Source organism: Spinacia oleracea, chromosome 3 (assembly GCF_020520425.1).
Source record: "Spinacia oleracea cultivar Varoflay chromosome 3, BTI_SOV_V1, whole genome shotgun sequence".
In the NCBI taxonomy this organism is placed as follows: domain Eukaryota; kingdom Viridiplantae; phylum Streptophyta; class Magnoliopsida; order Caryophyllales; family Amaranthaceae; genus Spinacia; species Spinacia oleracea.
Genome location: NC_079489.1, coordinates 51,808,223 through 51,880,311, shown reverse-complemented (window position 1 = coordinate 51,880,311; position 72,089 = coordinate 51,808,223). Strand labels below are relative to the sequence as shown.

At 37.1% G+C, this 72,089-nt stretch overlaps 3 protein-coding genes and 1 pseudogene across 3 annotated transcripts; 3 read left to right on the top strand and 1 right to left on the bottom strand.

The window, feature by feature from the left end:
* The first annotated feature begins 20,497 nt into the window (after positions 1 to 20,497).
* On the top strand, positions 20,498 to 22,438 carry LOC130469687 (uncharacterized). Its single transcript, XM_056839114.1, has 3 exons — positions 20,498 to 21,694; positions 21,787 to 22,040; positions 22,292 to 22,438. The coding sequence occupies exons 1-3, from the start codon at positions 20,647 to 20,649 to the stop codon at positions 22,436 to 22,438; spliced, it is 1,449 nt and encodes a 482-aa protein (XP_056695092.1). The 5' UTR covers positions 20,498 to 20,646.
* A 27-nt stretch (positions 22,439 to 22,465) lies between these two features.
* On the top strand, positions 22,466 to 24,128 carry LOC130470329 (uncharacterized). Its single transcript, XM_056840295.1, has 2 exons — positions 22,466 to 23,152; positions 23,234 to 24,128. The coding sequence occupies exons 1-2, from the start codon at positions 22,472 to 22,474 to the stop codon at positions 24,032 to 24,034; spliced, it is 1,482 nt and encodes a 493-aa protein (XP_056696273.1). The 5' UTR covers positions 22,466 to 22,471; the 3' UTR covers positions 24,035 to 24,128.
* A 15,121-nt stretch (positions 24,129 to 39,249) lies between these two features.
* On the bottom strand, positions 39,250 to 41,208 carry LOC130469007 (uncharacterized). Its single transcript, XM_056838047.1, has 2 exons — positions 39,951 to 41,208; positions 39,250 to 39,663 (listed from the first exon to the last, which is right to left on the bottom strand). The coding sequence occupies exons 1-2, from the start codon at positions 41,080 to 41,082 to the stop codon at positions 39,629 to 39,631; spliced, it is 1,167 nt and encodes a 388-aa protein (XP_056694025.1). The 5' UTR covers positions 41,083 to 41,208; the 3' UTR covers positions 39,250 to 39,628.
* Positions 41,209 to 43,445: 2,237 nt separating this feature from the next.
* LOC110789154 (tetraspanin-7-like) lies at positions 43,446 to 55,076 on the top strand (annotated as a pseudogene).
* The last annotated feature ends 17,013 nt before the right edge of the window (positions 55,077 to 72,089 follow it).

Genomic DNA, 72,089 nt, shown 5'->3' with positions numbered 1-72,089 from the left:
AACCTTGTTGGGGTGACATTGGACATGTCTAACAAGTATAAAAGTCAACACTAAAGAATTCAATTCTTAAGACTATAAGAAAGGGTACAAGAAATAGGAAACAAGGAACAAATGAAAGGAATTTACGATTCCGTTTCTACCTATAAATTTATGTTTAAAGAGAAGTGACCTAGCAATCAAACTTCCTTGGTATCATATACCGCTTGAGGTTCTTACTTCGGTAAAAACTCAAACAATGGAAGCTAGGATACACTAATGACCTACAAGTGGGAAATGAAGCATGGCAATGCTACATTAGTTGTAGGGTCATCTAGTTTGTTTTAAGTCCTTTCAAAGGCTGGAACTTAATGGCTATTTTGTTCCATAATCAGCATACCTAAATTTCTGCTTCAAACACAGAAAGACTCACATTCAGAAGAACAAAAACAATGCTTGTTTGTTTGTTTATTTGAATGAAATGGTCAATTACTGGTTGAGTCAATATGCTTGATTAAAACAAACAACTCTTTAAAGAACTTTACTAGGTTCAAATCAAACCCTTGATTTGAGTTCCATTAAATCTTTGGCATTGTTGCTTAGACCATATAACCAAGTTAACATTCATAAGCTCTATTTTGATGGACTTTTGAAAGTTGGTTGATTTCTAGATCAACTTAAGACAAGCTAGTCTTACTTGTTGAAAGTAACAAAAGATATGAACTATTGTTAGAACGCCTAAACGATAGAGTTCAAAGCTAAAGAAAGATTTTATGACTTTATTATTTCACATGGATTTGAGTGAATATAGGTTTATTTACTCAAATGTGATATAAGTTGAATCTGTTTGGCTAGTTCAAAGATTCAGAAGTATAAAATCCACTTGGCAAGAAATCATAAAGATCTAGGTTAGATCATGTTGATGATTACTTGAGACCAAATATGATCATCAATGATTGTGTGTTGTAATTTCACAATCTAGCTCCATAAGATATGGCATATCTAAGTTGGAATGATCAAAGTCGATTAGTACTTGATTCAATCAATGATGGATCATAAAGACTTTTCCTATAATTTCTAAAACAAAATGCTCAACTACCACCAAACTAAACCAAATTCGTCAAAGCTATTGAAAAGTAATTTCAGAATATCTTTTCATAATATATCTAAAGAGTTCTTAAACTCAGTGGGAGCTTAGTGTTTGTTATTCAACAAACTAAGGTCCAAGTATAGATATATGTTTCATTGTGATTTATTCAAATGAGACACAAGGGTATTGTTTCTACCACGAATTTTTGAGAACATAATGTTTGTTTGCTCGAAATAATGTCCTTTTGGAGATTCGTTTCCAAAATGACAAGTGGGAGAAAATAGACCTCGAAAGTCTTCGAGGCGAACAACAAACATAAACGGACATTCCGGAGGCTTTTCGAAGTGCTTCAGAAAATCCGAACTTATTCTGTAAGGATTTTACAAGTGGCTTTAAAGAATAGACATCTCTTAGAAGACTTTACAAGTGCTTCAAGGAGAACAGAATATTCAAAGGACTTTCAAGTGGCTATTGATATTCTATTTGTTTGATGTTCTATACCCAAAGTAGGCATAGAGTTCAGGTCACTAAACCTATGCGATTTTTCTATTAGATAGTGAAGAAACCTACAACTTACAGTCAAACTATTATCATGTAGATTAATGAGTTTGTGACTTGTAAGAAAGCTATGACGAAACCCAGATTCCCTAAAATGGTTAGAGGCCATATATAGACTCAAATGTTTTAAATGGTTAGAGGCCATAAAACATACTCAATGTTTTGATGACAAAATTGAAATTTTGTTGATTTGCAAGAATAGTTTCACACCTATTGGTTGCAAGTTTGTTTTAAGGATAAAAACCATCAAACATGGAATTGTGTTCACACACAAAGCTAGATTAGTTGCTAAAGGTTACAAGCAAATTCATGGCATGGATTGTGTTGAAACCTCATGCAAAATCGTAATGCTTAAGTCTATAATTCAAGCAATGTTTGCATATTGGTACATATGGCAATTGGATGACAAAACGTATTCCTCAATCAAATGATGGAATACAATATGTACATGGTATGTCATAGAGTTTGTGGATCCAAATAAATGCTTGAAAAGGAAAGCTAGCTTATAAAATCTAAGTACAGATTTAAGCAAGCAATTGGGAATTGGAACTGTATTTTAGTGAAACTAATAAGTATTTTAGTTTCATAAAATATACATGATTCTTATAGATATATAAGAAGTTTAGTGGGAGTACTTAAAACTTAATTGGTCCTATGTGTATCACACACATATCTCTCTATTGTGAAATAACATTCAAATGCTAATGACTTAGATTTGAAATTATTCATCAATAATGGACCATGGCGAAACTTAGTACATACTGGGTATTAAGATCTATTTACAAAGATCTTATGATATTATTTTGGATTAAGTAATGGCATTTACTAAATCAAACACGAAAGTCTCCATTGGAGATATTCGACCCATGTGAATAAATCTAAGTAAAGAATGTTTGAACTATGTATAAGCATTTACTAAGTTAACATCAAAGAATCTAATGAGATTCTTCACCTATATTATATGTCAAAGAATTTAGCTGGATTCAGTATCTACTGAAATTGAATGAGCTAAAGTTACATGAATAGAATTCAATTGGGAATTATTCTACAAAAGAATTTATCATGTATAATATGAGGATCGCCAAAAACGTATCGTATGACTTTAGGCATGACGAACATATACCAATCTCTATTGATCTAAGTGAAGATCAACTAGATTGAGATCAAGAATACTTATGGTACTTGAAAAGGTACATAGGAATAGTTCTTGATTCAAGGAAATAAAGATACGCTAAATATTGATGCTACACGCATAAACACTGGCAAAGGATCAAGCAAGACCCTTTGGAGTTAACCATTGATAAAGACGAGCTATAGAGCATCGTGTTTTGAAATGGCAACATGGATTGGAGACCATGAGTTGTTGCGTGGGAAATTAAAATATTAATTTCTATGTTCTAAGATATAGTTGGAGAGTCTACCACATATCTATGAACTGCTTGGATAAGTAATTCCAAACAAAGCATCACTAGCAACCTATAAAGTTGAAGTAAAAGTAATTATTGCCTAAGAAGCAATAAAACAGGGTTGTTTAAAGTTCTTCACTGAACTTGGGTAGATCACCTATCTGCTGGCTTGATGGTTCTTCATTGAAAAATGCGTAGAACCACTCTTGAAGCAAGAAAAACGTCTGCTAACTTGATGGTTCTTCATTGCAAAATGAGTAAAACCACCATCGAAGTAAGAAAGACTAGATCACATAATAAACAAACTCGAAAAGATCTTATCATCATATCTCGAAGAACATTCGATGAAAAGGATATTAAGATTGGCAAAGCATGATAACTAAACCTATGCAACAAGTGAGAAGCAACACTCACGTTGTAGCACTAGAAATCAAGCATAGCTTTGAATTCCATGAATTGTTTTAGAAGATGGGTTTGAGGCCCATGGTTATAAAACATTGGGGTTGAACATTTATCATATATGAAATGTGTTTTCATATTCCATTTAATCTTGGTTTAGTATTAAATGATGAGTCCCTTCAATTTGATAATATATTCAAGATAGACTGTCAGGACCAGTCCTGTGACTAAGAAATGTCTATCAAGTGAACTTGAATGTCAAAGGTTGAAAATGGTCCCTAGTCGGAGTTTTCTATAAAATTGGACGCATAGAAAACGTTAGACGATTAGAATGCAAGATGACTAGTAGTTCTGTTTCTTGAACTATGTGGACATGGCAATGTCATAATCATTTGCATAGATACTTACTTTGGGAAGACTAGTATCGGACAAGACCTATGAAACTTTACTGTAAGAGATGAAAATCTGTCATAAGTAAATTTCATTAAAATTATTAGACACTAAATCCTCAATACCTGAGTGATTAGAGATTACTTGTTTGAGAACTGGTTGCTTTGACGTTGACCAACCGTCGCACCGTAAAAGGAGGCTATAAAGGCAACGCTCAGGTAATCACCTATCAAACGAAGTCTAATCTCAAGATCGCAAGATTGGGATTGTCCTCCCATAAATCGGGATGAGATGCTTAAAAGTTGTACAAGGCCACTCGGAGAGCTAGAAACTGTGAAATGCATGGCCGTGCTCGGATGAATCATAGGCTATGATTATCTGTTTATTTGATCAGTTGAACTCTGAAACCGAGGAACACCTCTGGACATAAGAAGGATGACAACTCTTACCTTATGTTCAAGAGCAAGCATCGAGCGACAAAGGAATTAGGAAATGCACACTTGTCCCTAAGGACAAGTGGGAGACTGAAGGAAATAATGCCCTTGGTCCAAGTATGCATTCTATGTTAAGTCTAATAAATGCGGTTCAGTATTAATTAACAAGTTAATAATTCAGTGAGATCAAGTGAGCTGAATGCCTAGCTAGAGGCCGCTTTAGTTCAAGTGGAATTAATGATATTAATCCACAGCTTACTCTTGACTGAACCCGTAGGGTCACACAAATAGTACGTAAACGGATCAAGTATTTAATGGCATTGAATACTCCATCTATGAATATTCGGAACCGACGGATCTTGGTTTCAGTGGGAGCTAAGATCGTCACAGGCAAGAAATGAATACTCCGGAAACGATGATATTTCCGGAAACGGAAATATGGATCGTATCGGAAATATAAATATTATCCAAGTCGTAGATGTTGCCGGAAACGGAAACATGGTACGTATCGGAAAATATTATCGGAAATGGAAATATTGCCAGAATCGGAAATATTGCCGGAAACGGAAATATTGTCAGAATCGGAAATATTACCGGAATCGGAAAATAATTCCGGAAACGGAAATATTAAATATTTGTTCGAAACGGAAATTAATTCCGGAATCGGAAATATTAAATATTGTTCGTATCGGAAATGAATTCCGGAATCGGAAAATTTAATCGGAAGCACATCGTACGAATAAGCATCGGACGAGGCCTGCCGGACGAGGCCCAGCACGAAGCCAGGCCATCGCCCAGCAAGCCAAGCGCGCCGCACAAACAGCCACGCCAGGCCCAGCGCAAGGCCAGGCCCAGCAGGCTGCGCAGCGCGCACAGCGCGCACAACACGCGCAGCGCGCAGCGCGCGCGGGCGCTGCGTGGGCTGCTGCTCGCGCGCACGCATGGGGGCCCATCGTGGCTGCCGTGCGTGTGTGTGCAAGTGTTTGTGTTCGTGCACGTTTCCTAAAACATGCAGAGTTCGGTTAATGATTAAATTCCTAATTCTATTTGATAAATTAATTAAATTAGAGTTCTTGTAGGATTCTAGGTTTAATTAATTTGTATCTGAGTAGGATTTCGATTCCCTTTCCATACCCCTATAAATATGAGGCTAGGGCTCACAATTTATAACGGGTTTCAAAGTATTCAAACTGAGTTTTTGAGAGAAAAATTTAGTCACACATTTGCCTATAAAGTGCCGAAAATAATAGTACCTTAAGGGCGATTCTAGTTGGTCAATCTTAAGGCGGATCCGGACGTGCTGTGGACTATCTACGGAGGGACGACACTTGGAGTCCTAAAGACTTGTTCTTGTTCGGTTCGGGCGCAGCTAGGGAAGGCACGCAACAAAGAGTATGCATCTAATCTATGCTAAATGATTATGTGTAAATAATATGTTTTCCTGGGTTTATGGTTTTTCCGCATGATTTATGAATTGTCATATGTATCATAACCTAACATTATTCTGCAAAAGAATATATCATGTATGATATAATATGAGGATCGCCAAAAACGTATCGTATGACTTTAGGCATAACGAACATATACCAATCTCTATTGGTCTAAGTAAAGATCAACTAGATTGAGATCAAGAAAACCTTATGGTACTTGAAAAGGTACATAAGATTTGTTCTTGATTCAAGGAAATAAAGATATGCTAAATATTGATGCTACACGCATAAACACTGGCAAAGGATCAAGCAAGGTCCCTTTGGAGTTAACCATTGGCAAAGACGAGCTATAGAGCATCGTGTTTTAATTTGAAATGGCAACATGGATTGGAGACCATGAGTTGTTGCGTGGGAAATTAAATATTAATTTCTATGTTCTAAGATACAGCTGGAAAGTCTTCCATATATCCGTGAACTGCTTGGATAAGTAAATCCAAATAAAGCATCACTAACAACCTAGACAGTTGAAGGAAAAGTAATTATTGCATAAGAAGCTAGCAATAAAACAGGGTTGTTTATGTTAAAGAGTTCTTCACTGAACTTGAGTAGATCACATGACTGCTAACTTGATGGTTCTTCATTGCAAAATGCATAGAACCACTATTGTAGCAAGAAAGACTAGATCACAAAATAAATACACTCAAAATATCTTATCATCCTATCTCGAAGAACACTCGATGAAAAGGATATTAAGATTGGCAAAGGATGATAACTAAACCTATGCAACAAGTGAGAAACAATTACACTCACATTGCGGCACTGGAAATCAAACATAGCTTTGAATTCCATGAACTGTTTAAAAGATGGGTTAGAGGCCCATGGTTGTAAAACATTGGGGTTGAACATTTATCATATATGAAATGTATTTTCATATTCCATTTAATCTTGGTTTAGTATTAAATGATGAGTCCCTCCAATTTGACGATATATTCAAGATAGACTTTCAGGACCAGTCCTGTGACTAAGAAATGTCTATCAAGTGAACTTGAATGTCAAAAGTTGAAAATGGTCCCTAGTCGGAGTTTTCTATAAAGATGGACGCATAGAAAACGCTAGACGACTAGAATGCAAGATGACTAGTAGTTCTGTTTCTTGAACTATGTGGACACGGCAATGTCGCAATCATTTGCATAGATACTTACTTTGAGAAGACTAGTATCGGACAGACCTATGAAACTTTACTGTAAGAGATGAAAATCTGTCATAAGTAAATTTCATTAAAATTATTAGACACTAATCCTCAATACCTGAGTGATTTGAGATTACTTGTTTGAGAACTGGTTACTTTGACGTTGTCAACCGTCGCACCGTAAAAGGAGGCTATAACGGCAACGCTCGGATAATCACCTATCAAACGAAGTCTAATCTCAAGATCACAAGATTGGGATTGTCCTCCCATAAATTGGAATGAGATGCTGAAAGTTGTACAAGGCCACTCGGAGAGCTAGAAACTGTAAAATGCATGGCCGTGCTCAGATGAATCATAGGCTATGATTATCTGTTTATTTGATCAGTTGAACTCTGAAACCGAGAAATACCTCTGGACATAATAAGGATGACAACTCTTACCTTATGTTCATGAGCAAGCATCAAGCGACAAAGGAATTAGGAAATGCACACTTGTCCCTAAGGACAAGTGGGGGACTGAAGGAAATAATGCCCTTGGTCCAAGTATGCATTCAATGATAAGTCTAATAAATGCGATTCAGTATTAGTTAATTATACAAGTTAATAATTTAGTGAGATCAAGTGAACTGTATGCCTAGCTAGAGGCCGCTTCAGTTCAAGTGGAATTAATAATATTAATCCACGGCTTACTCTTGATTGAACCCGTAGGGTCACACAAATAGTACGTGAACGGATCAAGTATTTAAGTGAATTAAATACTCCATTTATGGATATTCGGAATCGACAGATCTCGGTTCCAGTGGGAACTGAAATCGTCAAAAGGAAAATTATGAATACTCCGGAAACGATGATATTGCCGGAAACGGAAATATGGATCGTATCGGAAATATGAATATTATCCAAGTCGTAGATGTTACCGGAAACGGAAACATGGTACGTATCGGAAAATATTATCGGAAATGGAAATATTCCCGGAATCGGAATTATTGCCGGAAACGGAAATATTGTTTGAATCGGAAATATTATCAGAATCGGAAATAAATTCCGGAATCGGAAATATTAAATATTTGTTCGAAACGGAAATTAATTCCGGGATAAGAAATATTAAATATTGCTCGAATCAGAAATGAATTCCGGAATCGAAAAATTAATCGGAAGCGCGCATACGAAATAAACATCGGACGAGCTTGCTAGACGCAAGGCCGAACACGAAGCCAGGCCTGCGCCTAGCGATGCCCGCGCACAGCAAGGCGAGCCAACAGCACGCCAAGGCACGCAAGGCCCAGCCAAGCAGCACGCAAGGCCAGGCCCAGCGAGCAAGGCAAGCAGGCTAGCGCGCCCAAGCATGGGCTGTTGGGCCGAGCTCCGCGCGCGCCTAGCGCCCTTCGTGAGCAGTGCGTGTGTGTGCGTTGAGTTCGTGCTTGCATCAAATCCTTAAGCGTTTAGGATTAGTTCGATTAAGATTATTTTCCTAAAACTACTAGAATTATTTGTTGAGTTTAACACTAAATTAATAGATTTAATTAGTATCTAAATCTAATAAGATTAGATAATTTGAATCCTAGAAGGTTTCTAGTTCCGATGATCCTACCCTATAAATAGGTGATGGCAATCACAATTTATAATACATCAATTCAAGTATTCATATAGTTTTAAGTTAAAAACTAAAGTTAATAATTTGCCACAAAATTATAACCGAATAACATAATACCTTAGGCTAAATTCTAGTTAATTGAATCTATGGCGGATCCGGACGTGCTGTGGACTATATACGGTGGGACTACACTTGGAGTCCTAAACTTGTTCTTGTTCGGTTCGGGAGCAGCTAGGGAAGGCACGCTTCGAATGTATGCATCCTAAATTATGCTAATTATTATGTGGCAATTAATTTGGATTCCTAGATTTATGGTTTTTTCACATGAAATATATACGTTTTATATTTGTCATAACCTAACAATAGGAAGGTTTACAATATGCATCCTAAGTTAACGTAAGATGTTTAAAAGTTACCATTGTATACGTAAAAGTTATCTATTTTTTACTGATAAAAATTTTCATTTTAATAAAAAATATTTCTTCAAAATCACTAATTATGTATAAATTTTACCATTTAGCCTTTTAAAATGTTTATCTATCAATTATTTTTTTAATAATATAAAAGTTGGAGAAATTGGGTAAAAGTTAGAGAAAACATGGTAAAAGTTATGTTGGTGTACAATAAATTTATTGTACACCTTGTGCATGCAAGACCTTTTGAAAAACAATGGGCACAACTTGGGGCAAAACGGTAACCGGACTATTCATGTAATAGTAAAGGGAACTCCTCTCTTTTAGAAGTGTAGTGATACACAATTTCTACTAATATTACTAAAGGTTACATCTATTTGTAATAGGTTACTTCCATTTATAATTTCAGTTACTTTTATAGTTTTGAAGAGTTTCTTTTAATCCAGTTATTTAGTGACTTAAAACATTAGAAAGTTACTTTGGTGTTTTTTTTTTACTAAGGTTACTTTTTGTATGTTAACGATGTTATTTATAAACACTATACACAATTACTGCTAATAACTAAGGTAACTTATTATATCTTTAATTGGTCACTTCAATTTACAATTTCAGTTACTTTTAAGCTACTTATTCAGTTACGTCTAATGTTATTAATATGTTATTGGTGTTACTTTTAACTATTAGGCACAATTACTGCTATTATTACTAAATTAACGCCAAAATGCTCGATCTGCATCGTCACGGGATACCTACTCCTGCATCGTACCCCCATGATGGAGTAAAGAAAACAATCCAATTTCTATGTATGACGCAATAGACAATACGATGTAAAACAACTTAACAAGTTGTTGCTTTCTCATAGCAATAATTTGCCAAATTTAATTTACTCGATCTCGTGCCATATATAATTAAACCAGGTCCCATAGTAAAAAAAGAAGCGACCATCATCGATGGGGTGAAATATTTCGATTGCCGATTTGCCCTCATATTTATCTCTCATGTTATGTTTCATGGTGTGAACATGCCACACCGTCTATTAATGGTGTGGCTTGTCACATATGAGACTTAAGGGTTAGATTTTGTTTTTTTAATGGTTTTTTGAATTTATTATACAACCTTTGTTTTTGTTTTTGTTTTTCCCCGACTCACGTACTTTTGCAGGTTGTATAAAAGAAAGACAAATTACTTACTACGTACTTCGACCAATGATGTTTTGCCTTAATGATTAACGCCGAGGCATGTGTACAATAGATTTCAGGTTTGAATCTTCCCGTCCCCATTTGTAATTTATATTGCCCTCGTGGCTCATTCACACAAAAAAAACTTACTACGTACTCCGTACAATTTACCCACGAGGCCCAAATCACATGAAACGAAAATGATAAAGGTCGCAACATGTGACCTTTAAGCCGTGTGCCCGTGTCACACTGATGACATGACATGCTTATTTGGCATGATATAAATTGGAAAATAAAATATTTAACTTATATCCTATTATACATGTTAAAAAAAATGTAGGAAAATCTTACTATTTTAATGTGTTTCCTTCTTCATATCGATTATCTTATTTACATATTTTCATAGTGAAAGTATTGCATCGATAGTAAAAATATTCTGATGACGCATATCATACGGGGTGTCTATATGTACCAATTAAACTCTGACACGTAAGATTGCGACAACATTTTGCGACTTTTATCAGCACCCCACGTGAAAAACAAATGACCTTATCGGCCATCAAAAATTATAAGACCTTGCTCAAGAGTCAAGACCAAATTCGACATGAATTGCGAAAACTTTTACGGTCGGTTTGGTAGCCGGTAATAAATGGTGGGAATTGAAATAAATCAAGTGTTATTTAACAAGAAAATAACATCATGATGTCCATGTTAATAAAAATTTGTCATAAACTTGGTATTTTTTTTCATAAATTTGCATTCACACTTAATACCACACGCAAATTGTAATGAACGGTAATGGAAATTTATAATAAACAAGATAATTTTCAGTGAAATAACATTAAAATGGGAATGAGTATTGATTTTCCTTGCAAATTTACATACAAACTCATTATCATTGACTCATTTTATGGCCGGCAACCAAATGGACTGTAAGGTCCTCGATAAATGACATATGTACATACCCGAAAGTCCAAAACCCGAACAAGAATCAGGTTAACCATCTCCTTTAACCCTGATTCCTTAATGAAGTCATTGTCAACATCTGGCCATGGCTCGCAATCTCTATGTAGACAACTCTAGCAATGCATTCAAATCCAAGTTAGGAGAAGTCGATCAAAGCACTGGAATAATAAAAGGGTTGGTTAACAGATGGTTTGATTTTATTAGTTTTGTTCATGTTTATAGAGAGGTCAATTTAGCGGTCCATACTATATGGGAAGTGATAAATCCAAGGAAAATTTTATTTCTTCCAAGAAAATCCACATTTTTTTAAAGTTGATTTCCTTGGAAGAAGTGAAATTATTCCTTGAATTTATCATTTCCCATACTATATCTCACCTTAGTCAGCTCGAGTTCTCTACACGAATGTGGATAGGGGGTTGTCCAAGTATTGTATAGATGTAATCGAATCTACTTTTTTTTTTAGTTGTTAATGAAAACTAATGGTCGGAGTTGTTTCCTATTTTTTAAAAAAACATTTAATCCTGGATACTTCACAATCTAGCTCAAAAACCAAATGATGGAGAGAGTTGGAAATAAACTTGGATAAGCACCCTTCCTGTCACACATAATATTTCATATGGTTTGAGTGGTTCGAGCGACACCCCAAAGTGTGTATATGGTTTGAGTTTTTCTTATTCATTCCCAATTCATTTATAAATTTCTTTATATATACAGTTTAATAATAAAATTAGTACGTTAATCAACAATAAGAACTTTTGTAAGTAACAATTGTATATTGAGTTACAAAGTCGAAACAATTAGAAAAAAAATACAATTAGTTAGCTAAAAGAAAGCGCAACATTATTTATTCCTATTCTTTTCTATGTTAATTTCATAGTTTATGCTTGATCTAATTAATTTTCTAGAAAAGATACGTGATTTGATTAGGGAAGGTTTTTCAATGGCTACAACAAAACGATAGCTACTACAATAAACCAAATCTTAGCCATTCTTTATTGGTGACTGACCTGGGCCATTGATTTAGTCAACTTTATAGTTTTTTTAAAAAAAAATAGACAAAAAATTCCCTAGTTTTTATCCTACGTTCAGTTTCTGGTGTTTTCTCTTTCTCAACCCCTTCTTTGATTTCCCAACCATTCAAATTCGACCGAAAAGTACATCAATGAAAACATGATTCTATTTCTAGTCATCTTCTTTTAACATTAAAACCATCTCAAATTATTTAATTCGATTAAAATTCGATCAAATTTTCTTCCCCAAGAAAATACGAAATTTGAAATTGGAACAAAGAAGTCTTGTATTAATGGAAAATCGTAACAGAGACCTGCAAATATGAACATATATATCTAAAGAAAAGAAGGGGTAGGGATAGTCATTATCAAACTTGTAATTTCTGCTTTGTTTTTTTACTCATCAAAACTTAGCAAAAGTAATTTACGGAGTAATATTTAACATACACCAGTTCTGCAATTTTGTGAAAAAAAGAACGAAAATTGTGAGTTGATTTAAGGTTTTAGTGATCGAAGCCGTTGATCAAAGTGGCCACTTCAAAAGCGGATGTGTTACTTTGATTGTTTTGTTGCAGAATTTTTGAGATTAGAATATAGTTGTAGATGAGACTATAGGTATTTATAATTTTCAGTTTTCAATTAATATTTTTTTAGTATAAAACTTATTTTAATTTAATTATAAAATGGTTAAAAATAAATTAAAAGTCAGCAAAATCAATGGATAAGAATAGTCCTATTTTATTTAAGGGCTAAGATTTAATGAGTTATAGTGGCTACCATTTTATTGTGGTTATTGTAAAATTATCATTTGATTAGTACGTATATGAATAAAAAGTAATGAAGAAAAATTTGATCAGTAGGTAAATGAATAAAAACTAATGGAGTGCACTAAAAACTAATTAGAGGTTCAAATAAGCATTAATTTATTACGTACTTCCATTAATTTTCATAGCTAAAGTTTGAAAAGGCAAAATAGAGGTTAAAGCATTACCCTATATGATCCCATTAACAGTTAAAGCATTACCATTCACCACTTCATGAACCATAGCATAACAAAAGGTTACAAAAACTTCCAATCTAATGCGTGCTTCCATTGCTTGCCTAGATCAATACAGAGAAACTCATACTCGAGATTAGAGTGGATGACTTTATTAACTAGAGGATGATTTCATCAGACAGGTGGAGGAGATTCTTCCTGTTGATAAGGTGGCCAAAGTCCCTATTTTCAAACAAATAAAACGATTGTTAGAAACCCCACAAGTAGCAGTTTGACTAAAAACACGGTATTAAGAAAATTGTAATATAGTGTATGAGAAACTGAGAAAGTGTATGTGAAAGTGAAAAAGTGGGATCATATAGTGTATAGGAAAGTGTAAAAAGTGAAATATAATGTGTGGAAAAGTGAGAATGTATATGGAAAATTGGGAGAGTGAAATATAATTTATGAGAAAAGGGGAAAGGTAAGTCCAAATAAGGAAACAAGAATATAAGTTTGAGAAGCCCATAATTGAAAACAACACTATAATTTTGGGACGGGTGGGTATTATGTGATTAAGATCAAATGGCGGATCCAAGAATTCATAAAGGGGTATCAATCGACTGTTTATCCTTTATCCTTACCCTTTTCATGAACAACAATCTGTAGGCAAACAGTTACTAACTCAATAAAGTTTCAATTAAAACTACACATAATTATGAAAGCATGTAAACGCCCTTTACCTCTTCATCACTAGGAGGATCAATATCCCTAGGATCCCTTGGATGTTGATTATCACCATACGCAACATCAATACACTACAAACAAAAGACATAAATCAATATTGTATACCACCATTAATACAATAAACTTGGTCTATTATATACATATTAATTCATATATATTGTATTGAGAGATAGTCTTTTGTTTTATTTTTTGACAAGGAATAACAAGGAGAGATAGGGGTAGTTTGGTTGACATACGAATTAAATTTTCATGGGAAGTTTGTTTTCATGGGAAGTTACTTCATTTGTAAACTTACTAGGAAATGGCATACTCTTGTTTAGGGATGGAAATGAGTGGGATTTGGATCGGTTGGAGCATCACCCGCATCTATACGCTCCACCCGGTCCATCCGTCACCCGCTTTACTCATTACCCGCATTCCGTCCATCTATCACCCGCGGGTGAACCGGGTGGATCGGGTGATATTCGGGTCAAAATGGTAAACCATTAAAAATCACCACCTAATAATATGCATAATAATTAACCAAAAGAACAAAAATTATATACCTAAATTCATCCCCGAAACATATAATTATTTTTTATTACGCATAACTTATAACTAAAAAAAAACAAGCACTAACTTTAACAAGTAATGGATTTATCAACACATTTTATGTTTAAATATAAATATAAATAATATATTTAAAATAAACGGGTGACGGATCGGGTGGTAAACGGGTGATGGATCGGGTGATGGATAAAAAAACATCACACGCGTCCGACCCGCATCCATCACCCGCTTCACCCATCACCCGCTTTTCATCCATTTAATTCTTTAATCCGTTTAATTATAGCGGGTGACCGGGTTCATGTATCATCCACTGGATATTTCCATCCCCACTCTTGTTTGGTTGCACTAAGAATTCATATTTCCTAGGAAATGATATGGGAATTGTGAATTACCAAGGGGAGGGTGGGTAAGCCACTTCTCATGTCCCATGGGAACTCCAAATTCCTAAGAAGTTCTACTTTTCCCATCTTATTAATTTCATGCTAACCAAACAAAATGAAAAATGTGATCTTCCTAGGAAGTCACAATTCCCCCTCTACTACATTATATACTTCATATAGCTAAAACATTGTCCACATATTTCACAAACAACGTACTTACTTCGTATTACCTTTTACCTATTACACTTACCCCAATATATCCGTAGTCTCCTGTTATTCCCGAAAATCGGTCTGCTTTCTTGGCTTTTTTAATCTCCTCCATGTCCCATGCCATTATCCTTGGGGACAAACCCCACTGCATTGGTCTTCTATTTAGTCGATCAAGATAAAATATCTGCATACAAAGACCAAAGACACATATACGCTCATTATCAACAATAAAATCAGATTGAACTAATACAAGTAACACAATTGAACTTAAACACTATTTCCACGTTATTCTCACCACTAAATACATGCTACAACCCCCTAGTCCTTTGACCCATCCCAATGTATAAAATTCTCTGCAGAACACTTTCACTCTTTCCATGAAGAAATCATAAACAAGCTTGCACCAATCATACTCCCGGGCTTGCATACCAAGTGCACGCATACAATAGCCCCTTAGATAACCTTCCACATTGTGTTGGACATAAGAACATTTGTAGTGTAGCTATCAGAAACATCGTCTTAAACTCCTTCTCCTCATTTTCTTCCCAATAACCCTCGAGTCTTTTAAGGAATCTTGGATTCACTGGTATTCCGTTAGTTGTAACAATAGAACCTGTATTATTAGGGTGATCACCCTCCCAAACATGTCCGTACGTGGCTAGTAAACATTCCCCGAGGCTTTTCATTTCTTCCTCAGCAGCAGATTCCGTTGTTGGAATCACCTTATTCCCTTTTAGGAGTCCAAATATCCAACGAACTTGGGTTTTGGTCATGGGGAAATCAATTCCATTAGGGGATGAGAATACCTCGCTTATAGGGTCTACACGAGTCATAAGCCAGTAAACAAAGCTCCGGGGCAAGTGGAGGCCTACCAAGTGATATAGGCCACCATACCAAGTGATATAGGCCACCAAATCCCATTTCTTCTACCCACTTTCTCCTCCGATTATCAAACTTGTATAGCATTCTTCCATATGCTTCTACCTTGCAATTGATGGTTGCCGGCTGCACCTTGTAAATCATATAACATAGCGTATTATCACTAAAACACAACACATATAATACGGTCACCATTTATATTTCACAATATATATTATATATATTATTATATAGTACAATATTACACATATTTAGTACAATCTACCAATTATGTTGATTCATATTTCTATTTTACACTACAACTAAAGACATATACAGTAAAGTCAAAAAATTATACTCCTTTCTATTTTTATACTTTCAATATATTATATATATATATATATTATAACCGAAGATATATTGATTCATTTATATTTCACAATATACTCCGTATATTATATAATATTATTATATACTACAACATTCCACATTTTTAGTACAGTCTACCAATTATATTGATTGATATGTTCTATTTTACACTACAACCGAAGACATATACAGTAAAGTCTAAAAGCATAATTTTTTTCCTCACTTTAACCAATATTATCAAAACTTTTACTGAAGTGTACATTAGCAACTCATAAAGGTTGCAAACATAACCAAGTTACTCTATAAAAAAAAATAAAACAAAATAAGAAAAACCAAGTTATATGCTATTATGCAGTAATAAAACTCTTAATATCATACCCGTCCTTTGTATTTCTGGTATTGCACTTTCAATACCTCGCGGGCTTCTTTCACTTCACCACCCTTGGTTAAAGTATTATCCTACAAGATAGAGTACTAAACATGTTTTATTTAAGTAAACATGCCTAAAGTAAAACATATAAAAAAGACTAAAAACTAACTATACAATTACACTAACTAAATTTACACACAACCTTGAATATTCTCTCCTGTAGGATCACTTTCCCTCCTATGGTTGTCACATTCCTCATATGTTTGTTCTTCGATCCCTACCAAGTAGTGCCATTAATAGATGTACACATTTCTGTTTTTACCAAATTTATTCTAAAACAGAGAACTCACTGTTAGACACAATAATATGTGAATATTCTGGTTCCATAAGGAGGCTCTGCATTGCTATTCACATGAATCACATACATATAGTTTACAACATTAACTAGGGTTTTGTACATTGCTATATTTACAATGCTAAATATGGAACAAGAATATTCACATATTATTGTGTCTAACACTCACCTTAGGCCGTCCCCTCTTTCTTTTTATAGTTGTACTAATCTTCGGCGCTACAAGATCCTCATCATCTTTGTCGCATTCAAAATCTTGGTTAAAGTCCTCATCTTGTTCACATCCACTAACATTCAAATCCAAACGTTTCCTGGGTCTACTCATTTTCCAGCCCATTCAGCTAACAATTATAACTACTTGGTGAACAAAACAACATGTTTGGGTCAACCGGCCAAGTTAACGTTCCGTTAATGCCTTCACTTTTCCATTCGTCCGATTTTACATTTTTAGCCTTTGGTTTGCTCATTATTACATCATTACTCTTTGATATGCTTCCCTTTGATGAAGTACGGAGTATATTAATTAAAAACTAGCTTTGGAGTCCGTTCAAAGAACGGGCAATTAATTATATAGTGTTTGTTAAGCTGTTTTTTAAAGTATTAATTTTATTGAGGGCTTGTGATTTTAGTTATAGTATATGATTTATATAGAGGTGATCAATTAAATTTCTAAGTTGATAAAATATATAAATTATATTGTGAATTAATATTAAGTGTTAAAAAAGGAGATGAAGTAGTAGAAGTTGAATATGAATTTAATGGTGAATTGATGTTGGATGAGGAAGATGAAGTGGAAGATGTGTTGAAGTTGTGAAATGTTTCGTATAACAAACAACAACATGAAAAATTGAAGAAAAAAAAAAAAAAATCCACGGATGAAAGAAGGAGGTGACACGTGTCATTTAACAAAAAAAATTAAAAAACCATGGTTGAAAGAAGGAGGTGACACGTGTAATCTAATCATGTATGGTTATCCTTTTTAAATACTAGGTATAGATTTCAAACATTTGTAATGATGGTACTCTTTCTTATCTCTATGTACTTTTCTTTATTATTATTTTATTGAGAAAGCTTGCTGAAAAAGTTACAGTAAAAAAAATTTACTGTATTAAAAATATAATATAAATGGGATAAAAGATAATTCTAAGGCTTGCAAGCTGAGATGGGACCTTTTTTGTCTTAAAAATAATCTAAGTATTCATCTCTCCCCATCCAGAGATGTCAAATGAATAACTCAAGTTGGGTTCGAGTCGGGGTATCTCTAGTCGTGTTCAGGTTGGATTATGACGGAATATTTTACCTTTTAAATTTAATTTGGTTCGGGTTTGGGTCAGGTAAAGTTAAGTTTGAGTCATCTCATATCTTTTTACCATTTCAGATACATGTACATGTAAGTTTAGTTCGAATCATATTTAAATACTTCTTCCGTCCCAAAATATTGGGTTTGTTTTCCTAAAATGATGTTCCTAATGATGTCTATTTCTATTTTAACCGTTAACTTTTCCCATAATACCCTCATTCACAAATTGTAATTCCAATATTGTCCTTAAAAAGTTGGAATTTATAATTTGAAAATTGTACTTTTTGACTTTTGTTCAACCCATTTGTTTGATTTTTGTCTTTTTTAGGCTCATTTATTTAATCCTTAATTTCTCTCTCCCTAAAAGCAACCTAACATATACTTTTTCTTGAAAGTACAAACAATTATTGTTAATTATTTTTGTTATTATTTTCCTTAATTCCTGTGTTTTTAGTCAGACAAACACTATATTTTGGACGGAAGGGATAGGATTTAATTCCAAATTTAGATTTTAAGGCTCTATTCTGTTCGTCTTATTTTGACTTATTTCAGACAAAATAAGTTCATATAAATTCAGATAATATAAGTTCAGCAAAATATATTTTTTTCGTACATTTTCATACACAAATAAATTATTTCAGATAATATAAGTTTAATCAAAATAAATCCAATAGAATGGAGCTTCGCCGGATCTGATTTAAAATGAGTTCATGACTGATTTATATAGGGTTATTTTGTCGTTAGGATTTCTCACCACCACTTTCCCCTCTTATCTTTCCATCATATCACATTTCTCATCATGACTGGTTTGGTTCGAGTCCCATCCGACTTCTATTTCTAACACGTTTTTGTACGGTTCTTTTTGACGATGTAAATTTAGGTGGCTCTTAATCTCTCTCCCATGTCACCTAAGCACAAACTCAAAATAAGAGTCTCTTTTAAAAAAATTGTATAAATAGGTTAACTTTTAACACTATCTGTTATTCTTGCTTACCCTTTTTTTTTCATGCAACAAAATTGATGTGGCACTAGATCTTATTTCAAAATTTTATCTTACAAACTCTAATTAAAAACTCTCATTTCTCACCTAAGAGCTAGCTCTTACTTTTCTCTCTCCTTAAGATCCCCTTAAGAGACTCTCCTTATTCATGCTCTAAGGGGAGACTCTTATTTTGGTGACTCTTAGACTTTCCTATGTCCACATAAGTTTTAACTCCAAATAAGAGTCGCTCTAAAAAATTGTGGAAATGCACTAACTGTTACTACTAACTCTTATTCTCTCTTACCCTCTTATTTTATTTTATTTTCAAACAAAAAATGTTGACATGTCATTAGCTCTTATTTGTTGGAGCTAGCTCTTATTTTAGAATTTTCTCTTATACACTTTAATTAAGAGTCTCACATTTCTTACCTAAGAGTACTAGAATAGCTCTTAATTTTTCTCTCTCCTTAAGAGAATTAAATTTGGTAAACTACAAAGGTTGTAGTTTTGCTTTGCCGTATCATTTTCAAACTACAACCCATTTCCAAGCTACAACCTTCCCAATAGAAAACTACAACTATCTATAGTTTTTATAGGTCCTACATATCAATCATCATTTCTAATTACTTTGAATATTCCTTTTTTAATTACCTTGTGTTCCGGTGTTGTAAAGATGGAAACAATGGGCTTCGAATGAAGGCCCTTTTGTATGTGTTGAAGATCTTGCTTGTTTGAATGAGTGGAGTCCGAATTCACCTGCACAAGAGCAAAGTCACTAGCCTCGGGGGTGTTTCCGAGGAAAGCCCCTCCGATGCCTAAGTAAGAATGATGCTCGGATTCTAGAGAGAAGTTCTCTAGAAGAGTAGTCTTAAGGCGATAAATTGGACGTACCTTGAGGTGTGAGCCTTGGCGGCCTATTTATAGTGTTTGCATAATAAATGCCCATAGGTCACTTATTGTTATTGGGCCTTGGGCCTTAATGGATGGCTGAATAGCCATTGGTAGGTTTGATGTTGTTGTTTAGAGCCATTGGGCTTTGGACTTAGTGGCCCAATTGAGAATCAATTGGGAGCCCAAACAACATGCCCCCCAGACCCGGTCCATTTAGAATTAAATGGGTGGGTTTCCAGCTGTCAGAAGTCCGAAAGTTCCCTCTCTTTTTTGAAAAGGGATGATTTGCATTGATGACAAGTGTTGGGAATTGTACTGTGTCATGGAGATCGTGGGTTTGAGGAAGTTGATGCGCCCTTTCTCTTTTCTATAAATACTGGGTGCCTTGCTCCTTTTAAACTTTTTACTCCTTATTTCAAACCCATTCTCTCTCTGAATTCCGGCGATCGCAGTGCAATTTTCTTCTTCAGATCTACGAAATTCGGCCAACTTTAGACTTCGGGAACTTGTGTTGTTCGCTTTATCGGCGAATTCCGCTTCGGAAAAAGGTAATTTGTTTCTGAGTTCTCCTTTTTTCTTCGTTCTTCCTTCTACCCCTCAATCTAAACCCTAGATCGAGATTTCGCGACCATGGCAAAGAATAGGGGCAAAAACAAGTTCGTTGTTGGCTCCTCTAGTGAGAGAGAGAACGTGCCTTCGGGGAGGTTACCGAAATCTTCGAGGGGTCGACCTTCGGAGAGGCCGTTGGAGAAGAGTTCGATTGGTTGGGATGCTTCCGAAGATGAACGTGCAACCTCTGGTGAGAGAGCTGGCTTTTCGGGTGTTCGTCGTCGTTACTCCGAGTTTCCAGTTCATTGGTCGGAAGCTGATCCGAAGGGCAAGTATGCCTCAATTTTGCATGAGACCACGCAGATCGACGGTCCGTTGGAGAAATCGGTCAGCGGTGACTGGTTGGTGGAAGCGAAGTTAGGGAATTATCATCGGAAGGCCGAGGAGCTATACGGAATTCAGCATGCCTTGGGGTACTGGTGCGAGCTTCCTGAACAAGAGCGTCCTCGGGTGACTCATCCACCGAGGGGGTTCATTTCCGTGTATACTCACCATTTGGAGAATGGTCTCCGCTTTCCTTTGGATCCGTTCGTATCCGAGGTTTTGGTGTCGTACAACATTAGTTTGGCCCAGCTCACACCCAAATCTATGAGGCACATAATCGGATTTAGATGGGTGTGTGACTTCGTCAATTTCCCTTGCTCTGTCGCTATTTTTCGGGATCTTCACGATCTGGTTCTCAACCATGCTTCCAAGGGTGATGGGTATGGTTGGTGGACCATTGTCAACAAGAAGTCCCGAAAGAGGGGGGATCCGAACTACATCACGGCGTACCCCTACCTTAGCTCTGACCACAATTGGAAGACGGAGTGGTTGCTCGTCCGTGTGCCGACGGATCCGAAGCATCCCAACTTTTATCGTCCTCCGAAGTGGTTCGTGGCTCCTGATCCTGATATGAGGGGTGTGGCGGCTCCAGATCGGAACCATCGCCACTATGTGGACCTCCTCCAGTGGTTCTTGGCTCAAGAGGATAACCACCGACTGCCGTCTAGCTGGCTCCCGAATCTCAATTACATTCTGAGGGAGGACATTCTTGCTGTTGCCGGTCTCAGCAGGATTTTTGACAGGGGTAGGTGTCTTTCGGCTGAGACCGTTTTTTCAGTGAGTTTGTCCTCTTTCCTGTTTCGTTTTGCTGACATTTTTTGTGCTTTGTTTTTGCAGAGTACGGCTTTAGCTGCATTGATCCTAAGAAGTTGGGCATTTCTTTGGATTTGAAGACTATTCACGACCCGGCTCCCGAGTACAAGTTCGGAAAAGATAACCCTCGTAATCCTCGTCTGAAGGATTACGTGTTGTCTCCTTTGGGGGTTGCTCGGATATCCGAAGTTCGAGCTGATCCGTGGGATTCCGCCTCTTCTGTTGAAGCTGTTCCTGTGAAGGTTGTGCTTCCTGAGTTGAAGACGACTTCGGATCCGGTGAGTGTTCATTTATAGGCTCGATTTTCTGTTTATTTTTTTCTTTTCGGTTGGCCGTCGGCTAACGTCTTGGTCCTGGACCATCTTTTTAGGGTCCTGGGACTGACGCTGTGCCGCGTGCCGTTCCTTCGGTTTCATCTCCGGCTCGGATAGATATCTCTTTATCTAGGAACCGGGTATTTCCCGCTTTTTTCTCTATTTCTTCCTTTTTCTTCTTTTACATTCGTTGACCCTTGGTCTCCCCTTTTTAGGATCAACGCAAAAGGAAGGGTAGCACTCTTTTGAGGCCTTCCACGCATCCGAAGAAAGCGAAGGCTTCTCAGCCCTCGGAGAAGGTATTTGTTCTGACTTGGAGTTTTTGTAGTTCGTTTCTCCCCTTTTCGGAAACTAATCTTTGAATGCTTGCTATGCAGGAAGCGGTTTCGGAAGTCATGCCTCCTCCTAAGAATCTTCTTCACTTCATGCCCTTGCCAGGGCAGAAGTTAAAGAGTGTGGTGGTTGCTGAACCGCCGGCCGTGGATCAGCCGCTGATCGAGGAAGATATCATCCCTTCTCCCCTTAAACCATCTGCTGCTTTGGGGATCGAAATCCAGGATATCACCGAGGTGATGGAGGCGATTGAAGCCGATTTTGTTCCTGGTTCGGATGTTCCTGAGGTAGCTGGGGAGAAGAAGGAGTCTGCTGATCTTCCCTTCGAGAGGGAGAAGAGTCCAGACAAGGAGATGATAGATCTCTCGGGCCCCGAAGCTGCGGTCCCCGAGGTTCAGAAGGAGGTTCCCTCTGCTGGAGAGGAGGAGCAGCCCGAGCAAGGTTTGACGAGGAAGAGGCGCCACTCAACTTTGGGTTCTACTTCTACCTCGGCCCTGGATAGGCTGATCCATGCTGATCCCTGTTCGGATGTTCCGCTAAAACGGATCCCCGAAGAAGTAAGGGAGGCGATGGCTCGATATGCCAGGGCTCCGATTTTGGGAGAGGACCCTTTGGCTCACGTGGGATCCTTGGTGGGCCCCGAGGCTGCTCGGGAGAATCTGCTTCGTGCTAACCCGCAGTGGAGGGTTCCTGGGGCCGAAGAGAGGAATCCGGCAATGATGGCCCAGTACTATCTGAACGAGGTAATTTGCTAGATTTTTCTCTTTGAGTTGTGTTTTTGTTTTGTGTTTTTCCTATTTTGCTCATCTTTCTCTCGTTCCCAGGCTGTTTTCTGGTCTTCGTTCGCTTCCGAGTGTAGCTCGGTTGAGGAGAAACAACTGAGGAAATATCGTGAGGCTTATGCTCGTGATATTCCCATTTTGGACCAGAAGGCTGGGCAACTCCTCTCCGAACTTACGGAACTCAAGCAGCTGTACCTTCACTATAGTCGCGAGGCTAGAGAGTCTGCTGAGAAGATCGGGACCGAGGTTGGCCAGCTCATCTTCCGAGTTGAAGAGGATGCTGAGAAGATCGCTTCCTTTGCTGAGGAGAAGAAGGATATGGCCGCTAAGTTCGCTAGCGAACTTGAGGAAAAAGATAGACTCTTCCAGGAGATGAAGTCTAAATTTGAAGCGGCCGACAAGGAGCGTAAAGAGGCGGAGTTAAGGCTCCATCATTTTGTCCAGCATCGGGAGCTGATCCAGCAGCAAGCTGATAAGGTGCCTGTCCTTCGGCTGAAGCTTCGGGAAAAAGATGACTATATTCGGAAGCTGGAGCAGGAGCGAGTCAACCTCTACACTGCTGATCAGTGTAGAGAGCAGTACTGGAACGGCATCCTGGGTGCTCGGCGCATGTTTGCGAAGCACATGCCTCACTTCCCTTGGAACGAGAAAGTTCCTCTATGGATGCAGGCCGAGGACCACTTGGTGGAATGCCAAGCTGATCGAGATGAAGCTGAAGCTGAACGCCAAGCTGCTCTTGCAGAGGCTCGGGCCCAGAAGGCAACTTCCGAAGGTGATACCACTGCTGGGGGTTCTTCGAAGGATGCTCCCCTAGGGGCCGCTTCTGAGACTCCCAAGAGTTAGGGATTCGGGCAGTCGTCTTCTTCAGAGTCGGTCGGTTCCAGTTGAGGACTTCCGAATATGTGCTTGCTTTTCCCCCTTTTGCCTCGGCGCTGCGTTGTACTCATTTCTTTTTGATTTCTTTAGTACTTCGGTAGGCCGGTATTGTCTGTTGATGGCTGCCGATTTTAACTTGTTTCATTTTGTTTTCAATTTTTGAGGTTTTCGATGTGTTTGTACTTCCCCCAAATATTGAATAAAAAATGAATGTTTGTTACTTGGCTGCTTCTTTTGTTCTTTCGCAATTTTTAGGTCTTTAAATCCGTAGATTTCTCGAGCTCCTCTTTCTGTAGACTTGCTAAAAACCTTTTGATCTTGCGAGCTCTTTAAATCCGTAGATCTGCTAAGAGACTCTTTGACTTTGTGAGTTCTTCAAATCCGTAGATCTGCTAAGAGACTCTTTAGTTTTGCGAGTTCTTCAAATCCGTAGATCTGCTAAGAGACTCTTTGACTTTGTGAGTTCTTCAAATCCGTAGATCTGCTAAGAGACTCTTTAGTTTTGCGAGTTCTTCAAATCCGTAGATCTGCTAAGAGACTCTTTAGTTTTGCGAGTTCTTCAAATCCGTAGATCTGCTAAGAGACTCTTTAGTTTCCAGACTCTTCAAATCCGTCGATCTGCTCAGAGGTTTGGATTGTTCTTCCGATCTCTTGTGGTTCGGAAACCTGGGCAAGAGATCGCTAGTCTGCCTCTTTAGTTATGCCTTCGGCGATCCGTGGATCTGAGCCGGAGTTTTATAACTTGATTCGAGCGACTGTTTGTTGCGAACAAATTTTATTAGGGTACCGCGAATCCGAGGATTCTGGACGGTTCCCTGAAGTGTATGATTTGGTCATTTCTTGCATTTTATCAAGGAATGGGCAAAGTCAACCTGTTTTTGGTCTCGGATTGATCAGATCCGAGGCTGCATATATATATAAAGGGACAATAAATGTAGAGATAAGTTTAATGAAACACATGGTGCCAATGGCTTTCCTCTTCTCATTAAACAACTTACTTGGCTTACAGACAGAGATCATACAAAATATTTCTTGAGAACATCGGTATTCCAATGGTTCTTCAGAATTGTTCCATCTAACTGTTTCAGCATATACGTGCCTGGCCTTTTTTCGGAATGGATGATGTATGGTCCTTCCCAAGTGGCTGAGAGTTTGCCATGGATCCGTCCTTTCTGAACCGAGGCGGCGTTTCTGAGTACTAGATCACCGACTTTTAGGGGTCTGGCGTTGACTCTTCGGTTGTAATGCTTGTTGACCCTCTGCAAATAGGCTGCGTTGAGTGTCCTTGCATCGTTCCGAGCTTCATCCAGTAGATCGAGAGCTTCGGATAGAAGCTGGTTGTTGCTTTCTCCTTGGAGCCCATCATACCTGTTGTATGCCTGGATCCTCAGGCTTTCTGTTCCGATTTCCACAGGAATTACAGCTTCGGATCCGTATACAAGGTGGAACGGTGTTTGTCCGGTAGCTTCTTTTTCAGTGGTCCGAAGGGACCATAGCGTTCCGGGTAGCTCTTCTAACCATTTGTTTTTGTCATCCTCGACTCTTTTCTTGAGTGCGTTGAGGATGAGTTTGTTAGCAGCTTCGGCTTGCCCGTTGCTTTGTGGGTGACAGACTGCCGAGTATGCTAGGTGTATGCCGAACTGTTTGCACCACTTTTGCAACGGGGTGTTGTCGAACTGTTTCCCGTGGTCGAAGACCATCAGTCTTGGTATGCCGAACCTTGTGATGATGTTCTGCCATATGAACTTGCGGACCTGAGGTTCGGTGATGGAGGAGACAGCTTCGGCTTCGATCCATTTGCTAAAATAGTCGACTCCTACAATCAACCACTTCTTCTGGTTCGTCGCTGAGGGGAAGGGACCAATGATGTCTAACCCCCACTGTGCGAATGGTAAGGGATACAGTGTTGATTGTAGGGCTTGAGCTGGTTGATGGATGGCTGGTGCGAACTTTTGGCATTTCTCGCATTTCCTTGCCATCTGCTTTGCCTCGGAAACCATAGTGGGCCACCAGTACCCAGCCCGAAGGGCTTTATGTGCTAATGTCCTACCTCCAATGTGGTTTCCGCATATCCCGAGGTGGATTTCCCTTAGGATGTAGTCAGCGTCTGTTGGACCCACACATTTTAGCAGCGGAGCAGAGAATGATTTCCTCATGAGCTCTCCTTCGGCGCTGATGATGAACCATCTGTTGAATCTTTTCAGTTTTCTCGCTTGCAGCTTATCTTCAGGAAGTTCTCCCCTTTCTTTGTATGCAACTACTGCGTCCATCCAGCTCGGTTCGGTACGTAAGCTGCATACTGTGGTGGGTAGCAAGTCGATGCTTCTCTCCTGGTGAACTTCCACGTGGACCGACCTGTTTAGGTCGATGAGTGTCGAGCTTGCGAGTTTTGACAGTGCGTCTGCTTGCGCGTTCTGTCCTCGGGGAATGAGGATGACTTCAAAGGATCTTAACTTTGACGTTAAGGATTTAATCTTTGCTAAATAGGCTGTCATGCTGGGCCATTTGGCCTCATACTCCCCTCGGATCTGGTTGGCTACAAGCTGGGAATCAGTTTTGAGGCGAACATGTTCGGCCTCCAGGGATAAACAAAGCTCTATCCCTGCGATTGCGGCCTCGTATTCGGCCTCGTTGTTGGTTGCTTTGAAGCCGAACTTCAATGCATACTCTATGCTTTTCCCCGTCGGGGGGATTAGTACAACTCCTGCCCCTGAGCCGTTTACTGTGGAAGATCCGTCAGTGAAGACCTCCCACGTGCTTTTCGTATCATCCAACATTTCCTGGTATGAGCACTCGGCCAAGAAGTCTGCCAATGCTTGTGCTTTGATTGCTGTCCTCGGCTGATATTTGATGCCGAACTCTGATAGTTCGAAGGCCCAGGCAGCCAATCTTCCTGACCTCTCTATTTTGTCGAGTACTTTTTCGAGCGGTTGGTCAGTTAGCACTGTGATCTGGTGGGAGTCGAAGTATGGCCTCAGTTTTCGTGCAGCTACCACTACTGCATATGCGACTTTCTCGATGAGTGGGTACCGGGTTTCGGCTCCTGTAAGTGTTCGGCTGGTGAAGTAGATTGGCTGTTGCTTCTTTTCTTCTTCCCGAAGAAGCACTGCGCTGACGGTTCCAGGGCTAACTGCGACATATAGGTACAGGGTTTCCCCCTCCTTTGGTCTGGCCAGTGTCGGCAGTTGAGCTAGGTGGGCTCTGAGTTGCTGAAAAGCTTCTTTTTGCTCCTGTTCCCATATCAGTTCGGGATCCACTTTCCTCGGGACCCCCTTTTTCTTGACTGGTTCTGCTTCTCCTCCGGGGAGGTTCTTTGGTTTCAGTGCCTTGAAGAAGGGGGCTCCCTTGTCCGAGGCTTTTGATATGAACCTTGTTAGTGCGGCTAACCTGCCGGTTAGCCTCTGCACATCTCTCTTGGTCTTCGGCTCGGGTAAATCCAATGCCGCTTGGACTTTGTCTGGGTTCGCATCAATTCCTCTTTCGCTCACCATGAATCCGAGGAACTTCCCTGACTTCACCCCGAAGACGCATTTTTTTGGGTTCAGCTTCATGCTGTATTTCCTCAGATTTCCGAAGGTCTCTGCCAAGTCTTTGACATGGTCTTCCTCCTTGATGCTTTTTACGATGGAGTCATCTACGTAGACCTCCACGTTCCTCCCTTTCTGGTCGGCGAAGACGTGGTCAACTAACCTCTGGTAGGTGGCTCCGGCATTTTTCAAGCCGAAAGGCATCATTTTGTAGTTGAACACTCCTGCGCTTGTGATGAACGCTGTCTTTGCCCTGTCATCGGGGTGCATGAATACTTGGTGGTAGCCTGAAAAGGCATCCATGAAGCTGAGCAGTGCATGGCCGCTGGTGGAGTCAACCAGTTGATCTATCCTTGGCAGGGGATAGCAGTCTTTGGGGCAGGCTCGGTTTAGATCTGTGAAATCTACGCACATTCGCCATGAGCCGTTCGCTTTCTTGACCATCACCACGTTGGCCAGCCACTTCGGATACATGCATGGTTCGATGAATCCGGCCTCTTGTAACTTTTTAACCTCCTCGGCGATGGCTTTGTTTTTCTCCGAGGAGTAATTTCTCTTTTTTTGCTTGATTGGCCGAGCTTCAGCGTTGACATCCAGCTTGTGACAAATCAGCTTCGGATTTATCCCTGGCATATCTGCTGCTGACCATGCGAAGATGTCTTTGTGATCCCTGAGTAGTCGGATCAAATCGATTCGGAGCCCCGAGCTTAGGCCCTTGCCTATTCGGACGCTCCTGTCTGAATTATCTTCGAGGAAGATATCCTCCATTTCTTGATCTGGTTCGGGAGATAGGGTTTCGGGGCGAGCATCAACTTCTGCGGGAGACAAGCTGCTCGTGCTTGCTCTTCTTCTTTTTGCCTCGCTTTCCTCTCCCTTAGCTCCTTTTTCTTCCTCGGGGCCGTCCTCTAGTTTGGGCTTTCGGACAGCAGTGTGGCAGGTTCTTCTTGCCACTTCTTGATCACCCCTGATTCGTTCGGCGAATCCTGCATCCGAGACGTATATCATCAGCTGGTGGTATGTGGAGGGGACTGCTTGCATCTTGTGAATCATGGTTCTCCCCATGATTACGTTGTATACGGAGTCGCAGTCCATCACCAAAAATTCGTCCCGAAGGGTTTTTGCTGCCTGGCCTTCGCCCACTGTGACTGGCAGGGTGATCTTTCCTCGAGGGATAGCTGCGGATCCGTTGAATCCGATCAGAGGATAACTGACCTTCGTCAGTGCTTCCTCTGGCTCTTCGAGGATCAGCTGCTCGAAGCAGTTTCTGAAGATGATATTGACGGCACTTCCTCCGTCGACTAATACTCGATGTACGTTGTGGTTATTGAGGTCCATGGAGATGACCAGAGGATCGTCATGTTTGTACTGGACTCCGAAGCAATCATCAGCAGTGAAGGTCATGTTCGGGGGGTGTGGCTGGTTGTCTCCCACCGTGCTGAAGTTGACCCGATGGGAGAGGGCTCTTAGGTGTTTTTTGCTGGCCTGGCCAGACTTCTGTCCCCCGAACACCACTAGGATGTCATTTTTCTTGTGCCCTGTTGCTTCGTAGACCCTTTTCTGGGGTTGCTCGTGTTGTTTGCCGCTTGCGGCCTTTTCTTTTTCCTCCCTTCGGTCTAACAAGTACTGTTTCAGGTAGCCTCGGCGAACGAGGTCCTCAATGTTGTCTTTCAGCGAGTTGCATTCTTCGGTATGGTGACCGAAGTCATCATGGAACTCGCACAATTTGTTCTTGTTTCTCCGAGCTGGGTTGGACTTGAGCTTCCCCGGTAGTTTCCACTTTTCATCATTTCTGTTGAGGCTAAATATCTCTTTTCGGGGCAGAGCTAGTGGAGTGTAGTTGGTGTATTTGGGTTGAAGTTCACCCCTTCTCCCGTCTTTCTTCGGGCTCATCTCTCTAGCTCCTACTTTCTCTTTCCCTTTCCTCGAGCCGCCCTCGGGCCTGCTCTGGTTATTCTTTGTGTCTCTCGGATCTGACGATCCCTTCAATTTTGCAGCGGCCTTGTTGAACTCTTCGGTTCTGATGAACGCATCGGCCATTTGGAGCACGTCAGCTATTTTGGAGGGGTTCTTCATTGAGAGTTCGTCACGGAACTTCCCTTCCTGGAGCGCGTGCTTCAAGGCGAAGATGGCCACGTCTGGCTGCAAGTTTGGTATGTTTGTTGATTCTTTCATGAATCTGGCCATGAATTCTCTCAGACTTTCGTCTCTTTCTTGTTGGATTGAGGTCAGTTCTGCTGTGGTTCGCTCGGGGCGATTGTTGCTCACGAACTGTGTGCAGAATCTCTTTTTCAGCTTTTTCCAGCTCTTGATCGATCCCTTCGGCAGCGATCTAAACCACTCTCCCGCCACTCCGGTTAGCGTGGTTGGGAAGTATTTACACCAACATGCTTCGGAGTAGGGACTCAAGAACATTTGCTGTTCGTATGAGATGACATGATCCCTCGGATCTGTGATTCCGCTGTAGGTTAGGTGCGCTGGCAGTCTTACTTTCGGTATTTCTTCCATGATCAGCTCGTCCGAGAAAGGGGATGACGTAGGAGTCATGATTCTTTTCCCGAGTCTAGCCCTGATGCCTTCGTTTGCCGAGGTTCTGAGATTAGAACGCTCGGGCGTACGATGGGGGCTAGGGGTTCGATCATGCCTCCTGTCTCTTCTTCTTTCTCGGCTACTGACCTCGGGTCGTTCGCCAGACCTGCTCGACTCACCTACCCCGAGTCTCGTATGGATCGAAGGTCTTAACCTTGAATGGACCGAGGGTCTCAATCTGCTGAGCACCGAGCTTCGGATCCGAGTGTTGCGAGTAGTTGATTCGCTTTGGAGAGCTGTTGGAGTAGGCGATGGTCTCGCAAACCAATCTGGTTGCTGTTGTGCCCTTTTTTGGGTGTCCCACGTGCTTTCCATCCATCTCGACGTCAAGTGTGTACCTGTCAAGGGAAGGAGTTCTCGTTCGGGTCTGGACACTTCCACACTGGGTGGCTCGTTCAGCCTTCGCCTGGTCCTCCTCTCTTCTCTGCGGTCATTTGCCAGCCCTTGCTGCTTCTCATTGAAGAGGAAGTTTTGCATGATGGTCATGGCCGCAGTGAGCTCTTCCCTAGTTGGAATCGGAGGTCCTGCATTTGTGGCGGTCGTAGCTCTGCTTGGCTGTGACCTCGCCATCGATTGAGGGTGCCCCTCTTGGTCAGATTCTGAATCTGACCGCACCATCATATCGTCGTCATTGTTGTTAACAACATCGTTCACCATTTTCGCGGAAAGAGGTGATTAATGTCTTTCAAAGGCTTTGAAGTGTTCTTCCCCACAGACGGCGCCAAATTGTTCCGGTGTTGTAAAGATGGAAACAATGGGCTTCGAATGAAGGCCCTTTTGTATGTGTTGAAGATCTTGCTTGTTTGAATGAGTGGAGTCCGAATTCACCTGCACAAGAGCAAAGTCACTAGCCTCGGGGGTGTTTCCGAGGAAAGCCCCTCCGATGCCTAAGTAAGAATGATGCTCGGATTCTAGAGAGAAGTTCTCTAGAAGAGTAGTCTTAAGGCGATAAATTGGACGTACCTTGAGGTGTGAGCCTTGGCGGCCTATTTATAGTGTTTGCATAATAAATGCCCATAGGTCACTTATTGTTATTGGGCCTTGGGCCTTAATGGATGGCTGAATAGCCATTGGTAGGTTTGATGTTGTTGTTTAGAGCCATTGGGCTTTGGACTTAGTGGCCCAATTGAGAATCAATTGGGAGCCCAAACACCTTGTAAATAAAATTAAATTTAGTTGTAACTAAATATTATAACTATGCTCAATAAAATTCAGATTCGAAAAATAAATCTGGCATTATAATTTTGGATTTATATTAATATGCGAATTTGTAAAAAATTTCAGGAAATGTAAACAAAAAAATTGAAGTTTCTCCATAAATGACGTCATAAAAGCAAACCCACAAAAAAATAATTGAAATCAGATGCATGTGGGGTGTGGGGGACCACAAAAAATTTCAACATTAAGCTCATTTCATGTGTTTAACCAACACGCACCAACCACAATTCACTGTTTTTGTAATCCCTTGTGGTTTATATCACACGCATAACCAAAAACCTACCGATGTGATTTGACACATTTTACATAACTACTCCGTATTCCAAAAATACATATCGAGACGAAACAAACAAGACCCCAAACGACTATATTTTTCCATACATATATCACAAATGCTAGTTAAATTCAAATTTGTGAATAGTGTCAAAATTCAAAGTGTCCCAATTATTTCGAAACGGAGGTAGTATATGTTCACCTAAATTTGAATGAAATTAACGTCTACTTTTATTAAGAGTAATACTTAAATATTTAAAAAACTTGCTAAGTAAATGAATTATGTTTCTTATCTCTCATGATCATCATCCCAAAATTTACGCCTATTTTTTTTAACGCATAACTGGACTTATATTAAACTGAAAATAGAAGGTTCGAATACAATATCGGGACAAAAATCAAAAACTTGCCACCCCGATTATTAACCCATGAAACCCAGCCCTTCTATTGACCCAAAATATGTACAAACTTAACAAAATCATCACCAAGCTTCCTAAAATGAAACAACAGTGAGACATCCAAGCTTGGGATAAACCATGCACTAAGAGAACTACTTTCCTGGATCACGAATATGCTCTGCATCTTCATCCTGTAACTGCTCTCGCACTTGGGTAGTTCTTGTGAGGCCTGCTGCCGTCGTTGTAACTTAGTGGAGATCGTTCCGAACATAATTTCTGTTGTAAAGGTTGGACTGTGCTGCTCCTCAGAAATGGCTTCCTCCAAATCAATTACATTACAACTGCTAGATCCCTGTTGTTGCCTTCTCTTCTCTGCATTTTCCAGTTGTTGTAGATCACCTTGGTATGCGATGTTGACAAAGGGAGGGGGGTTGAGGAAGAAGTTGTGACCAACTGCCATCTCCAATGCATAATGAGCAAGGGCATATGCCACTTTGTTATTTGCCCTAGGGGTATGTTTCACCACCAAGGATTTGAATTTGCCCATAAGAGTAGCTACATCAGATAGCACAGGTTTGAGATCCTCATGGTACTTTCCATTCACAGATCCTAACATTTGTAATAAGGCTTGTGCATCCGTTTCAACTTCCAGATTCTGAATTTTGTATGATACAGCCATGAGCAAACCTTCCCTCATTGCATAGAGTTCAGCAGCAAGGGGGGTGATTGCATTGAACTTACTCGAGAACCCCATGTACCATCTTCCAGTGGCTCCCCTGAAAACTCCACCTCCACCAGCATCGTTGTGAGCCCTCCAACTTCCATCAGTATTGAGTTTTAGGTAATCATATGCTGGAGGAGTCTACAACGTTGGCACCATCTTTGCTTTGCCCTTATCCTTACCCTGAAAAATCTTGTTAGTAGTGGTGTAATCAACGTAAAAGGAATTATAAATAGAAAAGGCCTTGGCCATTTTTTGTTTAAACACTGCCTAATTTTTAGACTTCCAAATATGCCAAATGGCGATGCAGAAAATGGTTCTCCGAGTTCCAGATTAGCGTAGATTAAAATTAATCCAGTCAATCCAAGGAAGGTGGAAGAAGCTATGGAGATTGATACAATTGTGTTTGACTAACCTGCTGAAAATATAGTTCCATAGAATACTCGATTCCCAACAATCTCTAAATAGATGCAAATGATCTTCTTCCAAAGCAAAACAACGAGTACAAATTGCAGAAATACAGTTTAGTTTGATTTTCAAATTTTTTGCAACAGGAAGGATTTCATGAGAACAGTTTCAAATCAGCATCTTGTATTTAAAAGGAATTTTGATTTTTTAGAGCATTTTCCAATTAAAAGTAGAGCCTGAAGTGGAAGATTGGTTTGTAGGTTGGGTAAGAAGATAATAGGCAGTTTTAACAGAGAACTCACCATTTTTGCTTGGGTGCCATCGAATGAAGTCTGCTAATTCAGAATTGAGAGACAGAGGGACCGCCTTAATTAACTCGCAAATATCAGCAGGAACAAGGTGCTCAATTTTCCTTAAATCCCACCTCCCATCCCTAATGATGTCACTAACCAGATAATGGCCCACGGAATCAGGTATATCTCGATATATAACCTTATAAAGTGGTCCCGATCCCACCCAATGGTGATACCATAACGATGTTGTTTTTCCATTTCCTATACTAACGATTAAACCTTGTTTAAGCACAGGACGTCCTTTCAAAATGTCACTCCAAATAGGGGATTGATGAGAACCCGGAACACAATTAAAAAAACCAAAGAAAAGGTAAAAAACGAAAAGAATATATTCTCTCTTCTGATAAACTATAAAAAGAACAACTGTTTTTCAAAAAGAACATCATGTGAAAAATGCAACAGAAAAACAAAAAAAAAAAAAAATCATAAAGAACATGATAGAGTAAACGAAAAGAACATTAACCAAAACCTGAAAATGACACTAATGTTAAAAAAACCAAAGAAAAGGTAAAAAACGAAAGAATGTATTCTCTCTCCTAGTAAATTATAAAAAGAACAACTATTTTTCAAAAAGAGCATCATGTGAAAAATGCAACAGAAAAAAAAAAACAAAAAAAAATCAGAAAGAACATAATAACGTAAATTAAAATAACATTAACAAAAACCTGAAAAGAACATATCAAGTAAAACACTAATATTAACAAATCAGATAAAGGTACAAATATGAAAAGAACATGTTCGTTCTCATTTAAAATTTTATAAAAAGAACATCATGAGAAAAATGCAAATAGAACAAGATAATAATACTTGAAAAATTAAAAAATAAAAGAACAAAAAACCTAAAAAGAACATAAACCATTAAAATTTAAAAAACAAACAATGCTGATGACACAGAAATAATATGTTATAAAAAAGAACATTAGAATTTAAAAAGAACATAGAAATAAGAACAAGGAAGTGTACCTTAATCACCCGATGCACATTCATCAGCACCATCAATATCTTTGAATCGATAAAAAGATACAAAAACTAGCGAAATTAAAGTAGTATTTTGCTTAATTAGCTAGTTTTCGATAAACGAAATTCAATTAAAATCACATGTTAGAGAGAGAAGGAGGAGAAAATGTATTTCGACGAAATTCAATTAAAATCACATGTTAGAGAGAGAAGGAGGAGAAAATGTATTTCGAACTTTCTCTCTCATAAAATCTCTCTTTTGTTGAGAGAAAATAAAACCTCTCCCCTTTCTCTCTCTAAAATGTGTTTTAAAATGAGAAATGATTGAATTTAGTAGGAGAAATATTATATATATAAGAAAATGAAAAAAAAAGAGGAGGAAGGAGAAGAAATATAAGCAGTGTTCATAATCAGAATGGTGCACTTGTTTTTTTGGTACAAATATGAAAAGAACATATTCGCTCCCATTTAAAATTTTATAAAAAGAACATCATGAGAAAAATGCAGGGTAAATATAACAAGATAATCAAATATTGATAATAATACTTGAAAAAATAAAAATAAAACGTTGAAAAACCTAAAAAGAACATAAACCATAAATAAAAGAACAAAAAACTCAAAATTAATAAAAACAGAAAACTACAGGGGAAAAAAAAGCAACATATGAGAAAGAACAACAAAAGTAAAAGAAAAGAACATTCAAAATCTGCATGAATACTAATAAAAAAGAACATTACCAGTACATAAAAGAACAACAACAAAGCCTAAACGAACATATTAAGATAGAGAAACGAACAACTATAAAGAATTTCAAAACAGTCCCAAAAGAACTGCGAAATAATTGCGAAATCATAATCATCAAAAATATATAATCTAAATACATTAATCAAAGTAATTGAGAAATCAAACTGGTCTAAATAATAAAAAAACACGATAACTGCGAAATCAAAATTATCAAAACATGTAATTCGTTATTAAAAAAATTGAAAAATTACCTTCACAAATCTGATTATCAGCTGAGGAATTCAAATTTGAAGAAGAAGAATCAATAGAATTTGATATTGAAGTAGAAAAATCAACCAATATCTGAGAATTTTCCATTACTTTCTCTCTCTAAAATCAAATTTACAGTTTACCACATTTTCTCTCTCCTCTTTACAAATTATGATTTCAAAATTATGAAAAATATAGGAAGATATAACCGCAAAAAGGAGCAAAAACAAAAGAACATAATAAAACACAGCTGAATAGAACAGAGCATATACCAGAATAGAACAGAACAGTCATTGTTCTTTTTTTTAACAAAAAAACAACGTTTATTCTTTTCTTCTCCAGATTTAATAAGAAATCCGTGTTTTATATTTGACGCGTGTCGTTTGGACACCAGTGCACCAAGAGCACCATACACACCCCTGCACAATCATATTTGCGGTGTTCTTATTGTAAGAAGTATTATGGCCGTCAAATTAGTTTTATATATATATCTCCTACTTAATTTATCTTCTTTCTACTTACTGTTGATTGTGCGTGAGGAGGAATGAAATAAAGCTCATTGACTTTATTTTGGTTATCAAATTAATTAAGCTCATGCGCATCGATCCTATCAGCAGCCGCGCGCATCCCGTACCTGATTGTTTTAAAAATTCGCTTGAATTTAACTATTTGGTATTATTATTCGGAAAGGTAATCACGCGCACTTAGTCTATTCGAGTTATTTGTACATACTAATTGTAATCACAAGCACTTAATCTCTCGAATTGTTATGTGTAGCATTAATTTTAAATTTGTAATCATACCAATTCTTTGGAGAGTTTATCTATATGTATCATTGGAGTTGTATTTGATTATACATGTTTATCTGACTTTGGATGCGATGATTTCTTATTACAATGTTAATGCGTGTGTTTGCAATTATCATAAATGGGTGTATGTCAAATATTGTGTAATCTCGTATCATTCTCATTAATAACATACGTATATATAGTACAACTCAGTTACCTAAACCCTAGGTACACATTAGGTAACTCACCATAGTTAGGACTCTACAGAATATTCACAGAATAATATCTAATATCTTATCATATCTTAACATCCCCCCTCAAGGTGGAGCATGTAGATCTCGAATGCCCATCTTGTTCAAAAAAAACTCAAATTGCGCCTTCCCCAACGCTTTGGTGAAGATATCTGCTAACTGAACCTTCGTCGACACGTACGACGGACTGATGATCCCTTCCTTGATTGCATCTCGAATGAAATGACAATCTGACTCGATGTGTTTTGTCCTTTCATGGAACACCGGATTCTGTGCAATATGCAACGCAGACTGACTGTCGCAATACATCCTCATGCCTTGGTCGTGTGTCACCCCCAAGTCGCGTAGTAGTTGTTTCAACCACTTCAACTCACACGTCAGAGCTGCCATCGACCGATATTCTGCCTCAGCAGACGACCGAGAAACAGTATGCTGTTTCTTGGTCTTCCAAGAAACTGGCGACATACCAAGTGACACAAACCATCCAGTCACCGACCGACGCGTCATTGGACACCCTGCCCAATCCGAGTCGCACCACCCCTCCAACTGCAACGCACTGTCCGACCGAAGTAGTATACCTTGACCCGGACACTTCTTCAAATATCTCACTACTCGCAAAGCTGCTTCCCAATGTGCCTCCTTTGGTGCTTGCATAAATTGAGATAGGACATGTACAGAGTAGGCAACGTCTGGTCGCGTGACAGCCAAATAAACCAGACGTCCGATCAGACGCCTATACTGCTCACCGTCCGACAGGTCTGGCCCGTCTGCCAATGCCAACCTATGATTCTGTTCCATGGGAAAGTCCACAGGCTTTGCTCCCAACAATCCGGCCTCTGAGATGATGTCGAGGGCATATTTTCTCTGACATACATAGAACCCTTGACTACTTCGTGCCACCTCTAACCCAAGGAAGTACTTCAGAGCCCCGAGGTCTTTCATTTTAAAACACTCCTTCAAGTATGCCTTAAAACTCTCAAGCGCAAACTTGTTATTGCCCGCGATAATCATGTCGTCCACATAAATGAGCACACTCAGCTGCAACGTACCTTTAGACAGAGTAAAGAGCGAATAATCGGACAGCGACTGTCGAAATCCATAGTGCGTCAATGCCGTCGACAACTTCTGGAACCAACATCTAGGTGCTTGTTTCAACCCATACAACGACTTTCTCATTCGACACACTTTGTCAGAGTGATTCTTCTGGAATCCAGGAGGAATCTTCATATAGATCTCTTCCTCCAAGTCACCGTGCAAGAACGCATTATGGACGTCCATCTGATGCACGTCCCACTGTTTGACAGCTGCGACAGCTAGGAAAGTTCGAACTGTCGCCATCTTCGCGACGGGAGCAAATGTCTCATTATAATCCAACCCTTCCTCCTGATGATTCCCTAAACATACCAATTGAGCCTTCAGTCTCAACAAATTCCCATCCTCATCACGCTTCTCAGTATACACCCATTTACTCCCCAGTGCTTTCTTCCCTTCCGGTAAATTTTCCAACGTCCATGTCCCCTGTTCCTCCAACGCGTCGGTTTCAGCGGCCATTGCCTGACGCCACCCCTCATGCTGCATCGCTTGTTTAAAACTCTTAGGAACTTGCCCTTCTTGCAATGCTGCTATATAATGCCTGTGCTTTGACGAAAAACGCTCATAATTAACAAAATATGTGATAGGATAAGGAGTACCTGAGAGTGATGACGCCGTAGGTGTTTTGTCGGAAGTACTATATTTTTCCCGTATTGTATGTATCACACAGTCTTTCAGCTTTGTCGACGGAAACTTCACACGCTTCCCCCTTCCTAACTCCGTATCCTCCACACACTGCCTTGTCTCACTCTCGTCACTACCCGTCGTTTCCTCTACACCTGTCTGTGAGGAGACGACGTCTGAATCCACTCGACTAGGTGTTTCATGTTGTTGTTCCTCCCTCACAGGCGACGACACTCCCCTGTCGTCACCACTGGTCAATGACACCCCCTCATCAGCTCCCGGAAGCGACAACACTCCCTCAGTATCACCTGTAGGCGGCGACACCCCAGCAGTATCACCTGCAGGCGACGACACGGTCTCAGGACCCGTAGTCCCACTCTCATCCAAACTCCAATGGTCAAGCCCCCCATGACCATCATGCACCGGTGGCAACACATCCGATTCATCTACAAAAGGAAACGTCCCTTCATGAAACTTGACATCCCGTGAGACGAAGAACTCATGTGTCTCTAGATCATAAAGTTGCCATCCCTTCCTGCCAAACGGATAACCCAAAAACACACATCGGCGACTCCGAGACTCAAACTTATCCCCTTTACACCGGAGATTATATGCATAACACAGACACCCAAACACTCGGATAGGCACATACGATGGTGGTTTACCAAACAACATCTCATAAGGTGTTTTATTTTCAAGGATCGGGGTAGGTGTACGGTTTATCAAGTAACAGGCGGCCAAAATACATTCCCCCCAAAATTTTATTGGAAGATTTTCTTGAAAACGTAACGCCCTCCCAACATTCAAAATATGTTGGTGTTTTCTCTCGACTCTCCCATTTTGTTGAGGCGTCCCAACACACGACGACTCAAACAGAATCCCATGTTGACGAAAATAATTTTGTAAGCAATTGAATTCAGTACCATTATCACTGCGTACTACCCGAAGGGATCTATTAAACTGACACTTAATCATGGCAACAAAATTAAGAAATGTCGATGCAACTTCCATTTTATTATTCAGTAAATAAATCCACACACCTCTAGAATAATCGTCAACAATGGTAAAAAAATACTTTGCCCCACAAGACGAGGGAGTCTTGTAGGGTCCCCATAAATCAAGATGAACCAATTCAAATGTGCGACTAGCACGACTAACACTAACTGGAAAACTCTCCCTACATTGTCTCGCCCGCGGACATACATCACAAATTGTTTTATTCTTCCTAATCTTATGACTCACATGAGGAAGTAACTGCAACACTTTTTCCGACGGATGCCCCATCCGTTGATGCCACAAGTCGACCACACACTCCACTGCTAGCACACGAACCTTTGGAGCCCCACGGAAAAAATATAGTCCTTCCTGTCGATCACCTACGCCAATCACCATCCTCGTCGAGCGGTCCTGAAGAACACACATTTTGTTAGTAAATTGAGCAGCACAATGTAATTCGTCACTTAATTGAGTTACAGAAATTAAATTGCAGTTCAATTTAGGCACAAATAGAACATTATCGAGCACGAAACCATCCTCCAAGACCACCGAACCATATTGGTTTGAATTTGCAGGTTGACCGTCCGGCAACACAACCTGTTGATTTCTTGATGTCTTGATATTTCTCAGGATTGAAATATCACCCGTCACATGACGTGATGCCCCACTGTCAACAATCCAACGTAAATCAAGATTACCTTGCAACTTGGTTGAAGGTCGTGACAAGATGTCAACTATTTGCTGGACTTGCTCCTTCGTCACCCCAACAAGCTCATGATTGGTTGTCGTCACTGCACCATGCGATCCGTCTCCACTCGTCACAGTGGTTGTCGCCCCTCCTGTGGCATTGCTCACGGCATTGGCACGAGCGACACCACTGGTCGATGACGCTGCCCCGCGAGCTACTCTGCCTCCTCTAATCGACGTCCTGCCTCCTCGACCAGGCCCTCGTCCACCTCGTTTCTTCTCATCCCACCATTCAGGAAATCCAATCAGCTGATAACAAGTTTCTTCCTCATGACCCTCACGATTGCAATGACCACAAAATCTGCCACTGACATCTCCCGACCTCGACCGAGCCTTAGTCTCGACCTTGAACGCCATGACACTCTCCGGACCTCTCGCAGCCTTGGCGCGCATGGTCTCGGTATTCATAACCGTCTGGTACGCCTCGTCGAGTCCTGGCAACGGCGATCGTGCTAACAGTTGTGCACGAATGGCTTCATAGTGATCATCCAGGCCAATTAGGAAATAGTGCAGACGATCTTCATCGTGAATGTCCCCCACCTGCTTCGCTATATTACACGTACAACCCGCACATACACACCTGGGAACTCGTGCATACTGTACGTACTCCTTCCATACCTTCGACAAGCGGCCATAGTACTCCATGACGCCCTCAGACGTGCCCTGCTTGCAACCACTCAGAGCCATCTTAATATGGCAGACCCTGGTGCCCGACACGACGCAGTACCGCGTCCTCAAATGATTCCACAACTCGTGAGCAATATCAAAGTCCTCCAGATTCGAACGCAAACTCTCGTCAATGGTGTTTGTGATCCAAGACACCACCATCGAATTGACCGCAATCCAATGTTTCATCTTCGTCTCGTCCGTAATGGGCTCCTTCACAGACCCATCAAGAAAACCAAATTTGAATTTTGAAATCATCGAGCGACGAACGGCTTTGGCCCATTCATCGTAGTTCGATGCTCCTCTCAGTTTCACAGGGGTGATAACAATACCGGGGCCGTCGCCTGACCCGAGATAGTAGTCTAGGTCGACGGCGGCGGCGATGACCTTTGGTGGTGCCTCCTCATCGGAACTCATGGTGATACTTAAGGAATTGTTAACTCCTAATCTCAATACTCAACAAGCGAAGAAAGTCGCTGTTCTCAATACTCGGCTACACTCTCTCAAATTTCTTGCGGAAAAAAAATCTAGGGTTTTTAACCTAGGCTCTGATACCATGTCAAATATTGTGTAATCTCGTATCATTCTCATTAATAACATACGTATATATAGTACAACTCAGTTACCTAAACCCTAGGTACACATTAGGTAACTCACCATAGTTAGGACTCTACAGAATATTCACAGAATAATATCTAATATCTTAACATATCTTAACAGTGTATGATACTTTGGTACAGCAATCCGTGATTTTGATTCTTTTCGCTCTGTGATAATGGTCATAGATTCATAGTTATGTAGATTTTATTTATTATCATTTAGGGAGAATATAAATTAACTATTAAGGACTAATTCATCTTAACTATAAGTATGGAGGATTTAATCGCATGTATTATTGGGATCGTTTAGAATTTTTTTTTGGGTACTGATGTTGTTTTCCGAAATGATTTGAGATGTTTCATAGACAAACTATGTCGTATAATATTATTTGGGAATTTGTGCCGTTGTTGAGAAGTATAGATTATTAAACCCAAATTGATATTGATCATGTTGATCAGATTATGAGAAATGGTTTGAGAATAATTATTATATGTTTGGTTTGAGGCTTATAGACTTTAGTTCTTGGCATGTTGGTAGGGAGATGATAACCATTAGTAGAGGAGCAAGATACAATCTTTATTATTTTCTTATTATCCCAAAGTGGGATTTGGTCCAAAAGTGGCCTTGATTCAGAGAGTCTTTCTAGTAGCTATTGAGAGTTTTAACTTTTTATACTTGTTGGTTTATCTATTCAAATTACCCATGTCCAAGACTAGGTATAAAACAAAGAGAAAACATGGCACTTATTGGTTTAAGTAAGTTTAGCAGAGGAAAAAGATTATACCAATATATTGAGGTTCAGTTGAAATGAAGATCTAGAGTATCTATAGACTATGGAGCTAAGTATGCTTTTGGGTCTATACTTGAAATGTAGTTTCGTACTACATTGTTTACATGAGCATTTATTATTCCATATTGGTATGTTTTTATTTCAGGTGATTACTCGGCTTTTTGCTGACGTGTGTGCTTATTTGTTATGTGTGTTTGCGGCCATGTCTTTTTCTTATGGTGGCCTTGCGACGATCCTTTTGGAATTTGTCCTCTATGGTGAGCAGTCAAGATTGACTGGAGCAGATTGATCGTGAAGGATTACAATTACAAGTTGAAGGATCTCAAGCATTATCATTTAATCTTTTATGACAGTTTAATACTTTCCAGTTGTACAGTTGTAAATAGATCCACCTAGTAATCAAGTTGTAATAGTTCGAGTTTTGTGAGCCTTAACACTTGACAACGTAGTCAAGTGTGGCGGTGATACCTCTGATTTAGGTCTAAGCTTCCGCAATTTTTATAAAGTATATATTATTTCTTATTTATTTCTACTCAGTATATCGGGGGTGTTACAATGATTTAAAACATTAATAACAATAAGAACATATTATTCGACAAACAAATTAAATTATTACTCTATTTATAACTTAATAAGTAATGGATGGAGAAAAATAATCACCAAATAAAAGTCAACTACAAGTCTGCATCTGCTGGAATAATTTATGTCAATTTTGATCATTGTATTATACAAGTCCTTGCAAAACGTATTGACTTCTTTGTGAATGAAAAAATAAAAAGATTATCACGAGTAGTGAGAACTCACGTATAAAATTGTTGTCAAAGTCGTATAAGAAGTGCGTAGTACTAATAAATCATCTTACACGGAGGGAGTAAAAGGGTCTATAGAAATGGAACCTGAAATTTATCGTATATAGATTCTCAATTTTAATCACAAAACCAAGATCTTATTGGTGGAGTGAGTAAATTTATACTCCAACAACTACCGTTTTAAATATTAATTTTACCAGCAGGTCAAACGTGATCCATTATACTTCCTATGTTTTCTTTTACTTGTAACTTTTTGAGTTTCACGTTTGCCAACCCGGCTGATATCTCTGAATGCGTAGAAGGAAAATTAAAAAAAAAAAAATATATATATTGAGAAAATATAAAGTTAGATGAATTTAATAAGGTCTCATATGTCTATTTTTAATTAAGTTTATGCATAAATCAATAAAGCTAGTCAAAGGAGAGTATATGAATAGGGCAAAAAAGTAGCTTCCACACTTAAAATATGTGTGAAATCACATGTCATGTCACTCATTTTCTATTAACCCGTCTGACAGTTAAATTATATCACATGGTCTGATACTCCGTAGAAGACTACCTAGCACAAATAGTCATGCTTCCTCCGTTCTCTTTTATTTACATTGTCATTTTGACTATATACACATTGTTTACCATTAATATTTCAAATTCCAAAAAGGCAATGCACAAATAGTCAATCATCATCTATCCCTCACCCCTCCTCCTCCTCCTCCTCCTCCTCCTCCTCCTCCTTCTCTTTACAAGAAATTAACACAAAAATATGGGTACTTATATGAGAATGTTAAGATGGTTGTTCTTGTTGGTGATAAGCACTTGAATGATTTCAATCCTAGGGACGGGAGTATGGCTAGATTACCAACCGGGAGACATGTGCCTACTGCCTACTGCCTACTGCCTTCTGCCTACTGCCTAGGAAGGAAGATGGGGACGGGATGGGTTTATTTCATTTGTGCCTTTTTTTATAATAGTTGGGTGTGCTTGTTTTGCGTTCAAGTGTATCAATGAAGACGATGGTGATGACCAGATATTTTCGAAATGTTTATTGTGTTGGATGGGATATTTCTTGTTAATAATGTATACATCTTGTTATGCTCTTATAAAAACCACGGTTGGCTTCTCCTCATTAGAGAATAGAGAACAAAATAAGCAACTCAAAGAATTGGCTAGATATCAAGCATTGCCTCTATCAACACACCTCACACCACCGTGTGTGCTCATTGCTCAATTCCAAAACAAATATGTTGATTACACCGTTGATCAATTCTTTGCTAGTTCTACAAACTTCACTCCTATTCAGGTACCTGTATCCTATATCCTATACTAAGCCTTTTTCTTTTTTTCTACTTCTTATTATTGTGGGATTGATGTGGTTTAGTGCTTCTTTCACGAGATCGATATAATAGGAAAATGTCAAACGTTGTTCTATAGCCCAATTAATTAATTAATTAATTATATGGTACAATTAGTAATATTCCATATTAAATATCAAACTAAAGGAAAATGATTGTAAATGTGTAAATATTGGAAAATAAACGCGGCAAGAAAAAAAAGGATATGCAAAATAAAATAAAGTACAGACAGTAGAACCAAAAAACAAGAAACAATTATAAATGAATAACGAGTTGAATAAAAATATACGGAGGCGACTACAGTAATCGCTATAAAAAAAATTGTAATAGGAAATCAATGTGGTGATGAAAAATGTTACTCATTGATTCGCTTGTCTTATAAATATTTTAAATAAAATATTTGATTTTATAATAAATTTTTTAACCTTCGCCTCATAAAAGTATTTGATTCTATTTTTACTTAAAAAAAACAAAAAAATCATTCTACACAAGGAAAAGTTTTGTAAATCTTTTTTTCTATATTTTGGTAATAAATATAACCAATATAATATTATCTTTTTATAAAACTAGTGGTTGAAGCCGCGCGCACGCGCGCGGTATGCTTAGGAATAATTAATTTGGCAACAACCTTGTTCTAATGTTCTATATGTATTTGTACTAATGATATGTAGAGTAACAGGTCATAGACTTGTACTGACTTTTGATTTGCTTTTGGATACATAATATGTTATTTTTTGAAGGAGAAAAAGGTGCAGAAATTAGATTTGGTTATCTATTTAGCTAAAATAGAACAATGCTAACGTAGTCTTTGTTAGTACAAAGAGTTTCCATTAACATACAATAAAGAATATTTGTATTCCATGAGCCCGTGTAGACCTTGTATGTGTAGAACGAGTAATTCATAATCTTGACATAACAAGAAAGAGCTTTTAAAGACATTTTCTTGTCAAAGATTGTTTATATACACATTAAAGGAATATATAGACAAATTCGAAAGTTACACCACAATATATAAAATACATTGTTTCAACATCACTCTATAAATAGATTCCTTTTAGCACAAACCAATGCCTATTCTTGAAATCCATATAGAGATAGATCCTTTCATTTCTCTATCTTTCACCGTACCTTTTGATAGTGAGCAATTGACACTTATTAAGTATAGAACCAAAAATAACAACGACCTCTTCGCAAGACACTAACAAATTTGCAACGCTTGAATATTCACCCTCATGTCGTTTTATTCTGTGGGACTCATTGGCTTCTCCTTGCCACAATTGTATGTGCACCTTCAGCCTTCACCCTCATCACATGAAAGTAAAAGCTGATACAATTGAAACATGATGATCTATCATATATAAATACAGATTCGTAAAAATGCACGACAAACAAAGAATTTAGTTATTGTAACCAGATGCTTGAAACCCCAAAGGATTAATTGATAATCGGTGTTTTTCTTGTTAACTTTGACAAATGCACGTGAAGTAGAGTGTACACCGGCCTGATAATGAATACACCCATTTATTTGAGGAGTTATTAATACCTTTATATTAAGTACTCCATCAATGGACTTCAAAACTGTCTACTTTCCTTTTTTCCCTATGCTTTCCTATTTCTCATGCCCAATCCCTCGCAACAAGAAGTCAACAATCAATGTCATTTAAATATATCAACAGAAGCAAGAACACCAGAATCACCATATAAATATTGAGGTGTTGTATCCCCCCCCCCATATTCACCACTTCACCCTCTCCCACCCTCTTCCCCTTCTCCCCTCACTCCCTCACTTGTCTTTAATGGTTATCTTTCATAATCTCTAGTTATTGTGATTTTAGAAAACAACCATACTCTAAAAGGCATCTTAAAATTGTTAAGACAAACCTTTAATTTGTGTAGAGTTTATGTACAGTCTATATGATTTGTGCTAGTATGGAAAAGTCATAATTAACCATTGTTATATCTATAGGCTCACTCCATGTATTTATAGTCCATGTTAGTATAAGCACTGGTCATATATATAACACCATTTCTGATCCCTCCGTCCTTAATTAGTATTCTTCCTCATCACCTGACTTGTTTGATTTTCATGTTTCACAAAGACTCTAGCAACGTAATGTTTTTTGTAAGATAGTCTTACTTGAGAATTATTATCTTAAAAGTCCACCCCTCTCCGTCTATTCCCTTTATATAATGTAAACGACAAACAGTAAAAGATTCATGTAAAATTGAATCAAAAGAAAAGCTACACATAAATTAAGCTTAGCAAAACTTATGTGTACAGATACAATGGCTGATCATATAACAATAAAAGAAAATAATGAACATACCTGGGAAATCTAACTTGTAAAATAAATTACCAGAATCCCATAAAGTTTCCAACAACTTAAGCATCTGTACAATCAAAATTGACCAATTATTTACCACTGTGATGAAAGAGAAAAAATCCAAGAACAATGTAGTAGGATTTAAAATATAAGATCTCGTAATCAATAACCACCAATGCACTAATTCAAGTGGTTCAATCAAGTTCTACAATAGGTTTCCTCCTTTGATTTTATGATCTATATAAAATTCCAAATATTGAGTCTGGAAGATAACGGTTTCCTTAGATGACATAATGATGTACAGACAATGATACGGGAGTGGGAAAGAAATATTTTAAACTGTCTGATTCATGCAGTATTTTCTTCTTCTTTTATTTAAACTTGTTTAATTGATATATCACCTGAAAATGGTATCTGTGCTGGAGCATGTCGCATTGACATGCTCACCAGTTCAACAATATGTTACAAAAACATATGCAAGTGGGATTTAAAGAAATCAATACCTCGTTTTGAAACTTCACGGGCTAAACTAATTGACATCCACGTAATCAGTAAATTTTCAGAGTAGAACAAACTCTCTACACTGGTGGACGCAAATATTCCACATTTTTTGACGCAGAACTGCATAAAATAGCTTCACTCTTTTCACCCCATCTGAAAACCAAACAGTATATGTGTGAAAAAAATCAGATATTGAGTAAATAAAGATACTTGCTCCATCAATCCATTTCTTCTATGTGCACAGTTCTTTATGTGTTTTGAAGGTGTGAAACCAATCATAAAAACAATAAATCCCTATGTTGAGTGACATCTGATGATCTGAAAGTTTTGCTAATGGAATGTAATCTCCGATATAATGACAAGAGCTTAGAAGCTCTGAGTTTTACAGGGATGAGACAGATAAGCGAGATAACTGCCTGGCAAAGAGTGAAGACATCGACTTCTATACAAATCTTAAGAATTCTCCATATCCCTTTTCTAAAGCAGGGATGCATAAGGCCATAAGGGTAGAAGGTGTGACGTGTGAGATCATTTCTATCTGATGGTCCTTTTGCGAGTTTTGTCTTAACTTGAATCACACTGTATTCTGTGTATCAGCAAGACAGCGAAGTATGCATCCTAGACCAGCTCTCTGAGTCAGCTTTTCATGTATTCTGAGGCACAGTTCACATGTCGGACGATCTCCAGTTGACAAACCTCTGTACAAGTACCTAAAAATTTCAAGCCAAAACAACATTTTGAGTTACTTCAAGACATCGAGCCCATGACTACAAGTCTACAAGTCTGCAAGAACCTGGTTCAAACATTGAAGTAACTTTTTATTTGCACAAAAATACGAGTAAAGACTTAAGCCCGTCTTGATGTTCAAAATGGAAGGAAGAGAACCTAATATGATGTTAATCAAATGTCCCGTCCTACATGGGAAGAAGTGAAAATGGGGGTTACAACTTTCAGATTAGCTCTTACTTTTGATCTATGCTAGCAGTTAAATTCATAATGGAATGTTTAAAATTTTCCTAACAAGAACTTTAAATCAACAAAGACAAACAACTTAACAACTTCAGAACTTGAAAACTCGAAGAGGAAAGATCAAGAATAACCAGGAATTAGCAGAAGCAAAAAGATGAAGATAGAGAATATTAGGGGAGGAAAAACATTGTTAACATATTTGATTGTTTCTCCTGCCTGTGCTACATTATAGTTAGCACGTTAAAAGTAAAAGAAAGAATAAGTTCTTTGTCTAAGTGTTTAGCAGGTACTCAAAAGTTGACTGGTCATACATGTGCACAGCCTAGTTAGCAATTTCTACAATAATCTAAGAGCGGTATTATCATAATCATTTACGAGTACTTGTCTACTTTCAAATTATACACTCCCTCGGTATGCAGTTGATAGTCACATAATCACACTATACTATTTTAGGATGTCCGGGAAAAGTTGTGACCTTTCCTAACATAGTGTGATCTATGATTGAATTTTCGGATATGTCACTACCTAGATTAATCAATCGGGAGGGAAAGGGCATCTCAAACCATTGTGAATTTGTGACAGTTGCTAAGTAATGTCCTTTTGAAAGTGAAGCTAAAAAAAATCCAGCCTTCACCTATTGAGTATGCTTGAATTTGAGCTAGCAATCAGAAATCCATACAATGCGATCTGACCAAGCTTATGCCAATTTACGGGCCCTACTTGTGTGGTGGAAGAAAGCTCTATTTCAGCTTAGATTCAATAGTTTCTTACATTTTTATGTAAAACCCAGAAAATATACCCAATAGTTTATAATTAATTGATTGTGTTAGTGATTGATATAGTTCCCCACAAATTATTATTCTGATTACAATTGAGCATACGAAACCCGAAATCAGGATGCAAAAAGAAGGGGGACTACTATACCGTTATTTTTTCCCCACAGAAAGTATGCAAAATGCTCAACTGACACCCTCAATCTTAAACCTTTAAAGATGTTGCAACAGTAATCCATTGAAGGGGGGTGAGAGGAATGTCACCAATTCCGGAAATTAAACCTTCAATTTTGCAGCCCAAAAATTGAAAAATTCACAAAGCTTTAATTCGCAAATGAAAAGTATAAAACCGTTTCCGTACCTCGGCAATTCCGTCGCATAAATCATTGAGTCTGCTCTTTCCCTTTCCTTGAGAAACTTTGTAATGGCAGCTTCCCGTGATTGATGTTTCTGATCCACGCACCACACTTTCATTCATTCATCTCCAACCAAACTAATGGTTGTTGCTCATACTTCTCGGAACAAGAACATGAAAGGCAAAAGAATTAAAACTGAATAGGAGAGAGAAAAGATAAGTATGGTGATGGTTATCTTAGGATTTTTCTGGGATGATGAATTGAAATACCGAGGGGCTCCATTAATTAGAGGGAAGAGAAAGCTTGAATGAAAAGGAAAGTGAAAAGGTGGAAGAAGAATAAAGAAGGGAAGCATGAGGGAAAGTGGGTTGTTACTGTTCATAAGCCACAGTAACTTAGTTCCCACTTTTTAAAGAGTAAGGATATAACTCCATTATTCGGAGTATGTAGTAGGATTTTTATAAAACTTTAAGAGTAGCTTACTATTTTGTACGGGGCGCATAATTAGAATACAAATAAATTAAAAAATCGAGAAAATATGAATAAGAGTGTACAAAAAAAGTTACTATAGTACTCCATAATATTTTAACAACTAGATTCGATAATTATAACCGTCGTTGATTGTACTATTTTATACGTAGTATATTTAGCAACTAAATTCGATAATTTTCAGTCTATCATAACCATTGATAGTAATATTTTACTACTTTAAACAAACATTTGCATACACTATAATATACTAAAAGAGAGGCAAATCGAAGTGGAGCTGTCAAATGCCGCTCTCTGATTTTCCTCTTTTATAATATAAATAACTAACCTATGTTAAAATAATTAATATACTTTGCATAGGTTTTACCTAAAACCTTCTAATTACTTATGGTAATAATAGATTATATTACGAAATACTTATTTATTTATGTCAATAAATTTCTTAATTTAAATCTATATTATAGCTATATAATTCGTACTACACTGAAAGAGAGGAAAATCGACATGGAGAAATTGTGTCATATACTGGATGTGAATTGAATATGTATAACGGACGTTTATCTTTAAGCATTTATTATTTCTAATCAAATGAAAAGTCTTTGAGTGCAATTTTTGATAACCAATATAGAAAATCTTATAATAGTTGAACTTTTACTATTAATTAAATTTTAAAATACTATCAAGTTTTTAAGAATTTAAGTCATATAATGAATAAAGATATGCATAACAAACGTTAACTCTTAATTTAACATATTTTACAAGGTTGTCTCAAACATGTTTTGGCTATGGTAATGGTAACTAACAAAACTAGCTTTTGAGCCCGTTCATAGAACGGGCGGTTGTATAGTGGTTGTTCAGATGTCTTTTGAAGTTTTAATTAGTGGGTACTTGTGATTTTTTTGGTAATATATGAATTAAATAAAGGTGTAATTTGATGGTTGGAAAAATATAAAAATTATATGTTGAATAAATATTGGATGTTAAAGGGGTGGAGTGGAAGAGACTAATGAGTATATTAGACTATTAATAACTTGATGTTGAATAAGGAAAATGGAGTGGAAGAGGCATTAGAAGTTGTAAATCATAGAAACAATAAAGTAAAATTGAAAAAAAACAAAACAAAATGATGGATGAAATCAGAGATGCCACATGGCTTCTAATAATCTTTGGTGTTCCTTTTTAAATACGAGGTATAGATGAGACTCCTAGCCATATATTTTTTATGACAGGCCCTAGCCTATACTTAATCTTAAATATCAAAAATAACTTTTGTCACATTCTGATTATCATACTCCGTAAAAAAAATTATACGGTGCACGGATAATAATGTTTCGCTCATATTGTTGAAGTCTTAAGGGCATGTTGATTTAAATTTCGACTAATATATCTTAATCAACTATTTCCAAAATTATAAGATCTAGATGATTAAATTTTCTTGTTATTAATATGTTTGCAACAACAAAATATTTTTACATGTTAATGTAGATGATTACAATATCATTTTAAAATTTCGTGCAAAATTTAATTTATATATGTAAATGGTGCATCACACGTGATGATGGGGCGAATTTGGATTCTAGACTGGGTTGACTACAAGGATAAACGTAGAAGGTTGACTAATGTTGATTAACAAATAGAGATTTGTTGTTGGTGGAAGGGTACAAGGATACATAACATGTACCCATCTTGGTGATGGGGCGAGTTTGAAATGATTAGATTTGAGAATAATCACCAAATTATAATTATGTATGTCACTTTTAGATATTCTTATCAATATTATAGCTAATACAATCATTTTTAATATCATAATAAACTTATGTCAATGTATATAAAAGTTACGAAGTACTTGAAAGAAAAAGTGGATTACGGAGTATTAGCTATTTTGAATATAGGGATTTCAGATTGTCAATCGGGCAAATTTTTTGGGGGACCCCTGTGCATCCACCCCAAGTGGGCGTGAATGGAAGAAAGTTTGGTGGGTGATGGGTTTAAAAAATTTATTCATCGCGGGTGACTGGACGATGATAGATTTTATATTGGATCCGCCCGCGTCTCTATTTTTTTATCTAATTGATTATAAATATATAAAATAAATTTACTGCTAACTTACGTATTATAATGTTATGTTTATTTACTCAATTACTCTATTCAGACAAACGGATTATCAAAGGCTTTATAATATTTAAAATTTAAAAACCTCTTACCAAAAAAGAAGTTGAATCTAGAAGTGGATTTGAGGTTGGTATGGATAGACGGGATGGAGGTGATGAAGAGAGGATGAATTTTATTTTGTACCTCTCGAGACGGGGATTTGAAGGGGTGGGTATGGTTCCTATCGTGGATGGAGGGGTGTGGGTAGTAGGCGGGTACGGGTGTACGGGCTATGCCCGCCTTAAAGTCATCTCTAACTGAATAAAGTACATGGTATCGATAGGTGTTAAGTGATTGGGTAATGAGGTTGATGGGGCGATTGTGCGAGTATTTAGTGGGGTGGATGAGATAACTTTATGCTTGACAGAAGTGGTGAATGAGAATGAAAATAATTTTATTTATGTACCTTATTTGTTATAATTGTTTTATTAAATAAGACACCATATGAGCAATAACAAATTTATCCATCATTAAATTTAATTTAGAGAATACTTTATGATAATTATTTATCATATTTCATGTAGATTTATATTTTAGATTATAAATCGTGCATCACATGGGTACTATAATAGTTAATCTCTATTTTATAAGGGACGCTTGAGACGGCGTAAATAGTAATTGTCCCCTTTACTAAAATTAAAACAAATTAAACCCACAAACATTTTGTATTACTATATAAAAAATTAAAAAGGAATCAATTTAAAAGCATTTACTAATTCACCAAATAATAAAACTAAGAAAAAATATCAATAAAAAAAGCAAAAAATAATTAACCAAAATAAGTATTATTGTGTGTTTTGTTAAATTACAAGCACACACCGCGTACGTGCATAGAAAATTAGTAATAATGATTAAATCACACACGCAAAAGTTAATGGAAATAAACTCAGTTTTAATCACTAAAGGCCAATACCTCATTGGTAGTTCAAGAGTGTTCTATATACAGGTTTATGATCATTTCTCTTGGTTTCCCTCTCATTAGGCTATATTCTCTTTTCTTTTAAAAAAAAACGAGTTCTACTATACATAGGTAATTTCAGAAAAGTTACAACAAGAACATATGAAGTCTATAAATTATAATAAGATCCTATATGTTTCAAAGGGGTCATATAAATTACTTTCTTCAAATCTGGTCATACCGTGTCTGTCATGTTTTATCAAGTTCAAACAAGTTAATTTTAGATAAGTTGTGTTAAAAGGTGAAGAGAACGTACTCTAAATTATCTTCATCTATAAGCTTTGCAAGCAAACACACTTCACACCACTTAATTTCTATAGGGTTCTCTTCAGTTAAAGATAATTAACCTAAAATTATCTATTAATCATAATAAGTTGAGTAAATAGAAACGGAGGGAGTACAAATTATATAGATACTAGAAAAATAATTCCATGTAGGAAAATTAGAATTGGGTTTTAATGAGATTTCAACATTTTTCATCAAATAAGATATGGAGTATCAGATTGTCTTGTCTAAGGTAAATACCGTTTTGAGTCGTACGTTCCTTGAATATTTACTCATTGAAAATCTTTCCTTTATTGATAAATCTTAGTAGTTTTGAAATTCCTTTTTATAGTCTGGATGTTGCAAACCTCCACTAGAGTGTAACTACAATTTCTCAAGCCCAACTGTTTGGATGGAGGCTACCAATGGAACTTACTCAAATCATGATTGTTACAAATGGGATAGATAATGACCCAAAAGCCCTTTGTTACAATTGTCAAGTGTGCAAGCTTGGTGTAGCTCAAGATGTGAAGAAAGCATGGAATATCAGTGGCACTATTGTTATTACATCATGTCTATTGATTGCTTCATGTTTTATATTAGGATGTATAATTAGAAAAAGGGAATGCGAGAAAATAGAAAATGAAATGTTACTTCCTAAATGAGGAGAATTTGCGAGAATTTTGGTTTTTGTATGTTAAATTACTAGTTTTATTCTTGTGTGATGCATGGTTACAGGAACTTTGACTCCGTGTATTAATTTACTAGTTTTATGCTCGTATGATGCAAGGAATATGGTGTACTTTTTTGTTTTGATTTGATAAAAAAAAATGCTTGTTGATTGAGAATACATTACATAATATTAAAAGTAATTGCATTTTGTTATAAAACATATATTAGTGTGGATATCCATTATACCCTTATCATATATTTATATATGTATGTGTACATATTATACCGATTGGAATAATATAACTGATAGTTTCTCTCTTCCTCTCTCTCTTCCTTTTCTCCCTATTTCAAAATACATTATTAGCATCATTGCTAACTATTGCTGGAAATCAAAGGAAATCGCGACTGAACAAACGAGAAAATAACAAAAAGAATCGTCTCTATAGATGTAAGTAAATATTAATTGATTTACATGGGTTGTATGATACTATACTTGTTGAATTATAATATGATTGTGATTTTAGTTATTCAAATACTTTTATTTTCATACTTATTTCCGTAAATACGTGATTTCGTGATTTCGAGTACATGATTTTGTGTTGACGGATAAAATAAATTATTTGTTGTAATCGTTAGATTTGCAATTTGGATTTGCATGATAAATAGACTCCAATATACTTGTTTACATGTTTATTGGATTTGTTGTGATTGTTTTTGTTTTGAATTGATTGATTGATTGTTGTATGGTATTTACTTTTTCATTAATTCTCCTTTTACGTTTGTATTTACACATTTCCAAACATTATTTGTTGTGATTGTATCCTATCCGTCAATTACGTTTGTTTATGCTCATGATTTGATAACTAATTACGTTTTTCCCAATAACCATAAATGATATTTAAATGCATCCATTTTGTCTAATATGCAAAGTTGAATTATTTTCAATGCATCCATTTAAAATCCTCTGTATGATACTTTATGTTTATGTAAATGTATTTGTACGTGTTACCGAGAAAAATTGAGTTAGAATATTGTGAATTATGTCTAGGTGATGATGCTAGTATGTGAATGTTTATATAAAACTACGATTTGTTGGGAATATGTTTATTATGTAAGTCTTGATTAATTAATATTATTATCTTGTATAATAAATTATGCCGAACCTAGCAAAACTTGATTGTAGCCGTTAGTATTAATGGGAAAACCTATTTTTCATGGGTGTTAGATGCTGAAATACACGTTGATGCAAAAGGGCTTGGTGACACAATAAAAGAAGGAAATAAAGAAACATGTCAAGATAAAGCTAAAGTTATGATAATTCTTCGGCATCACCTCCATGAAGGGCTTAAAATTGAGTATCTAACTGTTAAAGACCCACAAATCGTTTGGAGCAATCTAAAGGAAAGGTATGACAACTAAAAAACAGTGATATTGCCAAATGCTCGTTATGATTGGTTCTCTTCATGATTACAGAATTTTAAATCCGTTAGTGAATATAACTCAACCATGTTTAAAACTACTTCTGAACTGGAATGACGTGGAGAGAAATTACTGATGCAGATATGTTGGAAAAAACATACTCCACTTTTCATGCAAACAATGTTGTCTTGTAGACACAATATCGAGAATAAGGTTTTAAGAAATATTATGAAATGATATTTTTTTCTTCTTGTGTCTAAGAAAAACAATGAGCTATTGATGACAAATCATGAAGCACGCCATATTGGAAAAACTTCATTCTCTGAAGCGAATGTGATGTCCCATAATGGGAAAGAATCAAAAAATAAAAACCATGCCAGCAACAGTGATCGTGGAAATGGCGTGGCCATGGGCCTGGACGTGGTTTTGGTGGATATGGTAAAGCTTGTGGATGTTATTACAAGAACTCACATTCGCACCAGAAGTGGGATCGCACAAATGGTATAAAAGTTACAATGTGACTAGTGTGTGATACCATTGTGGAGGAAAAGGTTATTGGTCAAGAGTATATCGCAAAACAAAACACCTTGTTGACCTTTACGAACAATCATTGAAGAAGAAAGAAAAGAATGTTGAGACTAATCTTGTATTTGAATTGAAGATGGCGAAGGTGATTTTGATTCTAGTGACAACCCATTTAGAAGTTGCAGATTTCTTTATTTCCACTGAAGGGAATAATTAAGCTATTAATATGTTGTGTTGGATTAAATATAATATTGTAGTTGTCAAACTATAACATTACGTGTTTATGTTGTGAACTTTGTGATTGTACTATGGCTTTGTGTTTTGTATTCTTTATAAAATATTGTATTATCGTGGGTGTTTGTATTAATTTAGGCACTTTATACTGGTTAATTTGGGCATGTTTAATTTTTGTGACACATTTTTATTTCCTTGAATAATATGAATACCTCTAAAGTTCAGTGGGAAATAAATGATGAAGAATTACGTCTTACAGACAGCGCAACTACTCATACTATACTTAAAAATATGAAATATTTCTCTCAATTGATGATGAGAAAGACTAGTGTAAGTACTATACCGGGTAGTAAAAATATTATAGAAGACTCCAAAAGAGAAAATATATTATTTCCTATTTGAACTAAATTTGACAACGTTGATGCATTATATTCTCCCAAGTCTCAAAGAAATTTATTTAGTTTTAAAGACATTCGAAGTAATTGTTATCGTATTTAGACAATATGTGAAGGAAATGATAAATTTCTTCAAATCACAAGCATAACCAATGGCACAAAAAATATCTTGGAGAGATTACCTACATTCTCCACTTGTTTAGACTACACGAAAATTAATTCGATTGATACACATGTTATAGTAAACCAGAAGTTTACTGAAAGCTTCATAGTTTGGCATGACCGGTTAGGCCATCCCGGTTCAATAGTGATGCGAAAAGTCATTGAAATTTTTTGTGGGAATTCATTAATGAGCCAACAGATTCTTTCTAATAATTTTTCATGTGTTGCTTTCTCACAAGGAAAATTGATAATTCGGCCATCACCGGCTAAGATAAATTTTGAATCAATAAACTTTATGGAACGGATACAAGGGGATATTTGTGGACCAATACATCCCCAATGTGGACCATTTATATACTTTATGGTTTTAATCAATGCATTGACTAGATGGTCACATGTATGTTTGTTATCAACTCACAACCTGACGTTTGTTATATTAATTGCTCAATTGATTAAATTACTAGCACATTTTCCAGATACTCTTATCAAGTCGATCTATTCATCTTGATAATGCTGGTGAACTTACTTCTCAACGTTTCAATGATTATTGCATGTATATTGAGATAAAATTGAACATCCTGTAAAACATGTTCATACACAAAACGGTCTTGTTGAATCATTAGTTAAACGTATTCAGTTGATTGCTAGACTGTTACTAATGAAGTCTAAACTCCCAATTTCTGCTAATTGGGGACATGCTATATTACACGCAATAACATTAATTCGCACCCGGCCAACAAATTATCATAAGTTCTCTCCATCACAATTGGTTTTTGGTCTGGAACCAAATATATCCCATCTTAGAATTTTTGGATGTGCAGTTTATATTCCTATAGCTCCACCACGATGCTCCAAGATGGGTCCTCAAAAGAGCTTGGGAATATATGTTGGATTTGATTCCCCATCAATTAATAATCAAATATCTTGTGCCAACCGCAAGAGATATATTTAAGGCTTGCTTTGCTGATTGTCATTTTAATTAGTCAGTTTTCCCATATCTAGGGGAAGAACACAAACAGTTGGAGAAAGAAATTAGATGGAATTAGTTATCATTGTCTCATCTTGATCCTCGTACTAAGCAATGTGAACTAGAAGTTCAAAATATAATTCATTTATAAAGGTTAGCAATCATTTGCCATATGGTTTTACTGACCGAAAGAGAGTGACTAAGTCACACATACCAACTGTAATGCTCCAATTAAAATTGAGGTCCCATAAGGAAAAAATGAAGTTGCTATTGAGTCTAAGGCATGCTAGAAGCGTAGAAGACCAATTGGTTCCAAAGACAAGGATCCTCGAATAAAGAAAGGAGTAGTGGTTGATGATGGTCAAATCGAGGATACAACCAATTTTAAAGGATATTCAGATGAGATTTTAGACATGATAGAAGAAGAAATTCAGGTACTTGATAATGAAGAAATTTTAACAAATTATATCCGAAATCAAATTGACGTCGGTGATGTTTTTGCATCCTGAAGGAAATATGTCCTTCACCCAAGGTGCATTAAGTCTAATACCAAGGTTCAGATTAATTGCGAACAATTAATTCAGTGAGATCAAGTGATCGGAACAGCTAGCTGGAGCAATGCTTCCGATCAGTGAGTTCTAATGGATATTGAACTCACAGCTTACTCTTGACTGAACCTACAAGGTCACACCAATGACACGTAACAGATCACCGGATTAAATGAATCGGAAATTCATTTAATAGATTTTTGGGAATTAGTTGGAAAACGTATTATACGATACGACCTTGCATCGGAATCGTATATCGTATCGCGAATATTCGTAAGCTGGGCGACACGAATAAATCGTATCGTACGACGGTGATTCGTCGTATACGAAACGATAAATAATATATCGGAAATATATTAAATCGCGAATACGAAGGGCATCGGAGTTGCCGGCCCGTCGAGCCAAGCACGTAAGCGTGAAAGGCCCAACGAGCAAAGGCGAGCAAGGCCAGCCCATTGGGCGCGAGCACGCAACAGCAACAACGCAGCGACGAGCGAGCAGGCCCATGGCCCAGCTGCTCGGCGCGCGTGCGCTGTGGGCTTCGGCCTGCAGTGCGTGTTGCTGGGCGGCGGGCTGTGTGGTCCTTGTGCTCGTATGTGGCCGGTCAAGGCTCTTTAGTCTTGGCCGGTTACATCATTAATACAATAGGAAAATTGTATTATTTCCAACACACACAATTCATTACTCAAACCCTAGACCCAAACAACCCTAATTCTCTCTGTGCCTCCAAAGTGAGTTCTTCCCAAAAACACAAACTCTTGATCGATTGTCTAAGCTACGATAATCAAGACGGATCTTATCGTGTCGGTGAACCAAGTAGAGGAACGACAAGTGGAGTTCTTTGTTCATGTTCGTTGACAGATTATTGTGGAAAACACGCTTCGAATGTAAGTTTGCTTAATCTATGCTTTATACATGTTTCCTGGCTTTGGGGATTGTTTCCGCACATGTTATTATGTTTAACTGTATTCCCCTACAATGGTATCATAAGCCTTATGTATTCAAAGCATGAATTAGCATGATTTAATTTTTTTTGCATCTGTCGAAAATTTTGAATTTTTTGTTGAATTTTCGGAATTCTTACGAATTATTGGATGAATTGCGTAATAATCAGGTCCGAAATAAAAAATATTCGTTTTTTCGAGTTTTAAAACCCTAATGTGATTGAAAAGGATTTTCTAAGATCAACTCATGAGAACGGAATTGCAAAAACAGGCCTCGAAGTGTCGTTTTTTGGGCGTTTTTGTTAATTTTTCATTAAAAATTAAAAGTGTCGGACAATAATTCAATTAAAAGGTCGACCTATACTACTCGGAATTGCTTGAAATTTTGACACAATGCTACTGGGTATATTCTTGATCTATCGTAAAAATTTAAGATTTTTCCGATAAGTATAAACCCTAATTTTGCCTTTCCCCAATTCGTAAAATTTGAAACCCTAATTGAATTTTAATTAATTTTGGTTTAATAATTCGGTTAATTGGGAAAGGGGATATAATTTCATGGGTCAGTGGCTAATTTTAAAAAATATTGGATTAAAATTTTGAATGGTTTCGTTAATTTTAATCGCACTTAAACCAAATTATTAAAAATCTGAAATTTAAATGTTAATGAACGATTTAAAGCTTCGGATTTTTTTAATTAAAAGTTCAAATTTTTAATGTTGATTCGTTCGTTCATAAAAATTTGAATAATGTTATCCTTTGATTTAATATTTTACGAAATTGGATTGTCGTTAAAGTTTATTAAATCGTTAAAATCGTTATTTTCTGAAAATGAAAATAGTAACTTTTTGAAAAATAATATTAATGCAAGTTCGTGAAATTGAATTTAATTTTAATTAAGTTGGTCCGTATCACGAAACAAAGGCACGAACAAGATGTGCGAGCTTGCTCGTGCGGCTCATAGGCCACACGCAAGGGATTGGGCTGGGCGCAAGCCAAGCCCAACTACGTAATCAGACTTTTTTCGTTGAAAATTGTTTATTTCGTTGGGCTTCGTATATTTGCATTAATTTGGGCTAACGGGATATTTAATTTAATATTTTATTTGCTTGGACCGGCCCGCGAGTTTTAATTTAATATTTCATAACTAATTATCCGGAATAATTATTGGTTTGAGTGGGAGCCACTAAATGAAATTAAAATGAAATAATTATTTTAATTATTTTCGTAGGTCGCATTATTTTAATTAAATTCAATTTTAATTAGAATAAAGTCTAAGGATTAATAATTTGGAAATTGATTAATCTTTTAGGACGCGTTTATGTGAACGTGAATTTTAATTAATTCACGTAAATACTTGCATATTTACATGGGCCATTCGTTTTAGCATACGAATGGGTGAATGCATAGAATGTATATTTTATGTAATGCAGGTACTCCAAAGTGACTAGTATGGCCAATTTAGGATAGTTAAAACGCGCTTTGGTCCGAAAGCTTCGCTTCATTCTTAATGCACTAAGCGTGTAAACAAAAGCATAGCTTTCGCTATTACATTCCCTACGGTCTGCGTACCGTTCTATCTTTGAATGTAAAGTTTTAAATATGGTCTGCGTACCATGGAAATTTTGATGTAATTTATTATTTTCAAGTATTTCTAAGTTTAGAACTTTAAGTTAGCATTTGAACGAAGATTCAAGACGATGCCAAGCTAACAAGGAGGTGATGAAGATTGGATGCTTCAAGACAAGATGTTTTGGGCCATACTAGATCACCGTTTATTTATGCACCTTGATATAAATATATATATATATATATATATATATATATATATATATATATATATATATATATATATATATATATATATATATATATATATATATATATATATATATATATATATATATATATATATATATATATATATATATTATGCTTGAATGTATGAATGTATGTATGCTTTGCATGAATAGGTTGTTTCATATGACTCGATTAGATTAAGTTCACTAAATAATCGAACCAACATAGAAACAACTAGGTCCAAAGTAACATTGAGTTTAAAATTTTCCTTCCAAATCAAGCACTTACAAAAATCTAAGGATCTAAGGTAGTAGGTTTACGCTAAAGCGATGTGCTATTTTAGTTGACTTAGGTGGTAAGGCGTCCTAAAGGAGCACGTTGATTGTGGTTTCAACTCAAACAACAATGGCATTATGTTGTGGCAATGGGATAAATTATGGCATTAATTTATTAACCAAGAGTAATTTGGAGATTACTAGCAATAGGTTTTGCTTACCTAAAATCTTAAACTACTTAAGACATGCTAAAGATGCTTAAGGATTTAGGAGTTTGGGGGTCTTGGAATCGTTTTATTCATTTTGGACCATGTTTTTGCTTTTTGCATGAATGAAATGTTTAATAGCTTTGATGATTGCGTGAATGCTTTTATATCAAGTTATTAAAGTATGATAAATGTTTTCTTTGCTATTTCATTCTGTAGAATAGTACATCTTCAACCTTATTGCGTTCGAACGATAGAACTGCGATATTTCCTCGGTCGATTGGTAACTATTTTTGAGAGCGATTCTCAAAGAAAAGGAGAATGAGAGCGTATCTTGAATTCTATTTTCTTATAGTGATCATCATGGTTGTTTTCAAACTAGAATTTGAATGGTAGACCAATTGGACCTCATATATTCAGAATACTGGGTAGTTTTGGAATCATGAAGTATTGAGTTAAAGACTCATGTATAACCAATGGTTAACAACCAATTTTCTTTTGATTCGATAATGAATTAGACTCATTGGATGTTGTCATTCAAAGTGAACAAAAGAAAGGGACTTTGTAAGCGTAACAAAGTACGAAGATCAAGCAAAGAGTAAAATCTTTAGGACTATAAGAAAACGTGCTAGAAAGGATAGGAAAGGGGAACAAAAGAAATGAATTCAATATTCAATTTCTACCTTGAAGTTTATGTTAAAGAGAAACGACTTAGCAAATAAACTCCTATGGTATTAGATTACCGCTTGAGGTTCTAAACTCTTGTTAAGAACTCAAGTTTCGGGAGCTAAGTCTGGTTATTGACCTACAAGTGGGAAATGAAGCAAAGTTATGCTACATTAATTGTAGGGTCATCATGTTTGTTTTAAAGTCCTTTCTAAAGGATGAAACTTAATGGTATTATGTTCCATTAATCATCATAATCAATTTCTGTTTGGACAACGGAAAGACTCACATTCAAAGTAAACAAAAACATTCGTTGAGTGTTTGTTTGAATGAAATAGTTATTTAAGGGTTGAGTCATATGATTGATTAATAAACAAACGAATCTCTTCAAACTCAAACTGCAGAAGGTTCAAATCAAACACTTTGATTTGTGTTCCACATATCTTTGGCAATGTCATACGACCATATCAATAAGACAACATTCCAAGATTCCATGGCATGGATTTCTGAAAGTTGGTTAATTTAAGACACGTGGGTCTTGCTTGTTGAACATGACATAGAAATGGACTATTGTTAGAAGTTCCTAGACAATAAAGTTCATGGGCCAAAGATGGATTTTATGACTTACCTATTTCACAAGAATTTGAGAAAATATGGCTATATTTACTCAACGTGAAATATGTGAAATGCTTCAATGCGATTCACAAAAAAGTATAAAATCAACTTGGCAAGAATTTTGGAACATCTAGGCTGGGTCAAGGTGATGTTTGCATGAGCCAAGAAAGATTATCTAGATTGTTTATATGGCATTATAACAATCGAAGCTCCATGGTATGTCCAAATGGAGATATCGGAATCTATTTCGATTAACGATAATCACGACTATTTTCCTATATAGTTTCTAAATGATACTCTCAAATGACTATCACACTAAACAAAGTTGTCAAAGCTAAGGATAAGATGTCATAAGGATTGAACTTCGGTTCAGTACATCTTTTCAGTACATATATATCTAGGGTTGTCAAACCCAGTGGGAGTTAGTGTTTACATCAAACAAACTCAAGTATAGATATATGTTTCTTTATGAGCGACTCATAGAAACAAAAGGTATTGATTCTACCACAAATCTGAGAACATATGGTTGTTGCTTAAGATAATGTCTTTTAGGAAACCATCATATTTCCAAAAAGGCAAGTGGGAGAAAAATGACCTTGAATGTACTTCGAGTCAAGCAACAAACAAATGTAGGATACTTAGGAGTCTTTGGAAAAGCTCCGAACTTAGAAGCCTTTGGAAGAGCTTCAGGAAGACTTTAGAAGTGCTTCAAGAGAATCCTAATACTCAAAGGACTTGAGTAATGTCTTTATAGACACTAACGTTTGATGTTCAATACCTAGTAAATCGTATAAGGAATAGAATTCAACCAAGATAGATACATTGATATCTTGAGGAATGAAAATGATATGTTCATATTTTATAGTGTTTTTACCCCCCGTCCCTTAGTACTTTTTGATCTCAAATGAGCTTTTCGGAGCGATTTTTAGTACTAATGTGCTCCTTGTAGTGTGTTTGTAGTTTCAGGTTCATCATTGTAGGAATTAGCATATTTTTGTGCATTTCCTACTAATTTGAATCAATACAAGATATTATGTACTTTCTAAAGCACACACATTGAGTTGGAAGAGTTTTCGAGCAAAGCGGATAGTGAAAAAAGTAGAAAACCGACACACGTCTACTCTTTTGATCATAACTTAAGTTCTACAACTCCAAATGAAGTGATTATAATTAGGTTGGATTCTATACTTCAATAGCTTTCCAACGAGTGGTCACTCGCCTAATTCCAACGAATAAAGAAGGAGATATGGCGTTTTAAAGATAGAGGATCGTGCAGTTTGTACGCGCGCCCGGCGGGCGAATGGCTGCCCGACGGACGAACGTCTGCCCGACGGGCGGGAGCTGCCCGACCGGGCGCGTGCCGATGATTTCCAGAATGTCTCCCTCCGCCCGGAGGGCAGACCTGCGCCCGACGGGCGGATTTCGAGCTGGTTGCCAAACGGGTGGAAGGCTGCTCGACCGGGCGACGACAACCCAGGGCCCTTTTTCCGCGGTTTTCTTCCGGTTTTCCTTATGTTTATGGGCAAACTATAAATACTAGACTTAGTTATTTTAGTTGGACATCTTATTCTAGTATTGAAACCCTTAGTTTTATTTTTCTTAGTTAATTTCTCTCTAAATTTATGCAAACACTTAGTTTTCAAATTCAATAAAAATTCAAGCTTTCTATTTCCATTGTTCTTCAATTAAGGTATTGTTCACTATTTCAATTCTTTGTTTAGCTCTAATTATGTTTTCAAACATGCTAATTGCTTTGTTTATTGTTAATATGCTTGAGTAGTCTAATTTCTAGGGTTTGGGGATCCATGAATGATATGAAGGGATATTGAATAATCATGATTGTTGCCATTGCAATTGATTCCTATTGATTGGTTTATTTCACTATACAATTAGATTTGCGCAGGTTTAATTTTGGTAGTTATGCAATATCAAATTAAGATTCGAGAGATGCAATTTGATGTTTAGGCTTGTGTCAATAGGTGGAATTAGAGTTAATACGTAGCGAGAGCCCGTTAATTCTAAGTCTATGACTAGTATCGATTCGAGAGAGCATGCTAGTCTAATTAATTGCTTTGTTGATTATCGTGATTGTTCATTGTCCTGGATTGTTATTTGTTGGTGAACCTATGCCCTAGATTCCTTAATATATTGATTCTTATTCGTTTAATTATCGTTCGTAGTCTTAGAATACAAACCACCAACCAATTCCTGTTCCCAATAGTCTAGATTATTTAATTAATAGTAGAAAGAACACTGTTTCCCTGTGGATTCGATCCTGACTTCCCTTGCTACCTAGCTAGTGAACTTAGGTTTATTTTTGATAAGGTGATACGACTTTAGCCTGTCAGAAAACTGTGAAGACTTTGGAAAGTGCTCCAAAAACATACGACTTACAGGTTAGCTACGACGAATTAAAATTCCCAAGTATGGTTTGAGGCCATAGAAACATAAGTATGGTTCGAAGCCATACAGAATGCTTTGAGGCCATTTCATCCAAAGTAACTTCATCTTAAAGAATCAAATCTATGATTTGGTTGATTTGCATAAAGGGTTTACTCCCATTGGTTGCAAACATGTTTTCAAAACATACAAAGATGATGTTGTATACACATACAAAAGAAAAGATAGATTGGTGGTTAAAGATTGTAAACAACTTCACGGCGTTGATAATGTTGAAATCTTTTTCACCAAGTCGGAATGCTTGAACTATTTTGGATAAATCTAGCAATCATTACATATGGAAATATGGCAATTGGAAAACGAAACACCTTACTCAATTGGACTTGTAGAAAGGAATTGTGTACATCACACAATGTAAAAGTTTTGGATGCTAGATAAAAGAGCAAGCTTAAGAAATCTATTCGTAGATTAAAGCATGCAAGTGGGAATTGGACCATATTTGTCTAAAAGGCTATTGAGCAATCATAGCTTTATGAAAATATGGATCATCTTATAGATGAGGAGTTTAGTGGGAGCTAAGTCAAGTTTATTGGTTCTATATATCAGATACATATCTCTCTATTGAAAATGACATTCAAATTCTAAATGATTAAATTTGAAAGTATTTGTCAATATTAGCACCATGGCGAAACTTAGAACATACTGGGTTAAAGATCTATTGGATAGGATCTAAAGCGTTGTTTGGATTCTATAAAAGTAATTACTAAATCAAACACAATGGAGAGACTCAAAGGAGACTCTCAACCCATATGAAAAGTCTAAGTTATGAATGCTTTAACTAAGTATAAAGCTAGGCTGTTATCACTAGAGTTAAGCATGAAGGACCTTGAAGAGGTGCCTTCACCTTATGTCACATGGCAATGCCAAGATTTTAGCAAAGATTCAGTATCTCTTGAAACAGAATGAAGCTAAAAGTTACATGGATGGATTTTAAAATGCGAATGGTTTTTGCATTACAATCAATCATGTAAAATGTGATATATAGATCGCCAAGATAACTCGTGAACATTGGATCGTGACGAGTTTATACCAATCTCTATTGATCTGGATCAAAGATCATTGGAACAGTATCAAGAACATCCAATACATTTGGAGATGTAGGATGAGCACTGTATTAGAGGAAGTGAAGATAACTAAAGTTTTGATGCTACATGCATTTGCCTAAGAAAAAGTTGAATCTTGTTGGTAGGCAAACCACAAACAAACACGGGCAATTAGGCGTCGTGATTAAAAGGTGGTTACATAGGTTCTAAACCATATGTGATGCATGGAAAACTGAATCAATGATTAGTTTCCAACTTCTCAGTTGAAAGATGTATCTCCCACATCTATGTGAACTGGTTGGAGTATTCCAAAAGGGAAGCATCACTTGAAATTCTACATAATTGAAATGAATTCATTATTGCCTAAGAAGCAATAAAAGGGAATTGTTTTTAGTGGGAGTTCTTCAGTGAACTCAGGTTGATCACAAGTCTGCTACCTGGATGATATTCTATTTTAGATATGATTATCATTCTAAACAGCAACGAAAGACTAGATCATTCTAGAAACATATTCAAAGATCTTTTCATCTTACATCGAAAGGCTTTCGATAAAAGATTCTAAGGATAACAAAGTATGATAAATTAAACCTCTGCATTGAATGATACACAACATTCATATGCAGATATGGAATCAAGTTTGAGTTCCATGAATGTTTTAAGCATTGGGTGAAAGGCCTATATCTGTAAAACATTAAATGCTTGATTTTGGGTTAGAGGCCCACAAGTTGGTAAGCATTTGGTTTAAACATTTATCATTTATGAAATCATATTTCATAGATCATTTAATCTTGGTTTAGTATTAAATAATAAGTCCATGTGATTCAAATCATTCGAATGGGATGTCAAGATGGATTCTTCGACAAAGAAACACCCATAAGTGAACTTGAATATTGAAGTCACAAAGGATCCCTAATCCAGGTCATTGAAAGGTGGACGACCAATGACTAATGAAGATTAGATTGCAAGTAAATTACTTAGTTCTGTTTCTTGAACTAGAGTGACTGGATGTCAGAATCTTTTGTATAGATACTTATTGGATCTTGTATCGGATTGACCATGAGAACACTTTAAGAGATTAAAGTCATGTCATAGGTAGTTCTCATTAATGGTGATTAGAACCGTTCCTCAGAACATGAGCGATTATGTCTGCTCGTTTGAGAATTAGTTCGCTTTGATGCTCGCTAAACGTCGCACCGTAAAAGGAGGCTATAAAAGAAGTTATTGGGCGTACTATGAATCAAAGTGAGTGTTCATAGATTGCAAGAATGGATTTTCCTCCTATCTTTGATAGGATATGGTGTTGTTGTGTAACAAGGCCTCTCGGAGAGTTAGATACTAAACAATGCATGGCCGTGCTCAGAATGGTTAAGGCTTAACCTTCTGCAAAAGTTTGACAGTTAAACTCTGTAATCCGAGAAACACTTCTGGACCTAATAAGGATGGCTTGGATCTTACCTTATGTTCAGTAAGTGACACTAAGTGACAAAGGAATGTGGATGCACACTTGTCTGAATGACAAGTGGGAGATTGAAGGAAATATGTCCTTCACCCAAGGTGCATTAAGTCTAATACCAAGGTTCAGATTAATTGCGAACAATTAATTCAGTGAGATCAAGTGATCGGAACAGCTAGCTGGAGCAATGCTTCCGATCAATGAGTTCTAATGGATATTGAACTCACAGCTTACTCTTGACTGAACCTACAAGGTCACACCAATGACACGTAACAGATCACCGGATTAAATGAATCTGAAATTCATTTAATAGCTTTTCGGGAATTAGTTGGAAAACGTATTATACGATACGACCTTGCATCGGAATCGTATATCGTATCGCGAATATTCGTAAGCTGGGCGACAGGAATAAATCGTATCGTACGGCGGTGATTCGTCGTATACGAAACGATAAATAATACATCGGAAATATATTAAATCGCGAATACGAAGGGCATCGGAGTTGCCGGCCCGTCGAGCCAAGCACGTAAGCGTGCAAGGCCCAACGATCCAGCAAGCTCGCGAGCAAAGGCGAGCAAGGCCAACCCATTGGGCGTGAGCACGCAACAGCAGCAACGCAGCGACTAGCGAGCAGGCCCATGGCCCAGCTGCTCGGCGCGCGCGTGCGCTGTGGGCTTCGCCCTGCAGTGCGTGTTGCTGGGCGGCGGGCTGTGTGGTCCGTGTGCTCGTATGTGGCCAGTCAAGGCTCTTTAGTCTTGGCCGGTTACATCATTAATACAATAGGCAAATTGTATTATTTCCAACACATACAATTCATTACTCAAACCCTAGACACAGAGAACCCTAATTCTCTCTGTGCCTCCAAAGTGAGTTCTTCCCAGAAGCACAAACTCTTGATCGATTGTCTAAGCTACGATAATCAAGACGGATCTGATTGTGTCGGTGAACCAAGTAGAGGAACGACAAGTGGAGTTCTTTGTTCGTGTTCGTTGACAGATTATTGTGGAAAACACACTTCGAATGTAAGTTTGCTTAATTTGTGCTTTATACATGTTTCCTGGCTTTGGGGATTGTTTTCTCACATGTTATTATGTTTAACTGTATGCTATTGAGTCTAAGGCATGCTATAAGCGTAGAAGACCAATTGGTTCCAAAGACAAGGATCCTCGAAAAAAGAAAGGAGTAGTGGTTGATGATGGTCAAATCGAGGATACAACCAATTTTAAAGGATATCCAAATGAGATTTTAGACATGATAGAAGAAGAAATTCAGGTACTTGATAATGAAGAATTTTTAACAAATTATATCCGAAATCAAATTGACGTCGGTGATGTTTTTGCATCCAATGTTGCATTAGATGTTATGAATGACGATAAGGATCATGAACCAAAGTCTATTGAAGAATGTAGACATAGAGATGATTGGCCAAAGTGGAAGGAAACAATTGAATCAGAATTGAAATCTCTTGGAAAAAGAGAAGTATTTGGACCAATAGTCCGTACACCTAATGATGTAAAACCAGTGGGACATAAATGAGTCTTTGTGCGAAATAAAAATAAAAATGATGATATTGAAAGATATAAAGCAAGATTAGTTGTACAAGGATTCTCACAAAGACTTGATATTGATTATGAGGAGATATATTCTCCTGTGGTGGATGCAACAACTTTTAGATATATAATCAGTCTAGTAATGAGAGAGGGACTTGACTTACGATTAATGGATGTAGCCACAGCTTATTTTTATGACCTATTAGATAATTATATATATATGAAAATCCCAGAGGGATTTAAGTTTCTAGAAGCAACAAAATCAAGTTCTCAAGAACATTTCTCTATCAAATGGAATAGATCTCTTTTTGGATTGAAACAATCTGGACGTATATGATATAATCTCCTTATTGAGTACTTGTTGAAATAATAATATAAGAATGATCCTATTAGTCCATGCATTTTTATAATGAGTTTTGGATCAGGATTAGTTATAATTGCAGTGTATGTTGATAATCTAAACATTGTTGGAACTCTTGAAGAGATTTCAATGACAGTGGAATGTTTAAAGAAATAATTTGAAATGAAAGGTCTTGGAAAGATAAAATTTTGTTTGGGGTCACAAATTGAGCACCTAAAGAATGGAATCCTTGTGCATCAAACAACATATACAGAAAATGTGTTAAAAGGTTCTCTACGAATCAAGCACATCAATTCCATATGGTTGTAAGATCACTTGATGTGGATAAGCACCCTTTCCGTCCTCAGGAAAATGATGGAGAAATTCTTGGTCTTGAAGGACCCTTAAGTGCAATTTGGACATTGATGTATCTTTCTAGTCATACAAGACCTGACATGTCATTTTCTGTGAATTTGTTAGCAAGGTTTAGCTGATGTCCAACTCAGAGGCATTGGATTGAGATTAAACATATACATCGTTGCCTACAAGGTAAGAAAGATATGGGTTTGTTATTCTTTCCTATTCTATCCAAAGAAGTTTTAGTTGCTTTTGTAGATGCAGGATATTTATCTGATCCTCATAATGGTCGATCACAAACTAGATATTTATTCACATGTGGAGGTACTGCCATTTCTTGGCGTTCTATGAAACAAACTATATATTGCAGCTACTTCTTCTAATCAATCTGAGATTTTAGCAATCCACGAGGCTAGTCGTGAATTTATATGGCTAAGGTCTGTGATTCAACATATAAGAGAAGATTGTGGTTTATCCTCCAGGAAAGAGGCACTAACTGTTTTATATGAGGATTTGCAACATGTATTGCACAACTCAAGGAATGATACATCAAAGGTGATGGAAAAAAGCACATCTCACCAAAATTATTTTTCACTCATGAACTTCAGAAGAATGGCGATATAAATGTCCTGCAGATTCGTTCAAGCGAAAGTTTGGCAGATTCGTTTTCTAAGGAGCTTTCTACTGCCACATTTAAAATGTGAATTCACCTCATTGGATTTCGTCATATCAAAGATCTCTAGTGATGTTTTTTGACAGGAAAAGAGAGCCATTTCATTAAGAGAGGGTAGCCTTGTCAGAGGTGACAAGAGAAAAAATATTATCAGGTTGATCATCCAACCACACGGTCACTTCGCTCAATGAGAGGGAAGAGCGTGCAATGGCATGCGCAACATTATTACATGGTCTCTTTGTAAAGTTAAAATTACAAAATATAAACTTTGATGCTACAGCAATAATATCATCCACCAAGACTTGAGTTGCATTCCTCATTCTATTTTCTTGCATTAGTGGGAGTAAATGCGAGCTGCACTCTTTTTCCCTTAACCATGGTGCTTCCCACTAGGTTTTTCTGATAAGGTTTTTGACGAGACAGCATTTCATGCGCATTATAAGGGATTGTATTGTTTTAGATAATGGACATCCAAGATGGAGTGTTATAAAAACATATATTAGTGTTGATGCCCATTATACCCTTACCATACTTATTTCATAATACATTTTCCATATTTTTTTGTATGTTTAATATTGTGTTTGTTGACTTATAAAGAGATGAGGTGGAAAAAAGGTTAGAAAAATATGAAGAAGGATTAATTAACTAGTCATTACAAAGATCATGTAACTTGTATTCAGATGCATACACAATGTAGTATATGAGTATATAATTTAGTCTTTAGTTTAATAAGGCAATATAAATAATATATCCTTTTTTTCAGCAAAGGGGTAAGTAGAGGGACTCTCTCATTTATTGAGGTTGTTTTTTCGCATATCAGATATGTGTGACAACATACATATCAACTAAAAGACAAATAGCTAAAAGACAAAAAAGAAAGTACCATTTATGTTAAAAAAAAGTACCATTCTGTACAAAAAAGTATCATTTTGTAAAAAAAAGTACTATTTTTGTTTTAAAAAGTACCATTTAATTTCTTTTTTGTCCTTTTTCCTATTTTGTCTTTTGTTCTGATATGTATTTGCCCATACATATCTGATATGCGCAAATACTTCCTCCTCATTCGGCGCCAAATTTTAAGCCAGAGACATATTTTACGAAAAGGCATTAGGTGGAAATTGGGTAATGGAAAGCTTATCAGCTTCTGGCTAGATAGTTGGTTGGGTCAAAGCTTTATAGTAAACCTAACTGAATCATTTCGACAATATTTATTCCCGCCACGTTTACAGGGAAGCTAATCGTGCAACTGATTATGTTGCCGCCTTAGGTCATTGCATACAGACGCACTTAGAAATTGATCCATACATAGATAGTAAATTTTCTTATTTTATATCTTTAGATAAGTTAGGATATAGTCTTGAGAGAAGACTATCCTAACTTTGACTGTATATTTCCTATCCAAAAAAAAAAAAAAACTGATATAGACAAAACCATTTAAACACTAATGAAATAGTTTCTCACATTATCCAAGACTCGAAATGTTGGAATCTAGAGAAACTAGCGGCCGTTCTACCCCAACACGTGGTTCTTAAAATTAAAAGCATACATATTCCTCTCCATAACACACCTGACAGTCCCATTTGGAGCTGCACGACCTCAGGGGATTTCTCTGTAAAATTAGCCACGTAGCTGTCCCATGACCTACCCCTGAATGCTACTAAATGGAAGTTTTGATGGATTTGGAATATGGATATTTCCCCAAAATCGAAGATCTTTTTATAGAAAATTTGCCATAAGAGCATCCCAACAAAAGAAACTCTTTTTAATAGGAAGATTCTTCCTTCCAG

What these genes read in the sequence shown, in the direction of transcription:
- LOC130469687 (XM_056839114.1), top strand. Translation starts at nt 20,647, where the DNA reads ATGGCAAAGAATAGGGGCAAAAACAAGTTCGTTGTTGGCTCCTCTAGT. An exon ending in CAGCAGGATTTTTGACAGGG is followed by an intron (nt 21,695 to 21,786) that starts GTAGGTGTCTTT and finishes TTGTTTTTGCAG; the next exon opens with AGTACGGCTTTAGCTGCATT. An exon ending in TGAAGACGACTTCGGATCCG is followed by an intron (nt 22,041 to 22,291) that starts GTGAGTGTTCAT and finishes TCCCCTTTTTAG; the next exon opens with GATCAACGCAAAAGGAAGGG.
- LOC130470329 (XM_056840295.1), top strand. Translation starts at nt 22,472, where the DNA reads ATGCCTCCTCCTAAGAATCTTCTTCACTTCATGCCCTTGCCAGGGCAG. An exon ending in CCCAGTACTATCTGAACGAG is followed by an intron (nt 23,153 to 23,233) that starts GTAATTTGCTAG and finishes TCTCGTTCCCAG; the next exon opens with GCTGTTTTCTGGTCTTCGTT.
- LOC130469007 (XM_056838047.1), bottom strand. Translation starts at nt 41,082, where the DNA reads ATGAGTTCCGATGAGGAGGCACCACCAAAGGTCATCGCCGCCGCCGTC. An exon ending in ACCTTCAACCAAGTTGCAAG is followed by an intron (nt 39,664 to 39,950) that starts GTAATCTTGATT and finishes TGTGTTCTTCAG; the next exon opens with GACCGCTCGACGAGGATGGT.